General features: G+C 45.6%; 1 long non-coding RNA gene across 1 annotated transcript; it reads left to right on the top strand.

Moving 5' to 3' along the window:
• The first annotated feature begins 53607 nt into the window (after positions 1-53607).
• LOC137146963 (uncharacterized) lies at positions 53608-64889 on the top strand. The gene is made up of 2 exons (XR_010918109.1): positions 53608-54237; positions 64725-64889. It is a non-coding gene; the product is annotated as an uncharacterized lncRNA (long non-coding RNA).
• Positions 64890-72089: the final 7200 nt, after the last annotated feature.

The following is a 72089-nucleotide window of genomic DNA, read 5'->3' as shown; positions in this document are numbered from 1 at the left end:
AGGGTAATTTGCCTTAAGGATTTTATCCAGCTCCTACTGAAATGCGTTGGAGACTGTCCGCTGATCTCAGGGGAGCTGGACCGGCCACGAATTGAATTTTGAACTCCTAAATGTGGATATTTACACCAGAAATCTGAATGTAAGGATTACGTTTGTGCAGTCATGGGGCAGATACTTCTGAAAATGAGTAGATTTGAGATAATCAGAAGCGGCTGATGGGCAACGGGCAAAGAGACAAAGGCTAACTGTTGAAAGAATGATTCACGATGAACAATTTGCTCAGCTCTACTCTTCTGTTAAGCTCTGCCTGTTCAGACTTGGTGAGGAGGAATCTGTATAAAGGGAGCTGAAAAAAACTGTCCTCACAGCTCTTCTTCAAAACAGCTTGCCTGTAACATTGGAACAATTCACAGCATCTGTGCTCACTGTGGGGAAAAAATCCCTTTGATTTCAGTGGGGCAAGATCAAACCCCCCAGCAGAGGCAACTGTGGTCTGTTGTCCGAGACGCTGCCACGTCCTCAAAACCATGTCTTATTGTACGTTCACATCTTTCAGGCTTGTGGGCCTTCACGCAGCAGCAGATCCTCCCCCCATCTGACTACCTCTTTCTCCTCCCTCACTGCTTTCCCTTGTGGGCCGCCCTCTCTTCTCTGTCTTTCTCTCTCATTTATCCTCTTTGTCCCTGTCCATTTCATCCTGATTGGTAAGACTGAATTTTGCTCATACCTTATGGTTGAAATGATACTTTCACCTTTTTAAAAGTGGTTTACTTCCTATTTTCCCCTGCAATTATCATTTCATTTAGTCTCTTTGTTGTGGTAGCACCAAGGGCCCCAGTCACACCCCAAAGTCCCACTGTACAACCCAGAACAAAAAGACAGTCCCTGCCCCCAGTGGGGCAGCGTAATATCCCATGCTTTGAACTTAATGGAAGATTTAAAGCTGCAATGTTGAAAGCTGCGGAAGGGATCTGGATGCGCAAATTGTATTTAATAAGAATCAGGCACCTAAATCCCTACAGGCAGCCTTGAAACTCTCAGCCCAAGATATTCCCCTTTAATAGGTGCTACCCATTATAATTTGCTCATATTAAGCGAAGTTGTTTCATATGGACTTGGGCCCAGATTTTCAAAGGTATTTAGGTGCCTAGAGATGCTAATGGGTGTCTAATGGGATTTTCAAAAGCACCCAGGTACCGACTGGCATCTAAATACCTTTCAAAAACTGGCCCTGAGTCTATTCTGTTCTTTCTTTAAATGTGAATACTCTTGAATGTTTGTAAAAAAAAATTGTTTAAAAATCCAGCTCTTTCATAAATATGAACAGGATCTTCACTAACCTACCACCAAACATGTTCTTCCTTTGGTTCTTTCCTTTTCCTCGTATCTTGTCTTCCTGCAGATAGAGATAATTTTAAGAGACTTCAAACACTTGCATTTAATTGCAAATAAGCAAGCAAGAGATTGTTTAAAGGGATACTCAGGCTAACAATGATAGATTCTTTGTAATGCTCTTAAAACCAAAAGGATTCTGCTTAGGTTTTCACAAGTGATGCCATTTGATTTATTTTGGTACTTTGCTCAAAAAGAATAGCGTTGTCACTTTCACTTATGTGTCTAGCCAATGGGCTATGTGGTGTCCCTCAGCTAAACACAGCAAGTCATCATAGATGGTTCTCTGAAAACATCCGTTCAATGTGCAGTGGCAGTTGAAAAAGCAAAGACTGTTAGGCACCATCAGGAACGGGAGAGATAATAAAAGAGAAAATATCATAATTCTGTTGTATAAATCCATGGTATGCCCACACCTTGGATACTGTGTGCAGCTCCGGTCTGGAAAAAAAAATTAGAATTGGAAAAAGTACAGAGAAGGGCAACAAAAATGATTAGAGGTACAGACCAGCTTCCATATGAGGAAAGATTAACAAGACTCTGACTGTTCATCTTAGAAAAGAAATGACTGAGGGAGGATATGATATCATGAATGGTGTGGAGAAAATGAATAGGGAAGTGTTATTGATCTTTTCACGTAAGACAAGAACCAGGGATCATTTGACGAAATGAATAGGCAGCAGGTTTAAAACAAATGAAAGGAAGTACTTCTTGACACAACACAGTCAACCTGTGGAACTTGTTGCCAGGGGATGTTGTGAAGGCCAAAAGTATAACTGGATTCAAAAAAGAATTAGATAAATTCATGAAGATTAGGTCCACCAACGGCTATCAGGCAAGATGGTCATGGATGCAGCTCCGTGCTCTGGGTGTGCCTAAGCCTCTAACTGCTAGATGCTGGGACTGGATGACAGGGGATGGATCACTCAAAATTGCCCTGTTCTGTTCATTCCGTCTGAAGCACCTGGCACTGGTCACTATCAGAGACAGGATATTGGGCTAAATGGACCATTTGTCTGAGCCAGTATGGCCGTTTTTATGTTCTATTCTAGAGTCTTTTTCGTCATTATTATAGCAGTCCATAAAATGTAAGATCATGGCTACGTTGTGCTAGGCGCTGCACACATACATAGTAAGAGACAGTCTTTTCCCCAAAGAGCTTACAGTCTAAACAGAGGAATATTATCATACCCTTTTTACAGAAGGTGAACTGAAGCCCAGAGAGACTCAATGAAACAATGTCACACGAGCCTCTAGCAAACTGTAATGTGGCACAGCCCCATCCCAATCAGGAGAAGGCTAACGCGCTCCTCTAGGCTCACCTGTATTAAATAGGTGCACCTTCAGAGCCTGCTCCACTTGGAGGAAGCTAGCTTAAGAGGAAGAACTTGTAACAGGAAGGGACAGCAACCAGAAGGAAAACTGCTGTGCCTCAGAGTTAGCTGATTCTTGCAATAGCTTGTAAACCTCTGCCACCCATAAGGACTCACCAGACCAGTTACAAGCTGATCACCGCAGGTAGGGGTCGAAGATGAACTCTGAGCTGGGGTTTAGCCATATCTAACTGTCATAAACAAGCCATATCTCCATAGAGTTTCTTAAAAGAAAACGCAGAGACTGAACACCGCCTTTCATTGGAAAATCCCCGTTTGTGACTCCAGACAGACTGCAGTGAGGTTCCGAAGGAGGGAAAGGACTTTGGAAGGGGAAGAGACTCTAAAAAAGCCCACATGGGACCCGGCAAAGGCTTAGCCTATTGCAAAAACCAAGGAATTGACTCCAGAAGTTCCTAGTCCCAGTCCAGCGCCCTAAACACAAAGACATCTTTTCTTCCGACTACACATACTACTCAGACGCTGGTATATAACCTTATGATAAGTCTCCTGGGAGGTGGGTGTGCTGTGAAAGCCACCACAGTGACAGTCATGGCTGAAAAGCACTTGTTGTCCCCTTAAGTATCTTTGGAGTTGAGGCTCAGATCTAGAGTTGGTTGAAATTTCTTTGCTGCAACTTTTTTGATCAATAATGCCATTTTTTGGTCAAAATTGAAATATTCTGAAAAATGTCAATTTCTGTGAAAATTCCTGTGGAAAAAATATATTGCAAAATGAAGAATAAAAGTTCATTTCAGCAAATTTTCATTTCAGGGAATTCCAAAATTTTGTTTCATAATTTATTTTATGTTTTTTCCCTGTTCTTATGTTGTTGTTATTATTTGTACAGTATTTCACGTCAGTAGTAGTGGTAGGGCATACCGTAGTGTCAACTTCTTTCATACAACACAAAAAGGATTAAAAATAAAAAGAAAAGAAAATGTTTCAATCAGTGCTAAGTAACAGCTGCCCTGAATGATGTTTAAAATAAAATAAAAATATGTTTCAACTACTAAATCATGTTATATTATGACTTTCCGTAGTGGAAGTGAAATGTTATGAAAGAACTTAGAAAGGATAAAAAAATAAAATTTAAAATACAATTTTAGAATTTTAAAATGAAATTTTTATAAAAATGATATGATTTTTTTTCAATTTTGATTCACAGGACATTTAAAAATACATGTTTTCATTCAGATTCGGATTGAATGCCAATGGCAAAATGGCAAAAATGGCAACATTTCCCCCATGTTACAAATTTGGAATTTTGACCTGTTCTAGTTCCAGCCAGCTCTAAAACAGGCACTCCTAGCTCCTACATGGACATGAAAGGAGCATCCTGATGATCCTTTCACCATATAAACATGAATCTTATCACTCCATGGTATGTCCTCCAGATTGCAGTGGGAGTAAGGATTTATGTAAACTGTTCAAAAAGTATTTTAAGTCAGGTCTTCCTAGGGGTCTGCAGACTATGTCTAAGATTTCCAAAGGGGACCACCCCTCCATTCGAAATTATTTAAGGGTCAACAAATAAAAAAGATCTACAGGCTATGTTAGTAATGCAGTAATGCAATAATGTGTCCATTCCTAAAGTAAAAGGAACTAAAGAGAGGGTGGATTCATTTACAGTTCCTCTTCTACAGGTTAAGATAAAAATACTTACCAACTCAGCTTTGACTATTTCAAACATCAGACTCTTTGGGTTGATGTTCAGGATGTTACCGCCGGCTGTCCGGGGGAGAATTCTGCAAAAATAAAAGGAGATTGATCTGTTTGCAGCTTTCAATAACTACCATAAAATGTCATTGTCCGTTTTGTTCTCTGTGAACATATGGCTCTGAAGAGCATTATATTCCTTTCTCAAGATGATGCGTTCTAACCATTTTATGAGCATTGGAAAAAGGAGGAAAGGACCATTAGAAGGGACCAGATGTTAAAAACCTTCTAGCAGCCTGTGTACCAAGCTAGCTAGGAAATGCAATGGCATAGTAAAGGCTGCAGATGGCATCTCTTTCTAAGCTCCTCTGCTGATAACCATGCAGGGCCAAGAGGAGTACATGGCCCAGCAGACTCTGGACTACCGCTGAGTCCGGGGAAGACTCTGATGTCTGATTGATGGGGCGGAATACAGCCCAGAGGAGCGTTTGTGGGAACCTGTAGAACATGTCCATGCCCTGGATCTCCTGTGTGCCTTCCACTGGGCTTACCCTGAGAAACCCGGCCCAAGGTCTTCTTGAAGGTGACCCTGAAAGCAGGGGGCTGCTGTCAGGGACCAGAAGAGCTAGGACCAGCTGGTGGCCTGCTCCCTGACTACCTTTGCTGCTAGGCAACCAAGGAGCCCAGCTGCATGGCCTTTGTATTGATGGAGTAGCCACAGCCCCTGATTGGCTGCTGGTTTAGCAGCCCTGCCTAGAAGCCTGGCCCCTGCAACACTTCAGTGACTGCTCAAGGCACAACACACCTGCTGCTGAGCTTGTCCTCGTTCTAGTCCCTGCTCCCTCTGTCTTCAGCCTTCTGGCTTCAATCTCCAGCTCTGCCCCTGGCTTCTGACTCTTTTACCTTCCAGCTCTGGCATTTGGCTCCTGGGTGCCTCCGGTACTAATCCTTGGCTCATTTCCTGGACTCTGCCTAGCCTGGAACCAGCTCTAACTGGTAGACTGAACTCTCGCTTCCACCACTAGGCCTAACTGCCTATAACCTGGTCAGCTACCATGACAAGGATGTGGCTTGTATGTGGAAACTTGAAGCTCCCCACTGCAGAATCTCATTGGCCACAATGCTAGCACAGAAGATCCTGCATTTGCTGCCTCTAGAAATGCTTGGCACCCACAGATGCTGAAAGCTTCATCCAAGTGTGAATGATCATAACCAAGAAAATAAAATGAGCTCACCGAGGTGAGTGCTCGTGTCTGCTACTGAATGGAATGAGGCTTTGCCAGCTTGAACAGGTCAGGGTCTGGGAAGTCATGGATCTTACAGCAGAAGGAAAGATCCTCCCCTTTATATCTTGCACAGCCATGGAAGAAGAAGATTTCAAGGACTCTTCATATTGCAACTCAGTCAGTTCAGGAATTTAACCACCAGTGCTCCAGTCATCAGCTTTTTTCACACTTCAATTGCCTCACAGTCACTTTGTGTAGCAAGGTAATCTGAGAAATAGTAGTGCTTGGGAGCCATCATATCAGTAGCTATGGACAGTTTACTATAGTGTCCCATGTACAGTAATCCTTGTCAGACTCTCTGATGGCTATCTGGAGTCAACAGCGTCTGAGGGGGAGCCAGTAAAATGGGTCTCCCACCCTAATGGGAGATGTGCGCACAAACATCGAACTGCAAGAGGCAGAGGTCAGTCCATGACGAAGGTAACATCTTCCTCTTCTCACAGAGGAGAGTGTACTCTCTGGACTATCAGACACTTCCAAAATAACCCAGGTTTTCCTTCAGGTTTGTAGGGAACACATCGTGTGGAGCAAATTCAGAAAGTCCAAGTATAAGTTATTGTGTTCTTCTCAGCAGAGGAAATTTACCAAAAAACCCAACAACAACACATGATGCATATGGAATGGTGAAAAATGTGGCACCTGACATCTCTTCTAGGTGTTCATGTCTGGTTGGCATATGATGCCATTCTCATGTAATGGTGGTATCTGGTTCCTTGGGATCTTAGCACAAGCACAGATATTTCACTTGTTTTCTCCTATCACTAGATAGTGTGGGATTGTCAAAAGCTCTCACCCTTGATCTAACCTTTCTCCCATTGCAGTTGATGGAGTTTTGCCCCTGACTTCAGAATATAGCCAATTCTCTGCTATGCCGGTCTGTTTGTAGTCTGCTGTGAGAGACACAATTACTTTCCTGAATGCATTTATGACAGATTGTACTTCTTTCTTTATGGTTATTTTATCTATTATTATCTTTCCTCCTGTAAACGCCACCTTGTGTTTTGCCACTCAGGCTGTGATATTTTCTGTCAAGTCTCCTGGTATAACAATGTATGTTTCAGTCCTAATGGCTTGATTCCAGTTCTAAGAAAAGGCGTTTAGTCCCCCAGAACAGTAACCAAGGCATACTTATTTTCCATTCCATATGCCTCAGACTGAGATTGAATCTGTTGTGGCTATTGTACAGCATACTAGTTGGACATTTGTCTTTTTCACGAATGGAGGTTACATTTGCCTTGATGCACCACAGGTGTGCAGATGCTGATTTTAACACTTGTATCCCCTTTGAATGCAATTTGTGGGCCACTGAGGATATGTGTGTTTATCCCCACTGTTTAGATGGGGAACTGAGTCCCAGAGAGATTAAGTAAACTGTCCAATGTTATATTGCAAATAAAGGGCAGTATTGGGAATAGAATCATAGAAGTGTCGGGATGGAAGGGACTTTGAGAAATCATCAAGTCCAGCCCATTGTGCTAAGGCAGGACCAAATAAACCTAGACCATCCGTAACAGGTGTTTGCCCAAGCTGTTCTTAAAAACCTCCAATTATGGGGATTCCACAATCTGCCTTGGAAGCCTATTCCAGAGTTTAAGTACACCCTAGTTAGAAATGTTTTCCTAATGTCTAGCCTAAATCTCCCTTGCTGCAGATTAAGCCCATTACTTCCTGTCCTGCCTTCAGAAGACCTGGAGAACAGTTGATCACAGTCCTCTTTATAGCAGCCCTTAACATATTAGAAGACTGGTATCAGGTCCACCCTAGGTCTTTTTTCCCTCAAAACTAAACATGCCCAGTTTTTTTAACACTTCCTCTTAGCTCAAATTTTCTAAAACTTTGATAATTTTTGTTGCTCTCCTCTTCACTCACTCGAGTTTGACCACATCTTTCTTAAAGTGTGGCACCCAGAATTGGACACAGTGCTCCAATTTGTGATCCACTGTCCCCAGATCCAATTTGTGATCCACTATCCCTAAATCACTGCCAGCAGTACTACCACCTAGCTAGTCATTCCCCATTTTGTAGATGTGCACTTGATTTTTTCCTTCTTAAGTGAAATATTTGACACTTATTCTCATTAAGTCTCATCTTGTTGAATTCAGACCAGTTCTCCAATTTGGCAAGGTCCTTCTGACTTCTAATCCTGTCCTCCAAAGTGCTTACAACCACTCCCAGCTTGGTGTCATCTGCAAATTTTATAAGCACATTCTCCACTCCATTATCCAAGTCATTAAGGAAAATATTGAATAGTACTGGACCCTGCACTGACCTCTGTGGGACCCCACCAGATATGTCCTGCCAATTTGATGGCAAACTGTTGGTACCTATTCTTTGAATACAGTCTTTCAAACAGTTGTGCACCCACTTTATAGTACATTCATCTAGACTGCATTTCCCTACTTTGCTTAAGAGAATGTCAAGTCTCTTCTCTCTAAGCCCTTCAGCTTTAAACCCTAGACAATGGTACCTCCTGCTGCAGTTTTGACCCAATGCCAGCCAGTAACTATCTGATAGTTCACTTCTGTGATTCACATACCTGACTAGACTCCTGGCCTGTTGAAAGGTTTTGGTGCCCTTCCTTGCACTGACTATTCTCATTAGGCAGTTTTTTCCCCCCACTTCTTGCTGAGCAATAACCTCTCACAGAGGTTCTTGGCTATCATTTTTACATCTGTAAAGTTGACTGTCCAGGCACTTTGCAGATCTGTGTAGCTTTCTCTGACTCCAAATTTCTCTGCAAATGCTCAGACTGCATCATTGCAGCCCACGACCAACCTATCTCTAATTGGGGATTTTCTAAATTAAATGTTAAAATATTTTACAGGGTATAAAGTCACACAAGACAACCAAAGACACCGAACAAATTAGGGGCCTCCTGCAATCAGAGACTGAACTCAATGATCCAGGAGTACCCTTCCAGCTCTGTGTCCTATGTTGCTATATCTTTGCTGTGTCTTCCTGTTATAGGAATAAAGATGGATAGGAAGAGAACAAGCGAGAGTGCCATGGATCTACCACAGACATTTCAGCACAGAAGAAAAAGTGAGTGGAGAACAAAAGAAAATGAAAAGAACAAAGAGGAAGAGGTGAGAAGATTATAACAATCCAGCCAGTATAGTGCTTATCAGCTATGCTTGCATGGTAAATAGAGGTTTTCAACCTTACACAAGAAAGCCAATGATTAGTTTTTAACTAAGAAATGTAAAGACCACAGGTCGTGACTTATTTTAAGTTCTTGCTGTTTATCTCTGAGTTTTCTCATAGGCTGCCATTTCTGATAAGTCTGTACAGCAATCTTGGAAAACAAACTGGATATCCGCCTATGCATAATAACTCATTGCTATGAGTATAGCCAAACACAGCTAGGAAATACTGACTTGGTGCTTCTTGTGACACCCTGCTGCAGGTGGAGGAGAAAGTATTGGATCTTACTTCTCACATAGACACACAGCCACTCTTTTTTTATTTTAGTGGTTTCCAGAGTCAATTAGACCAGTTTCTTGTAAAGCTGAATAACATGACACCGGTGTATTGTCTGGTGACAGTGGGAATTGAACCCAAGATGTAAAAGCATGTATTTTTGCTTGCCTGACTGAAAGAATCCAAATTGTTTAGTTCAAAGATTGCCACAGATTCATAAACCTCTGTACATGCACTAACCACTAGAGGAAGACAGTGAGCCACATGGCATTCACATGGATTGGAAAAATAATGTCTGATCTCAGTCATTTTCTAATGAGACAGAATGTCTGTCTATGTAATGGGACTATTTAGACCTTGTACATTCCAAGACATCAGTTCAAATGGATTAGCCATGATCAGTGGAGGGATTTAGCCAGGCTGCAGGACATTTCTCTGCAGTTGTAATAAGCATGGATGACAAGCAAGTCTTCTGCTACCCTACCCAATCCAATCACCACAACAGAAAGTCAGGAGAGTGGGGTTAATGAAACACAGGCCCCATGTGGTTACAAGTACCATGAAACTGAAAAGGTAACAAGAGATGTAAGGGGAGGCAAAGGCATGCTACCATGGTACAGTCCTAGGCTTGCAAAAGCCACCAGGGTGGGTAGCCTGGGGAGAAGAGAGAAAGAGCTTAGGAGAACCCAGGTACAAGTTGAGGAGGTTCTTTTAAGGTTTTCAAGGAATCAGCTGGGTTGAGAAATCTAGCTGATAGAAATGAGCCTACATTCCTTTGAAAACCCTGGTTATTTATCGTAATGGAGTGTAGGGTTACATTTGCCGAGTCCAGGTAACAATCCTGGATAAGATACAACTGAGTAGGAATTTGACAGGCTTATCCTAGCTCCCAGTAGAGCATATCACAAAATCACCATGCAGAGAGAAGTCTGTTCAAGAGAGGTCCAGTCTCCCTGCAGGAAGCATAATGCAGATCACTATTGTGGTGTACTGAAAGAGCTATGGTAGGAGCTCGTGCAAGAACTACCATGTTACACTTGATTCAGACCAGTGTTCTTAACTGGTCACTTTCTTGAGCATTTGCAGTATTATAATTTAAATTCCTTATTCTGGCTTCCTATCAACTTTACATGCCATACTGCTTTCCCCCCATCTAATGCTCATCACTAAGACATGGTCCATAGACTTACCGAGCCTTCTTCTCAGCAGCAGAGAGCTGGTCCTGAAGAGACTTCTCTTTATTCTGAAGCACCTTAGAAACAATAAACCTGTTAAATCATACAATCATAGACGATGAGGGTTGGAAGGGACCTCAGGAGGTCATCTAGTCCCACCCCCTGCTCAAAGCAGGACCAACCTCAACTAAACCATCCCAACCAGGGCTTTGTTAAGCTGCAGCTTAAAAACCTCTAAAGATGGAGATTCCACCACTTCCCTAGGTAACCCATTCCAGTGCTTCACCACCCTCTTAGTGAATTTTTTTTTCCTAATATTCAACCTAAACCTCCCCCACTGCAACTTGAGACCATTGCTCCTTGTTCTGTCATCTACTACCACTGAGAACAGCCTAGCTCCATCCTCCCTGGAACCCTCTTTCAGGTAGTTAAAGGCTGCTATCAAATCCCCCCTCATTCTTCTCTTCTGCAGGCTAAACGAGCCTAGTTCCCTCAGTCTCTCCTCATAAGTCTTGTGCACCAGCCCCCTAATCATTTTTGTTGCCCTCCGCTGGACTCTCTAACTTGTCCACATCCTTTTTGTAGTGGGGGGCCCTTGTACATTCCCTTGCTTGGTTTTCGGTTTCACGTGTTTTATATCTCACCAGTTAGATTTCGTTCCATGAAATGCCTGTCGTTTTTTCCCTACAGATCTTCAAGAATGAGTTGGTTGCCTTGGCTTCCAAATCAAGGCTCAGCAAATTAATCAGCCAAAAGACTAAACTCAGCAAACCCACATGGCTACTGTTTGGGTTTGGCCACAAGTAATGGGTATTCAATATATGAGAGTGTGGTAACCAGAACTCTGCAGAGAGAAGCAGAATCCTTGTTGTCTGGATTAGTTAAGAGCAATCCAGAGGACAAGGCAGTTCCTTGTGAAACTAAAGCAGCATCCCATGCATGCCTGGCACTCCCGGGTGTAGTGTGGTAGCTTCAAAGCAGTAATATTTTTAAGTGCAGATGCACCCACACAGACTTTCAAAATGGCCACCACTGTCATTTCACCATCCATTTGGAAAAAACTTACCAACATTTCCGGGTTCCAGGGGCTCCCCCAGAAATTTTTCCTGTGACATGCATCATTCATTCCTGGGGAGCCATCCCTGCTGCAGCTCCTGGCCACAGTGCCATGCCCACCAAGTCTGTGCCATGCTCAGCCCCTGCCTTACAGCGCTGCCCATCCAGGAACAGTGTCACTCCTCAGCCCTAAGAGGTTACCGGGCCACTGGAAACAGGTGAGGCTGGGCAGATCACCGGGGGGGGGATCCAGGTGCTGGAGCCAGCCTATAGCAGCAGTGAGGAGTAGCATCACTTGACACCCTGCTTCCCCTCCAGATTTGGCCCCCCAACCTTTCATTGTGATGGGAGGGTGGCAAATCCAAACTGACTGAGTGGTGCTGTGACCCAGAGCACCAGGTTACTATGCCACTCACTCATTTTGGTCCCATGGCACTTCCATCATGATGGCCCAGTAGGCCCAACAGGGTGGACAGTGCATTTATCCTTGCTGCTGCCAGAGGTAAGCACCATATGTAAAGCATTCCACTGTTCTACACACTCAGCACTCGACTGTGTGGATAACTGTGATGGGGAATCTACCCTCACTTGCCCTGCAGGGTTTAATGCAGGCCAGACTGGTCAATTAACCCCATAGGCAGCTAATTAAGGAGGCTCAGCTGGGCAGGAATAGGTGGGGCCTATAAAGCCTAGGAGCTGAAAGCAGAAGGGGCTGCTGGGAAAATGCAGACACTCCCAGGGAGGAGGCTTCAGTAACTCCTTGGGAAGATGAAGGAGGCTTTGGGACGTAGTAGGCCCAGGAAGACAAGGGGAACCAGTGGTAGGAAGCAGCCCAGGGATAGAGCAGTGAGGCCAGAGAGAGAAGGCCAAGACTGCTGAGCTGAGCATCCCTGGGCTGGAGCCCAGAAAAGAGGTGGACCTGGGTTCCCCTACCAGTCACTGGGTGTATGGCACCGAGAAAGTGAGGGAGAGGATTGCCTAGGACTATTGAGAAGCTAAACCTTCCCCAAAAGTGGGGAACATGGATAGTGACACGGCCGGCGGGCTAAGCCACAAAGAGGATGCTACAGTTTATGAAGCTGTGAGAGGGGCTGCAGGTGCACAGCAGAGACGGAGTGATGGTATGCAAACTGTGGAAGTGGGGGGGAGGGCCGTTGGCCTCGAGCTAATCCCCAGAGTAGCAGGAGGAGGTGCCAGTCTGGCAGTAAGTGATGTACCCCATGACAATGACCATTGTAAAGTTTATAGATTGAGCCATTTTGGTGCTGTTCTGTCACTCCCACTCTTCCCACACACCTCCCAAAATTGCAACAGTTGTTTACAATGGAAAAAGGAGTGTTGTTACTGTCTTAGAACCACAGAAGCTGCTGAAGAGACTTTACCCCCACTTTCCAAAGTCCCTTTGGCTGGACACTGAGGCTTGAAAATTTTAGCCTAAAAAACAAGTGTTTTGGAGAGTTATGATTATGTCTTGAATAGGATTAAAGGCCCCAGCTGACATGGAAGCCTAGTTGTGCTAGGTATGGTTCAGAGACACAGCAAGAGACAGCCCTTACCCCACTGAATTTAACAATTTCAATAGGCAAGACAGACAAAGGAAGTGCTACACCCTCATTGTACAGATGGGGAAACAAGAGACTCAGTGACAGAGCCAATAAACAACAAACCCAGGTTTATGGAGTACTAATCCAGTGCCTTAATTACAAGATCTTTCTTCTGTGTTACAGGTTGAATTATGTAGGACATGCTACCTTTAGCCCCTCTTTAAAGCATTTGGCATCTTTACCTGGATTACTGCCTCATATTCTTTTATGGATTCCTCCAGCTCTCGGACTTGGTGTTTCAGCTAAAAAATACAAGTTGAGGCATAATTTCATCTGGCCCATAGATTACATTACTCCAGTGCCTTTGTCTGGGGTTACCACTGAACAGTGCTGCAGATGGCAAAGAATACCCAGTGTGAGAGCAGGAATTCAAGGTTCTTTACTCAGGAAGGCTGGTGAGAACCAGTTTTCCCTTTATGGTGCTTGTGTGGTGTCAGCAAGTGCTCTTCAAGGTAGTTATCCTGCGATGAGCTTTGCCTGTGTGCTGTTCATTGCAGGATTGGGGCTCAATGGTTTATTTCTACTGCATAAGTGTCTGCTCCAAATCCCACTGAATGGGTATTACACTGACTTCAGTGGGCTTTGGAACAGGCCCTAAAGTTCTAAATTATATAGATGGGAGGGTTTTGCCTGTACTCGTATAGAAAGAAATGAGGGTGAATTTATTGTTTGTGAAAGGTGCTAGTTGGATATCCCTGAAGATAGTAGCCTTCTATGTCTATACACAGAGAAAGAAACTCAAAATACTTGGCATTATTAAAGGCTAAAAACAAGTTCAATAATATTACTTACTCACCCATAGTTGCTTAGAATGACATTTTTTTGCAGAATTAATCACTGATTTTTAATTGCAGGCAAATAATAATGACTTGTTACTTACTTGTGCTTATTAAGAATGACTGAAAATCAATAAATATTCTTGGGAAATATTAAATCACTTATCAATTATGCAAATATTTGTACAGAATGAGACATGATTTGAATCTATATTGTTCCCTCCACAGTGGAAGTGATCCAAACTGGGCAGAACTTCCAACCTTCAAGGAAAAATCAACTAGCTAATAGCTGTGCTGTAGGGACTGAAATGTGAGAAAATCTCTATGAAAATATCAAAGAGAAATGAATGCTAGGAGCTAAACTGTACCACAGTTACAGCATATTCTAAAACAATATATTTTGATTAAATGTTTTTATATTTCCATTTCTAACGTTTGGAAGGGCTACAGGCTCTTGTGCCAATTCAAGCCTAAGAACGAAAAAGTAATTCACTCACTATATGTGCACTAAGGGAAATCATTTCTTACTGCTTGGATCTCTCTCTCTCTCTCTTTTATTTCTTTGCTTGGTTTCATTTCCATATCCCCAGTTATACTTTGCAGAGCACCCCAAGTATTCCTCTTCCTCTGTGGCATCAGATTCTTCAGATTCATGGGGCTATTATTATACGTTCCCTCCCCCACCTCCCTAGTCTTTGCTGAGCCAAACTACGCATATTTACCTTATGTAAACAATCCATTCCCTCCAATCCATAAACAATTGTACCTACTAGTCTCTGAATTCCTTTCAATTAATCAATGGTTTTCTGACACTGAAGGCCCTTTAAATAAAGGCCTGTGCTGTGAGATATGGTCCCATCAGTACCATTTTGAAAGGGAACTTACAGTTCTGTGAAGTGATGCCTCTGAGTTTGCAGCCCAATTTGCATGGGGTTTTTTACGCTAGATGACAAACGATGTGGTTGATTATTTTCTCTAAGTCTCATTCAGCATTGCCACCTTCCAAAAATGTCCTTTGTATGCATACCAGCTGTAGTAGCTCATATTGAAGGCCCAACTTAGAATCTGAGCTAGCTGCACATACACTCTGGCTCATATTTGGGTAGTGATATTGAATTGTCTATGCCCTAACATCCCTCCTTAGCCTAAATAAATAGTGCCTAGAAAAATGTTTACTGTACCTTTATGAAAATCTCGTCTTCAACCCCAGAAGCCAGTTTGCATTCCTGTAGCTTTTTCTAATAGGAGAAAAACATTCCATAAATATATTCTGATAATACAACTTCCTGGCCAGCCATCCCTCCCTGACCACCAAGACGCACACGTCCATGCACCATAGTGGTTTCTGCTAGTAAGGGAAGGGAAGTGGTAAGCCTCTCTTGAATCCGTGGTACTGAGTGTTGCTACCTGCACACTAGGTGACCTAGACACAGCTCTTGATATGTTTATATTTTCCCCACAAATTTAATGTCCAAGCTGGTTCAGAAAAACTACCCCAAGCATCTCCAAAAGAATATTCACCAGGCTAATCCCCCTCTACACCTCTGGTATCAATTGCAATATCCTTGAATAAGAAAACAAGGGTTAAAAAAGACTTGACTGATGATACTGAGTGTTTTCACATGCTTCCTCGATTGACATCTAATAAAGGCCCAGATCCTGAACTTGTGCACAGCATCATAGCTCAGTTGAAAGATGATCAACTGAGGAGCTGGGGTTTGTAGAGATCCTAGGGGAACAAGGTTTCCAATTCCCTTTGAATTTCCAGGGGAATTGGGCACCTAACTCTCTTGGTCTGACAAAAGTGAAACTTACAGGCGTCAAATGTCTGACTCCAATCCCCACTGAAGTCAGTAGAAAGATTCCTATTGATTTCAGTGGGCTTTAGGTCAGGCCCTAACTCCTTTATGTGAACTGGATGCTTTTGTGTTTCTCAGATTCTGCTTCGACAGTGGTAACTTTACTCACCCCTAGTTTGTGGACATGAGCCAAGAGCTGCATGTAGCTGCGCTGGCTGGCTCGTCTCGACGCCGTCAGTGATGAGCTCTGAAATCAGATAGTGCCATTGTACTGCCTTTGCTGTAGGGCCAAATATCTAGCTTGCAAGGAAAGTCATTATTCTTCCAACAAACATATCTTTAATGGGCCTGATCCTAGTCTAAGCGTAACTCCAGTGTCGTCACTGGTGTATCAGAGGTGTGAGATCAGAATTTGGCCATGATTCTCCTCTCACTTACATTGGTATAAATCAGGAGTAGTTTCATTCATTTCAGTAGAGTTGCAACAGGTGTTGATGAGAAGCAAATCAAGTCCACTCTGTCTGCGAGATCTAAGCCAGGTGAGATATCGGAGTAATTCAGACCATCTCAGCATGGACTTTTTCTCCAATTTCTCAGCTGTCAAAAGGGGAAGCGGAGATCCACGGAGGCTTTGCTTGCAATGTAAGCGACCTGCAGCTGATTTTCAGACTGGTATGTAATTGTCAATATGCATGATCTACAACATGTAATAATTTCCTGTTGTCTGCGTTGCTATTTGCCGGTACCATCTGTAGGTGAAGCCAAATTACATCTACTGTTCTGATCCATTCCAGGGGGCTGAGGTGTAATGTAAAACACGTTTCTCTGTAGATGCACATACTGTGCACGTAGGATTGGGGGTAAAAGTTTCAAAAGCACCTAAGTGACTTAGAAACCAAAGTCTCAGTTTTAAAAGTGACTTAGGCCCACAGGCGCTTGCGAGTCAGTGCAAATGAGGCACTTAAGTGGCTTTAAAAAATTTTTTAAAGTGGCTTTTGAAAAAGATTCCCTTTTAATTGAAAGGATATGATAATTCATTGCAATAAACAAATGATTGTAAAAGACATTCATTGGATAAGAGAAAAACGGAAGCTAGGTCTACACTAAAAAGTTAAGTCGATCCAGCTACATTGCTCAGGGGTGTGAAAAATCCACACCCCAAAGTGATGTAGTTAAGCCGACCTAACCCTGTATCTTTCTTTTGATGTAGATACCTTTCCTTGGGGAAACCTCCTGTTGGTGGAGGAAGTGTCTACAATGAAGTGCCACAGCTGGGCCACAGCAGCGTTTCTAGTGAAGACATAGCCTAAGAATGACTTTGCCACCGCGTGGTTATGGCACGCCCTCAGCTAGGGCAGACTCCAGTCCCTGTCCCGATGAATAGGTAATTATTTATAAAAAGTGGAACAACTTCAATTAGGAAAAACTAAAAAAAAATAAGCCCACCTCAGAATACCTCATACCTCTCCTAAGATGTGGGTTCAAAACCTGGCTCCACATCAGGCGTGTGTGGGTGAACCTAGGTCTCCCAAATCCTGGATGAGCACACTAACCTCTGGGCTAAAAGTCATAAAGGGGAGAACAGCCTCAGGTTTTTGTGGGAAAAGGCTTAAGCACCTCACCCCAGGACAGGGCTCAGGGTCATGAACTCCATGCAGAGATAGGGTTAGGGCACTTCATAATGGCTGACTTAGGGGGCTCCCCACTCAGTGTGTATCCTATTCTCAGGTGCCCAGTTTTCCCCATGCATTTATGGGGAGCCTGGGCCCTGGCTTGGGGTTGGGGATAGACTGCAGGGTGCCTAAAAATTAAGTGCTGCAATGCTGAGTCTGAGTCCTCCTTGTGGATCTATCCCTTACGATCTAAACCCACAAGACAAAGAGTGGGAGAAAGAAGGGATTATTACCCCATTTTATAGCTAGGGCCTCAAGCACGAGAAAGATTAGGTGACTCTCTCAGCGTTCCACAGGGAGTCTATAGAAGAGCTGGAATTGGAATAGGAGGACAGAAAATCAGATTCTGCAGAATTCATCAGCCCAAGCATCCCCTGAGATCAAAATTCATTCTGACATTCTGATGCCAACAGAGAAAGGAGTGATTAAGGACAGCAGGATTTGATCTAATATGGGGCCCAATTCTCCCCTGCCTTGTACCTTTTGCCATCATTGACACTTGTGCAGTGTAGATGTAAAATGCACCTATTCTGATGTGATGGTGTTTTAAACCACCCGCTGGTGTAAATGATGACCCAACGTGTCAGTATGATGGAATCAATCCTGGGGAGTAGCAACCAGGGTATATCGAATTATGAAGCTCATCAGGAGCACAGTTCTAATTCTCCTTTTTAAACAATCTCCGACTTCATCAAATAAAAGGACAGCAAGTGTCTAGCTCAGATCTTATTGACACCCAAGTGTGCAAAATCAGGACAGGAGGTGGGAGGTAATAGTCACCTATATAAGACAAAGCCCCAAATATCTGGATTGTCCCTGTAAAATGGGGACATCTGGTCACCCTACATTGACATGAGGGAAAAATATTCCCAGCAGGGCAGGCCAGGCAATTTGGCAGATAAATGCTGGAGTGGGAGTCAAGAAAACGGGGTTTGTTTCCCACCTAAGCAGCAGATGTCCTGTGTAACCTTGGGGAAGTTACAGAATCTCTCTGTGCATTAGTAAAATGGTGTGGCGAGGGTGAAATCCATTGATTGCTAGCGAGGTTCTCAGATACCATGGGGATGCAGGTCATAGAAGTAGCTAAACAGATCCCCAGTTTACACTGGAATATCTCCACTGACTTCAGTGGAGTTACTTTGCATTTGCACAGAGTAAGTGAGATCAGATTCTATCATGAATACTGTGGCTGGATCTTAAAAAGAACTTAATAACTGTGTGACCGGCAGCTACATTTGTTGCTATACAAGCTAAGAGAATAAGGCTAATCAGTCTGCCACGCCCTTGGGGAGTGTTGCATTGGGGGGATTTTAGCTTCCCACATCTGGGGAATGGAAGGTGATATATGATACAAGGCAGAGAGGGTTAGTAACCCATTTCATTCGCAAACACAGCTCAGCACTTTGCTGTCTGTGTTTTCCACCAAACCTCTTAGGTGCATTGCTGGATTGTGTTACATCTCATGGTCTTCTACAGACGTGCTGACAATTTGTTTATCTTTTGTGCTCAAATGAAGAGGAAACAATCCCAAGGAGCATGATCTGCTTTTCCTACATACCTCCTCCAAGAGCATGAGAATTCTCACATTTAAATCTTCATTGTCCTTTTCCTAAGGGAGGAACAAAGATTCCTTAGTTGAAATGCAAAGGGCTTGCAGCTGGCTCTGTGGTGCTGGAAGCGGAGATGGGAGTTATTCATTTAGAACTAGTGGCTTCCTTGATGCAGGCCCCATGAGACAAAACATCTGCATGACTATGGTGTCACTCCAGCTTTGCACCTCTATCGCACCGCTGCTATCAACAGAGTCACACCAGAGCAGTGCAGGGGTGAATCAAGTCCATGATTCGCTCAGGCAGCCATGTTTTCATCGAGGGCATAGAACAGAGGCTAAGGAGGACAGCATGACTGGAAGGTCTGTCTGGGACCTGCTTAGCCGGACCACTGCCCACCTGGGCCCTGCTGATTTCACTACCAGATCAGGGCCTAGGTTGGCTTAAAAAAGAGCTTCTGCTGTGGGAGTCCTGTACTTGGCAGCAGAACATCAGCAGCACAGTGCTGGAGATTGGATATGGTGGCTGTGTAAACTGACGTTTCAAATATCAACTGCAATTCTGCTGACTGTGTAGGTGTGATGGGGTGTGTAAGCCCCACATTGGTAAACCATAGGATACCAGGAGCCTGAGCCCAGTTGCACCACGAGGGAGGGTCAGGCTGGATTAAGGATGAAGCCCAGCTGTGGAGAAGCTGGGTGGCGCTATAAAAAGAGGAAGCCTGGAGCAGCAGAGGGTTGCAGGGAGAGAGGAAGAACTCTGTAGTTCCTCTCTTGGCGCTAGAGAGGGCAGAGACTGGGAGGACCAAGGAGGGGACCTGGGGGAGAGTTGGCCCTGGGACCCTCACTTGAGCAGAGAATTCTGGCAGGAGGCCGGGAGAGACACAGAGCAGCCTCTGGGGTGCAGCAAGCCCTGGAGATGAACCTTGATAAAAGGGCAAGATCTGGATTTCTGGGAAGGGAGCCCTGGGAGATGTTCAGTGTAGGAAAAGAACAGGGGAAACTTATGGGGGATGATTGTTCAAACCTGAGGAGGGCAGAAGTTGATTTTAAGTTGTACTTTTGTTTGCGGATTCCAGGGGAGAGCCCTGTGAGTCCTGGCCATGAAGGAAAGATGAACCTAGAATGTCTCTGGGAGAGGCCTGCTGGTGGGCTAAGCTAGGAAGATGTCCAGAGAGGAGTCTGGCGGAGCAGATCTTCGGTGCTGGTTATAATAACTCTGGATGGGAACCTGGTGTTGTGGGAGGGCCTGGGTTCCCCTACGAGCTGTGGGGGAAGGCTGCGTGATGCTCCTGATATAAGGGGAAAAGGATGATTAAAAGCCTGAGAGAAGGGTGTAAAGGCTGCAGGGCTCAAGACCGTTTGTAGGGGAATAGGACTTTTATTTGTGGTTCTGTTACTCCAGAAAGGGATGGAACTAAAGCATGACCTGGCCAGCGGGCTGAGTTGTGAGAAGAGGAGGCACCACCCAATGACTGCAGCAGCTGTCTGACGGAGGTAGGAGAGAAGAAGAGCTATGCCATGCTGTGCCACAAGGGGGCATGCCAGTGGTGAGTCAACCCTTCCATAGAGTGGTATTTTGGTAGTTGTACAATATGGGCATTGCTACGAACTGCATCTGCACCTTCCTCTGAAGCATGTGATGTTGAACACTATTGGGCCTATTGTTACCCTGCTGGCCAGCAAGGAACTAACAAGCTAGTTGGTTACCTTCTGCTGGACTCCTCTGAGTTTCCAAACTAACACATACAAATACAACTTGTGGGAGGGGACAAACTAACATCATCCCACTGATGTGAAAGTCAAATGGGGACCACACCTCTCTGGTCTGGGACAGGAGAATTAGAGAGAAACTTGGTATAGACATTTCAATAACAAAATATACACTTTCTGAGAGAAATCCTTTTTTGGTCTCCTTTAGAATCACTGCATTTGAACTTGGCACAGAAATTCACCCTATTATTTTACTTGCTTTCATTCCCATTGTCCAGGACTGCACATAACCATACGTTTTAACAATATTAATCTCAGACTTTATTTCAAAAACGATAGCAACAATAATAATATTCTGTATCATTGCTGGGATATAGTCCGCTATTATTAAGTACCATTTAATAAGTAAGTATTATTAATAAGTACTGCTTATTATTGTTGCTGTTCATAATAGCAAGGTGTTCTAACAGAGGAATCTACCCAATAATAAAATATTAATTGTTGTTGTTACTCTTATTGAAATGAGAAATGTTGAATAATTCCATTATTAGGTACAGGGTAACACTACCAGTTTTCTTAGGTAAAGTTCCTTTTGAGAGGCTGACACACGCTCATCCTCCAGCGTTTTCTTGGCTCTTTGGATCTCTGCTTCTAAAAATGTTTTCTTGGTTTCTGCCTGTTTTATCCTATATGCATCAGAGGTGGGGGGGGGAGGGGGAGGGAGAAAAAAACTCAAGACAATAAAATTATAATCCAAAGATTGCCAATGGAGCTTTGGAGCTGTTTCCAACAGCTTCTCAAATGCTGAGCTAGAATGTGAATTCCTCTCCAGTTCTTCTGAATGGTGCTTAGGAAGAAACCTTCCCATAACTGCCCACAAAGTCCCTGGCAGAAACTTAACACTGAAATCTGTGCGCTACCAGAGCTGAACTCTACCCTACACATGCACACCCTGGAGTGCCGTGGTAGTGTTGCTCAGAAGTGATGAGCTGATGGTCTGGATTTCTTTTTGTAAAGATCAATGAATCATTTACTTAGAGAAATATGAGTTACCAAGAAATACTTTGCAAATGAATATAAGGAAAGGAAAGGCAGGGAAAAATGATAGGCCAGTTGACCTAGACTGTTTCTACTTAGCTATCTTAGTTGTGGTTGGCACTGCTTTGAGCAGGGGGTTGGACTAGATGACCTCCTGAGGTCCCTTCCAACTCTAATCTTCTATGATTCTATGATCTTCCCAAATCTTTCCCTTTATCTTAGCTCATCAGGGAAAGCCCATATCTGGTCTTGCCCCAGGGCATTTGAGTTGCTGGCATCTTTGGACATGTCATCAATGGATGGGATGTTCATCTAAAACTACAGGCTGTTTGCCTTTACCTGCTGAGCTCGGCTTCCATGCTGCTTGTGGCTTTCTCTACCTCGTCAATGCTAGTTCTGATGTTGTTCCCTTCCTTACACAGAGTCTGAAGTTGCTTTTTCAGTAGCATATTTATGTGCTGGGACTGGTAGATTGAGCTCCCTTCTGCTGCTGTCCAGGTGTCCCTAGCAGAGATACAAAAAAAAATTCTCAGCCTCAGAAAACTCTACCTCATTCAGGTACTGTGCTGATGAGAGTAAATGCCCAGAGATATAGGGAGATGTATGTGATTACATTCAACGCGTCAGATTTTTCCTAAGCAACATAGGAGCATAAGCTGCCCTTGGTGCCTAAGGAAGCCCTGAGCGGCAAACCTGGGCAGCTAATGGCACTCAGGTGAGACAGTGTTTGTGTGAGAGAGAGAGGTGTTAGTGTGTTCGGGCTGCTTTGCTCTCCCGGAGTGCTGACCCCGTGTCTCACCCATCCCCATTTTCAGGGTTCTGGGATGAGAAGAGTTGTGGGGCTTGAGGGATGGGAAATGGAACTCAGAGGGCACAAGAAAGGCGTAAGGGAAGATCTATAGCCTTGGGAGAGAGGGAGGGGAGGAAAAATGTTGGGACCTAAGGTGAGGGATCGAAAGAGACTGGACACTTGTGCGGGGGGTAGGGAGGGCAAAAAGAAAGACTGTGAATGAAGGGAGAGGAATGGGGTGGCCAGAGGACCAGAGTGGGGGAGGGAGAAGAGGGAAGATCCAGACCAAAGGAAAGAAAGACAGCGTGTAGAAAGGCACCAGGCCATGAGAGAGGTGAGAGAGGAGGAGAGCGACCACCAGCAGATGGAAAACACAGCTCCCTACCAGAGAGTCAGAGTCCCTTATTCATTCAGGCTCCTAACTTTAATTGCATTACTTTTTACTCTTCACACAGCACCATTGGTGCGTCGGGCCCTCCAAAGACGTGTACGAAGAAACAGCTGGGAAGACTTTCCCCCGGCATCCGGGCTGGCTGTGGAGATGCCATAATACCTCGTGCAATGGCTGCCATAGGCTGGGCAACCTCTAACACATTGTAGCTCCTGCAGGCTAGGTAGCAGGAGCTTCTCTTCTCCAATAGATGGTTGCTAGGACACCCCCAAAGTTCCCTACCTACCACGTGAGACATTATGGAGTGTCTGGGTTCCCAGCTTGGGGGCACTGGCAGTGGGAGGACAAGTCTCTCCCTTTGCCCTATGGGAAGCAGGCACATCCTTCTCCCTGCCTGTTGAGGGGCATGGTCATCTTGCGTCCCGGTAAAGAGTCACCATGGCCACAGGGGGACCACAGGAGACCGGACCTGAAGACATCCGAAGTAAAGTGGAGGGATCCCTGAGTCTGAAATGTAGGGGGGCTGTCAGTTGATCTCGTGTGGGGACAGCAAGGGCATAGAGGGGGAGCTGCGAACATCCAGTCCAGGGTACTGGCCTTTTTCTGAATGGTGGTGGAGGTTGGCACATACACACTGGAACCCAAATGCACCCTGGTTGTGCGGGGCTTCCGTGAATTTGGAGCTAATCTCAGTAACACCTTTACGGAGGTACCGTAGGCAAAGCATAGACTCTGTTTTCCCACAGAAGACCTTTTTAATAATACGGAGGTTTTTTGGCTGCGATATCACATTCTTCCCAGAATGTGCACTCTGCTAGATAACTTTAATCATAGTTATTTATACCTCCCCAATTTCAGGAAAGTCCGAAGCATGGCCACGCTGTTCTGCTAATGTGCCTGACCCCTGACTTGGACCAAGATATGCTGAGTCTCTATAACCGTTCAGTCTTTGGTCTCCCTTTTGCGACTGCTCCCAGATGTTAGTTATGGTTCTGTGGATACTTGTCTCCTGAGACCATGTGTGAGAACTCCAAGGCCTCAGATAGCAACACATTTTACTCACTACCTGTCCAGGTGGAGTTTGAGCTGACAACCTTTGATTTGAAAGATGCTCTGATCCATTAAATAATCCCCTAAACTATCCTGTAATCCAGACTCTCTTTTTTTAAAGGCCTGTGTCCGTTGAGTTGCTAGGAGAAGTGCAGTCTGAAGCATGGCTACTTAGAACTTCGGAGACAGCAGACAAGGAAATTTTAAAGTGTCACTGCAGCTGTTAGGTTTTTAGGATTTAGTTTAATCTTAATTTTCTGGGATTTTCCAAAGACTGTTATTGAAATTCATTGGGTGCCCTTTTGAAGAGCCAGCCTAAAAGACTAAAAAATAATTTTAAAGAATGTGATGGGAAGGCTATTTTTAGGTTTTTAACAAGCTCTCTGATTTGTAATTTTTTCTTTCAATTTAGAATAAACCACTCCAATTTTCACCCATGTCCTACCGCTAAATAGCAACTGTACACCTTGTCATGTGCTACTCCTTGTATATTTGCTGGCCATAAAATATGCTCAACAGATTACACAAATGTGGAATATGACTTCTTGGCTAGCTACCTGTGCTTATATCCAAGACATAGATGGCTATCCAATAATGTTCAGTTATAAATTTGACTGTGTGCACACTGACCTATGTCCAGGCTGATACTTCATTTGTCTACAGTTCTGATCCAATCTATCGTAGAGGGGGATGCCACTAAAAATATGAATGAGGCTCTTAAATACTATGGAGACTATCAGTTACTACAGTGAGGAACATGGGATACAAATCTCTCAATAGAATAGTTTTTATACATCACAAGTTAAAAAGGGCAAGGCATTTATTTTAACCAATAGGATTGAAGTATGCAAATCAACAGATACAAGGGAGGAGAAGATGAGAGAGAGAGGTAGATCATTAGTTTATTTATGTACAATATCCCAGTTCCACTGGGTTTGATGTAAAAAATCCAGCCCCTGAATAATATGCTGCAGAGGGGATAAAGATGAGGGATGAATGAGAGGATGGGGAAAACAGGATTAGATGTCAGGGTAGCATCAACCATGAGGTAATGGTGAGAGCCAGATTTATACAAAGGTGCCAAAAGGGTTTGTTTAGAGGTTGACAAAGTTCAGTTTTAGCACAATAACCCAAAAGGGTGCCACATACCAGGAATTATCTGTTTCCTCACTGGCAGCTGCAGAGGCTCCGGAAATCTGCAGGCAACAGTAATTTACTTTTAAATAATTTTTAAACTAGAAATAAACCTACATCTGCAATGCACTGTATAAAATCTAGTTCTCTCATCATGTATTGCAATAGGCAGCATGCTCCAGTGGCTAGGGCATTAGCCGTGGGTTTTGGAAACTAGGGTCCTATTCTTGGCTCTACCATTGTCCTGCTGTGACCTTAAGTAAGTTACTTCATCCCTTTGTGCCTGTTTTCCTGCCTGTCTGGGTTGTTCGTTTAGACTACAAGCCCCCCACGATGGCATCTGTATATCTGGTGCCTATCCCAACAGAGTCCTCAACTTGGTTGGGGCCCTGCATTTGCTACTGGAATATAAATAATAGGAACAATGCATGTACTTCCTAGATCTAAGCCAAATAAATCAGATGATGACACTTTTTCCATCCTGCTGTTCCCATCTGTATCTACATTTCACCTCCTTCTATCCTCATCTTCCTTTTATGTTTTCATGCATCTCTGGTTCTGTCTATATTTTCTCCCTCTCCTTTCTTCACCCCTTGCCACACCTGATGTCATCTTCTTCCTTCTCTCATCACTTCCTGCACAAGCACCACCTCCTGCATAGCACTTCCTCCTTGGCCAATTCTCTGCCATGCCCACCCTGACCTTACACTTCCTTACCTGCCATTCTCCTTTTTAGCCTCCTCGAAGCACAAGAACTTCTCCATCCTTCATTCTTTCATCCAACTATATGGACTCCCCACGAGGCCAGCCAGGTCCCACCCTGAGCCTGCCCTGCCACCACCTTCTCTCCCCACCTCCGCTCATGCTTTCCTGTCATGTGAGTTAGGTGCTGTCAAGAATGCTTTGCCCATGCAGAATGCCTGCCCCAGCAATGCAGGGAGCACACGGAAGCTGAGTAAAGCGTGTAGGATGCATGAGGGTCTAGGGGGAAATCTAGAGGGGAGGTTATGCTGAGATGCATCCTACTGGATGAAAATTGATGGGATTCCCCTATGTCACAGTGCACCATCACATCATGACATGCACAGGATTTTCAAACCCACAATCCATTTTGGAATTCTTTTTTTTTACTATCTTGGAAGCATTACACAAGACACAGACAGACTTACTACATTCCAATGCCACAAGGAAGTCAGTGATTTCCAGCGTTACCTTGTTTTCACTCATGTCATTCTCTGCCAGGAACAATTCAGGTGCAGATTTTGCTACATTTTCCCAACAACTCAGCTAAGCACCTGAGTAATCTCAGGAGACAAAAGGTGTGTGGTGCTGGACCCTGTGTATCTCTGCTCACTAACTGTGAGCCTATGAGGTCACAGAGGGCTTGACAGCTTTTATCTGCCAGCCCAAAGGACTGTTCACTGGAGAGTTTACAACAGGACTGCTCCCAAGGGTAAGAATAGTTTTCCTTATTATTCGTACTGCAGCAGGGTGAGGAGCACTAATCACGGATCAGGGCTCTTGCATGCTATGCACACATGAATTAATTAATTGTTTGTAATAATAAAGATGGCCCCTGCTGTTATAGGCTTGTACTCTGGTGTAACCTACACCTACTCTGTATGGTGGTCTGTCCCCTTCTCGTGGTGGCGGGGCCACACAGAGGTTGGTGAGCTATTGTAGTCTTGAGCGGCAGAACTTCTTCTTTCAGCTGAGCTGTAGGCACATGTTTTTGTGCCAGGTGGTGCCTGCTGGCAAAGAGGGCACTATTTTATAATAGCAACTCCCAACGGGCCTGGCAAACTCATTACACCTAGCACACTGATTTCATAGTCGTTATCTGTAAAGAATATCAGGTGAGGTCTTAAATGAGAGCTGGTGTGACACTGGTTATGAATATAGTCGTAAGATGTATGTACCACGATTATGTAAAGAGTTATGAATTTATATTAGAAATATATTCCTAAAAAGTCTGTATTAAGGCAGAGTTGAAAATCAGGTTTCTGCCAGGCAAAGGATGTTAATTTCCTCCCCCCCACCACCATCAGTTGGCATCTAAAGTGAGCATTGTAGGGTAACACAATGGGGAGTCATTTACATGTGACGACAACAGGAAAAATAAGCACCTCCCTGGGTTCTATGGTCTCCGAGGGCAGACAATGAATGTTGGGGATGTAAATAGAAGGGAGGGAGACACCCCTTTATGCTGCATCTAGGAAGTAATCGGGCGATGTGATTACATTCATGAAAACAGGATCTCAGCCAGGCATGGTTAAAATGCTGCAAAGGACATTTGAGGTGAGATAAATTTACCAGGTTAACCTTCAGTCTAAATAAATTTAGTCTCTAGGAATTGTGTTAGGATTTTGTTTTATACGTAACCTATTCCTATGGTCCTGATTCACTATCTCTTAAATATTGATCTTTGACAATAAACTGATGATTGTTTTTCATTATAAACATACTTCAGGGCTATGCTATTAAGTTCTGATGCTCAATTGCACGAAATAGGCTGAGGGTCGACACTGTCCCCGTGGGGGACTGAGAATACTGCTAAAGAGCTGAACGCTACAGGGGAAGGCTTCAAAGGGGCTCAGGGACTGGGGTGCACCTATTGTTAACCTGCAAGGCAAAGTAAGGGCTGGTGTAGCCCAGAAAGGATTATTTGGGTCGCTAACAGTTTGTGGGTGTCAGGAAGATGACACGCCACTAAGCACTAGCAAGTCTGTCTCTTGGCAGAGGCAGGATGGTAAGAAAGTGACACTCAGTCCAGAGCATTGCCAAGTTCCGTCGCTCTTTTATATCCAGAAGCCCTGGGTGCAATCAGTGATGACAGATAGTGAACACTGGGGATGTAAATAGAAGGGAGGGAGACACCCCTTTATGCTGCACCTAAGAAGTAATCGGGCGGTGTGATTACATTCATGAAAACAGGATCTCAGCAAGGACCGTAGCATCCCTGTAACATAGGACCAAATACAACAGACAAAAGTGGGAGATTGGGACAAGGTAGCACTGAAAATGAGTGTGTTTAGTACAGAAGTGGTAATCGCCACACACACCAGCTGCCTGGTGTGTTGTTGGCATTGTGGCAATAGTGAGTTGTAAAGAAAGATTTGAAGGAGCAGAATAACAGGGTTACTTACCAGTAACTGTTGTTCTTCGAGAAGTGTTGCTCATATCCATTCCACTATAGGTGAGTGCGCGCCCCGTGCATGAGTCTGCGAAAGCTTTTTTGCCCTAGCAACCCCGGTGGGTCAGTTCCAGCGCCCCCTGGAGTGGCGCGCGCATAGCGTGGCATATAGGGCGCTGCCGACCACGTGGGCCCTCAGTCCCTTCTTTCTGCCGACTCCGACAGCGGGGACGGAGGGTGGGTGTGGAATGGATATGAGCAACACGTCTCGAAGAACAACAGTTACTGGTAAGTAACCCTGTTTTCTCTCTTCGAGTGGTTGCTCATATGCATTCCACTATAGGTGCTAGATAGCCATACCTTTGGTGGCGGGAAGGAGTCATTGGCGAGAAACCCTTCTCAGCACGGCTCTGCTGATGGCTGCGTCCTCTCTTGCTTGTTGCACGATGGCGTAGTGAGAGGTGAAAGTGTGGACCGATGACCAGGTCGCTGCTCTGCAGATATCCTGCAAGGGCCCTCGTTCCAGGAAGGCCGCAGAGGAAGCCTGGGCTCTGGTTGAGTGCGCCATTACCGGTCCCAGGAGCGGTACCTTCGCCCTCTCATAACAGGTGCGGATGCAGGCGGTGATCCAGGTGGAGATGCGCTGGGTGGAGACAGATGAGCCCTTCATGCGGTCCGCGACTGCGACGAACAGTTGCGTGGACTTCCGGAATGGTCTGGTCCGGTCTATGTAGAAAGCCAAGGCTCGCCTGACATCCAGCGAGTGCCATCTCCGCTCCTCCTCTGAACCATGCGGTTTAGGAAAGAACACGGGGAGGAAGATATCCTGGTTATAATGAAACTGGGACACCACCTTAGGCAGGAAGGCCGGGTGGGGTCTCAGTCGCACTTTATCCACATAAAAAACCGTGTAGGGGGGCTCCGAGGTCAAGGCTCTTAACTCGGAGACCCTCCTCGCCGATGTAATGGCTACTAGGAAGGCTACCTTCCAGGAGAGGACGAGCAGTGGGCATGTGGCCATAGGCTCGAAGCGGGGGACTGTGAGAATAGTAAGGACCAGGTTTAAGTCCCAGAGAGGCACCGGTTCGCGAACCTGAGGGAACAGCCTCTCTATCCCTTTAAGGAAACAGATGGACATTGGATGAGAGAAGATAGACCTCCCTTCCATGGGGCAATGGAAGGCCGAAATGGCCGCCAGGTGTACCCTCAGAGAGGCCAGGTCCAGGCCCTGCATCTTTAGGTCTAGCAGGTACTCCAGAATGGCTTGTATGGTAGAGCCCAGCGGCAGGATGCCCCGTGACTGCGCCCAGCAACTGAAACGTTTCCATTTTGCCCGGTATACAACCTGAGTGGAAGGCTTCCTGCTTCCCAAGAGAATGCGCTGGACTTGCTCCGAGCAAGCTCTTTCTCCCTCTGCTAACCACAGAGCCTCCATGCAGTCAGGTGGAGGGAGTCCAGGTCCGGGTGGAGCAGGCGACCCTGGTCCTGGGAGAGGAGATCGTAGCGCCTCGGGAGCGGGATCGGTGTGGCGATGGAGAGGTCGAGCAGCATACTGTACCAGTGCTGTCTCGGCCATGCCGGTGCGATCAGGATAATGTCCGCTCTGTCCCTCTTGATTTTCAAGAGGACCTTGGGAAGCAGTGGAACCGGGGGAAAAGCATACAGTAGTGGCCCCGACCAGTCTATCAGGAAAGCGACCGAAATGGAGCCTTGCTCGCGCCCACGTAGCGAGCAGTATATCAGGCATTTCTTGTTCTGTAACGTTGCAGACAAGTCCAGATGGGGAATACCCCACTTGCGGAAGAGCGACGCTGTAACCTCCTCATGAAGTGACCATTCATGTCGGGGTAAGAACGATCTGCTGAGGCGGTCCGCCTCGTCGTTCCACACCCCTGGGAGGTGAGAGGCAACCAGATGGAAATCGTACCTCACCGCAAGGTCCCATAGTTGAATCGCCTCCTGACACAAGGCCGAGGAGCGTGCTCCGCCCTGTCTGTTGATGTAAAACATCGCTGCGGTGTTGTCTGTGAGGACTTGCACCACCCTGCCCTTCAGGAAGCGGAGAAAAACCTTGCAGGCTAGGAGGACTGCACGGAGCTCTCGAATGTTTATGTGGAGGTCTCGCTCCTGTAGGGACCATCGACCTTGTGTACTGAGGTCGCCGGTCATGTGGGCCCCCCAACCAACATCGGAAGCGTCTGTAATCAGTGTTACAGAGGGGACAAGGTCTGCAAATGGGACTCCGGTCATTACCTGTCTCGGGTCTGTCCACCAGTTCAGGGACGCTAGGACCTGGGGCGGGGCAGTGACTACTCTGCTCAGTGAATGTCTGGCTGGGGCGTAAACTGAGGCTAACCACCCCTGAAGGGGCCTGAGTCTGAGGCGAGCCAGCCTCACCACGTATGTGCACGCCGCCATGTGCCCCAGCAGCTGGAGGCAGTGCCTGGCTGTCGTCGTGGGGGACCTTTGTAACTGGGAAATAATGGTGGTCATGGTTTGGAACCGAGGTAGTGGGAGGAAGGCTCTGGCCTGTACTGCATCTAGGGTGGCCCCGATGAATTCTATGTGCTGCACAGGGGTCAGCGTGGATTTCTGCTCATTGATAAGCAGACCCAGCCTGTTGCATGTCGCGCACGTTAGGGCTAAGCTGTTTGTCACATGATCCCTGGACCTTCCCCGAAGCAGCCAATCATCTAAGTAGGGGAAGATTTGAACCCCTCTGCACCGCAGGTAGGCTGCTACCACTGCTATGCACTTTGTGAACACCCTGGGTGCTGAGGAAAGGCCGAAGGGAAGGGCCGAAAACTGGTAGTGGCCACCAGCTACCGTAAAGCGGAGGAAACATCTGTGGCCAGGGAGGATAGAAACATGAAAATATGCGTCCTTTAAATTGAGGGCAGCATACCAATCCTCTGGATCCAGTGTGGGAATAATGGAGGCTAGGAAGACCATGTGAAACTTGAGCCGTCTGACGAACTTGTTTAGACGGCGAAGGTCCAGAATAGGCCGGAGGCCTCCCTTTGCCTTGGGGATAGGGAAATACCGGGAATAAAACCTCCTGCCCCTTTCCATAAGGGGGACTCCCCTAGGCGGAGCAGGGAGCGGACCTCCTGGAGAAGGAGTTGCTCGTGAGAGGGGTCCCTGAAGAGGGACGGGGTAGGGGGAGAATCCGGCGGGAAGGCTGAGAGCTGCAAGGCGTAACCTCTCCGCACCACACTTAGCACCCAGCAGTCTGAGGTTATGCCCTGCCACTCTCGAAGGAATGGCCGCAGCCTGTCTCTGAAAAGCAGGGTGTGATCCAGGTCGGCTATGAGAGCCGTGGGAATGGGGGAGGTGCCACCCTCGAGCGTCCCATCAAAAGGGGCGCTTATTGTTTTTCCACGGCCCTGGCTGGGAGCCCTTGGCAGGGCCTGGGCAGTCTCGACGGTTGGGCTGTCTAAACCGCTCCCGACCTCTCCTGGGTTGAGGTGGTCGAGGGGGTAGTCTGGTAGCGGGTTGCTGCGGCCTCTGAGGCTGCTGTCTTCCCTGGCGTCTCGTGGCTTGTGGCACGTACAGGCCCAAGGACCTCAATGTGGCTCTTGAGTCCTTCAAAGCGTGTAGTTTGTCGTCCGTTTTATACGAGAACAGGCCTGTGCCTTCAAAGGGCAGGTCTTGTATTGCCTGCTGAACCTCAGATGAAAGGCCTGAGGACTGTAGCCAGGACGATCGACGCATGACTACACCAGCAGCCATGGCTCTCCCCGCCGCGTCTGTCGCGTCACTGGCGGATTGCAGCATAGCCCCCCCCCACCGTTGTTCCTTCCTGGAGCAGGGTGTTAAAATCCGCTGCAAGGTTCTCCGCAAGCCTTTTTAAAAGTTCTTGGTGGGCTTTGAAATAGGGGAGCGGGGTCCTCCGGTCCCTGGATGTTGTGTCGGGGGGAGAAGAGGAGGAAGACTCAGGCAGGGGACCCATGGAGGGCCCTTCCATCGGGTCCGACTCTCCGTCCAACGATTGGTCGTCGCCCTGTGGACTCTTAGGTGGGGGAGGAGGTTGGGTCCTCATTGACGGGAGGGACCCAGTTCCCTGGGCTGTTTGTGGCGGCCAGGGTCCCCAGTAGGGCCATTGCCATGGCCCTTGCCCCCATGTCGGTACCGGACCCGGTGCCGGGTATGAGGCAGCCCCTGTGTGGGCTGGGCTTGGAGATCGTTGGCTCCTCTTACGTTGCCCCTTTGCTGGAGACGGGCTGCGTGACAAGGGGGAGCGGTCACGGTGATGCTTGCCGTGCCGGCGGGGTGGAGAGTAACTGGAGGACGATGAGTACCTCCACCGTGCCTTGGTTTTATGGTGATGTTTGCCCGTGTGAACCCTGGGGTTGCGTGAGCTGCGTCCTCTGTCAGGGCTATTGCGCGGTACCGGAGAGACCCCCGGTGCCGAGAGCTCCGGTGCCGGGGCCCATGTCGGGCTACGTGAATGAGCTCGTGAGGTCTGTCGGTGCCGATGATATCGTACCGGGCTGTCTGTTAGAGTCCTCAAGGAGCGTCGGCGGTGATGCCGTTCCCTGGGTACTGGGGATTGAGGACGCCGACGCGGTGCCGTGTCATCCCTCGGTACTGTATGTCGCGCCGGGGAGAGTGACTCCGATCTATATCGGTGCCGAGGACTGTCCCTAGGTACCGGGGACTGAGGACGCTGATGGTGTGCGGGTGCCGCCGCCGGTGCCGAAGGTTGTATCGGACTACGCGATCGGGAGCGTGTGTGGCGGTACCGGTCCCGTCCCCTTGGTACCGGAGAAAGATGGTGATGCGGTGCAGGGGCATCTGGTGCCGAAGCGCGCATTGGGCTCGGAGTCCGGGATCGTGATCTAGTCCGGCGGCTTGGTTTGTCACGCCGCCTACTGACTGACCGGGAGTGGCGTCTGTCTCCCTGCGCTGCTGTTGGGCTATAAGCCGGGGATCTAGACCGGTGCTGGGCTTGTATGTGGGTCACCGGGATCCGTATCGGACTGTGGTCCGAAGATCGAGAGCGTCGATCTCTTGTCGGCACCGTGTCCTTTGGCACCGAAGATGGCTGGTGCCGGGAGCCCGAAGATGAGCGAGAGTGGTGCCGTGGCTCTTTCAGCTGGCCCTTCTCTCGCAATGTTGACCGGTGCCGGGGCTCCGAGGATCTGCCTTTCGAAGCAGAGCTGGAGTGACTGCCCCGGGAACCTCCGTACCACCCCCGATGCCGCGGCGTGGAGGAGCTCGACGACTCGCGGTCGGAGCTGGGAGGGGGGGTTCTTGATTTCCACCTCCCCGACCGTCTGGGGGGAGACACCGAATCCCGTCTCCTCTGCCCACCGGGGTAGCCCAGCGCGGGCTTACCCCGAGACGCGGTCCCTGAATCCCTCGGCCGAGGGAGGGACGGAGGCGTAGGCAAGGCCATGAGGGCTCGTGCCACTGCAAACGCCTCCGGTGTCGACGGCCCCTGCAGGGGCGCTCCCCCACCCCCCCGGGGTCGGGGGAGGCTCCCTGCGAGGAGATGCCGGTGCCGGAGTGGTCTCGACAGCACGTGGCTGGAGCATCTCCTGTATCACCCCCTGCTGTACCGGTCACAGGGGGGAGTCCATAGTTGCGGCCACTGACCGTTTCTTCTTTTTCGGTACCGTCTTCTGCGGTGCCAGTATCGGTGCCGATGTCGGTGCCAGAGGAGCGCTGCGCACCGACGAGATGCTCGGTGCCGTCGGTGACCTGGAGGGCTCCGAGTCGGGACGTAGTGCCGATTCCATCAGAATCGCCCGAAGGCGAGCGTCTCTGTCCTTTTGAGTGCGGGGTTTAAACGATTTACAAGTGCGGCACTTATCCTTGCGATGCTGCTCCCCGAGGCATCGGAGGCAGCGATCATGCGGGTCGCTCGCGGAGAAGACCTTTGAGCAAGACGCACATGGCTTAAACCCCGTGGAGCCCGGCATGGCTCCTAGTAAAGCCCCTAGGGGCTAACTATTTACACTATACTATCTACTATTTACAGTAATAGAGTATGCTAACTATTTAAACAAAGAAAACTTAACTACAGATTAAGAGTCCAAGGTTGCTACTTGCGACGAAGCAAGGGGCAAGCGTTCCACTGACCGTCACGGGCGGAAAGAAGGAACTGAGGGCCCGCGTGGTCGGCAGCGCCCTATATGCCGCGCTATGCGCGCGCCACTCCAGGGGGCGCTGGAGCTGACCTGCCGGGGTTGCTAGGGCAAAAAAGCTTCCGCAGACTCGTGCACGGGGCGCGCACTCACCTGTAGTGGAATGCATATGAGCAACCACTCGAAGAGAGAACTAGTGGCTTTACATATTTTTAGGAGCATAGACTGCTCCTTGGTAGTTTCCCCAGGGATCCAAACTGCCTTTCAGGAGAAGGAGAGGAAGGGATGGTCACAGCGCATGGGGATTCATGACATTGCAGTCTACTTCCTAGTTCAGCTGCAAAGAGACCCATTAGACAGGAGCCTTCTATGCCTCAATTCCCCATCCTTTAGGGCAGGTTCCAAAATCTCCTCCAAGCAGTGGTGCTAAGTGGGTGACAGTTTGTGAGTGCTTTATGAAACAAAAAAGTCAATTTTACTGTGTGTGTTGTTTAGTTTTTTTATCAACCAATACTATCCAACTGGCTGGAGGTCAGGGGGCCTGAGTTTTAATTCTGGCTTGACCACAAACCTGTGTAACCTTGTTCACGTCACTGTGCCTCAGTTTACCTTCTCACCTTCTGTCTTGTCTATTTAGATTGTGCGTCTTCAGGCCAGGCACTGTCTCACTGTGTTTGTATGGTGCTAAGCACAAAGGGGCCTTGGTCTGAGTTGAGGTTTCCAGACATTACTTTGATAGCACTAATAATTATATAGCATAGGGTTTTTTTGTATTTGTTTGGGTTTTTTGTTTATTTTTTGGTTCTTCTGGTTTTGGTGAGAGACGAACTTAAGAACAGTAAGTAAAGTTAGGTAATACCAGAATTAAAGTTGTTTCTGCAAACTTAATCTAGTCCCCTTATATGTATGCATTATTATATAGTCTTTAATTACATGGTCACAAATTATTTTTTTCCACAGGATCTCTGTGTCATTCAGGGCACAGGATAGATGGTGCTCAATGACTATTCACTATTCAACAGTTTGTTTTATCCTCATCATTCAATGTGGGGCCCCAGGCCTTATTTACTGCACATTAGTCAAACGCTGCTCTGAAGACAGCATGAATAATTCCCTCAGGGGCTTTTCCATGGCGCTCATCAGTATAGTATCTGAGTGATTCACAAACATTAGTGAGTTTATTTTCAGAACACCCCTTTAGGTGAGGGGGTGGCATTATCTCCATTTTACAGATGGGGAACTGAGACACTGAAATTAAGGTCAAAAGTCTCCACTAATTTTAAGTGCCCAATATGTGACACCTAGGACCAGATTTTTTTTTAGAGTACTTTGTATTATAAAGCACTTTATAAGTTCGAAGCACAGTTCCAGTGACTTCCGTTGCTGCTGTGAGCGCTCAGCACTTCTGCAAATCAGACCCCGGGGTCTCAAAGCAGGCATCTAATTAGTGGCCTCTGCGGAAAAGTTGGATGTAAGTGATGTGCCCAACATCCCACAGGAAATCTGTGGCAGAGGCAGGGATAGAATCCAGTTCCCCAGGGCAGCGTTCAACTGCCTGAACCATGAGACCCTCCTTTCTTTTCCTGCAATCCCCAGTCTGGTTCACAACTCACCTTCCGGCTTCTGCAAGAAGTGAGGCAGAGTTCCTACAGATAACAATCAGATTCACTACACAGCCCTCATTCATGACATCCCTTCTGTGCACTGAATGAGGCAGCATCTCTGGAAAAAGGTAATGGGATAATGAAGTTAAAGAGTTCATCGTACTGCATACACACAAGGGGTCTGAATGAAGGTTGTTGCACAGGCAACCTCGTTTAGCATGTCCTATCTTTGTGTGCTTGTTTTTGCAACCTTTTCTGTGTGTGTAGCTTCCTAGGACTTTAAAAAAAACTAACTGCAAAAACAATTTCTAGCATATGGGACCATACTGACCCCCCTATGGGTCATTAGCAGGTTTTGGAGTCACCACACAGACCTCTGCCTTTTGAGCTAACTGAGTAACTAACTGCAGTAGTAGGTTGTCTTTTTCTGTATGGGACAGAACTAGGGGGAAATGAAGTACACACATTTTGCTAATGGCTTTCATAGGTTTTTGTTGTCAGAAAAATGTTGAGACTCAGGAATCCTGAATCTGAGGGAAGTGTGCTGTAGTCATCAAAGACTCTTCTGATCCCCAGCCTGTCCTTGTCTCAGTCCCCGAACCCATTAATCATCCATGTCCCAGTCTCAGTTCTATGGCCCAGTCTCCCCATTTACCATCTCTCCAGACCCAGCTTCTCTCCCTGATGCATTCCAGTCAAGCTGTTTCTCTTCCTCCTCCCTGCCTGGGCCCCATCAGTAGGACCACTGAGATCACAGGATAACTCTTGGGAGAACTCCTGTCACCAGTCCCACGGCAGCCGGTGGCTGTGCAAACAGAGCAATTGCAGGGGAAGGCCTGCTCTGTCCCTGGGCTGGAGCATGCTCAGTGCAGACAGACTCGTTGGTGAATTTAGCTGCCAAACTCTAGCAAGCCATTACTGCCACGTGCAAACTCAGATTTTCAGAGGCTCATCATTTGGGCAGAGTTTTACAGATGGGGCAAAAGGCACATTTCTGACATCAGGATGACCCCTTCCCTTCGCTCTCTGCCAAATTTGAAATCACTGCTCCAAAGCTTGGGGGTGCAAGAACTTCCCAAACAAATGGTTGTGAGAATGGGCAAAACAATGGATTTTCCCTTTAGCTCATCTGAAGAAATGGCTGACTTGTTTTTGCTGGGAAATATTCAGCCTGAGGCACCCACATGGCATGGAAAATTTCAGCTCTAACAGTTACATATGGTAAAGTTTAGAGCAACTGAAAACAAGGATGTATAATGGGAAGTGTCATGAAACCCTCACTATAGGCAGTGCCTCCTGCACCGCCTGTCATAATAGTAATAATAGCGCCAGGTATTGTAGCAGACTCCCACGATACCTCCCATCATTGCAATCATGTCTCCACTTCACCAGCTCCATGGGTAAAAAATCACGCCAGTATCACAACACTCAGCTTCTCCATGGCTAAATAAAAGCCACTTTTTAAAAACCATGTGAGCGCCTGATTCTTTTTGTATGGGTCTTTTTTGTATGTGTGATGTCCACAAATGTGCCTTGGTGACTCATCTGTAAATACTAACCTCATTTAATTGGTGAATGAAACCCAGATTGGGTCCCAGCTCATCGGGCAAAAGCTGATCACGCAATTCCACTCTGACTCCTGTGATGAAATGAGGTCTGTTCTCATAATAATGACCGCAGCTTTTCATTTGATCCCCAGGCACTGTGGGGAAATCTACCTTAATGTGCCATTGCCTCATTTTTAAATCCAGGACTTGTGTTGAGAGTTAGCCAGTCTGAATTAGCTGCCCTGAAACTCTACTACACCTCCTCACGATGAGCTCCTGGTTACGACAGTAGCTCATATTCCTGTCTTCAGTCAGTGACGTTTTGGTGGTGAAATTAGGCCCAATTATGGCATTAAGAGTTAAAGCCTAAGGCAGGTCAGACCTCTTTGTTGGGGGATTATACCTCCTTGGGGAAGGGCCTGGCGGAAGGGACCATTAGATTATCTAGTCTGATCTCCTGTAAATCCCAGACCATCAAATTTCACCCAGTTACCCCTGTACCTTGCCTAATAACTTGTGTCTGGCTAAAGCATCTACCAGAAGGGCCTCTGGTCTGGATCAGAAGACACGAAGAGCTGAAGAGAATGGCCCTTTTCCCCCCAGGAACTCAGGTCTATTGAGATGTTCTAGTCAGTGTGGATCCCACTGCAGGGGCACATATGCCCCAGCCATGCAAACTTGAAACCCCGTTGGGCAGCATGTCCATGACCTTCCCTCACAGATCAAAGCCTATGTCTGTGGAGGGCTGCAAAAGCTCACAGACAGAGGACTGTAGGTGACTAGCAAGCAGTGTCCTCACAGGACAGCGTCAATGAGGAACATCAGGTGAACCAGTCACATAGAGACTAGAGTGCTTTGCTCCCAAATTTGGCATCTGATCTAATAGTTAAGCACAGCGTATGGTAAGAACCTGCTGGACTAGAACTGAGGATGGGGACGTTCTAGGCCACTGATGCAAGTCCCACATCACTAGGGGAAGCTTCGGCTAGGGTTCTGCTGGAGGACTCCGTGAAGATAGACACTGCAGGAAGTACCACCCAGCAGGGCCTGAGTCGCAGCCCCCCACAACCTATTGATTGGCTCCTGCTGGTATATAAGCCATGATGCCAGGCTAGGAAACTGTCTGAGCAATGATGTAAACTCTCTTCCTGCTTCTGCTCTTGACATTGCTTTGCTGTGAGCTCTAGCAAATGAAGGCTCTGGCTTCTGACTCTGGTTTGTCCCCGAGCTCACTGCTTGCCTGCTTTTTGTAAGCTGGTGCCTGACCCTGACTTCCTGAGACCCTGAAATGGCTAGACCCCGACCCTGCTGCTCATCTCTTGACTGCAACTTGGTAACTGACTGGTGCACGGAGGCTGCCCATGGCCTGGCCCCAACAGTGTATAATGCTCGACAAACGTTGAGTGGATTGCTCCATGTAGCTACCTCAGAGATTTCTGATGTTGGTACCTTTCAGAAGCAGGGTAAGAATGTTGCTTGAGCTGTGGTCAAGTGAGCCTGGATACTCGGTGTCGGTGGGAGAAGTACATCAGTCAGCTGTTAAGGTGTCAAGATACATTGTATTATTCATGTTGGTAGTGTGTGTGAAATTACCTGACCTTTAGAATGGCCAAGTATAGCCACACACCTGAAAGTTTTAGTCCTGTTAATTCTCTGTTGAAGAGCTCTGGATATATCCCGAGAAAAACGTGACAACACAACCTGAGTACATCCTAAAGCCTCAGAAATCAGAGGGCAAATCAAAAGCAACCAAAACCTTGTAGTATTAAACCCCATGATTTTTAAGCCAATCCCTTGATGGTTTTTATTAGTCTGATTCATTCTTTTTTAATGTTTGGAGTGGGTAATCCTGCATATGGTTCATGTGGACATCGATGCATTGCATACTGGCCACAACGTAGCATTGTTCAATTTCTGGATTAATTTTTATCACTGGGTGGCACTATTGGTCTACGAATGAAAAGTTCTAGCACAGAGAGCGAGAAAGAAAGAGAGAGAGAGTGTGTGTGAAATTCTGATTAGATTCAGTTCAGTTCTTTTTCCAGGAGTAAACTGCCCATGTTTAATCTGTGTCCTGGAGCCATTTGGAGAAGAAAACATTTTAAAGATGGCTTGAGTAAGCTTTGGACAATCAGCCTCTGTTTTAATTTAAAGGGAAAATGTGGAGATGACACAGCAAATTATTCTTACCTTTCAAGCTTCAGCACATATGTTGATGGTCTTCACCAGTATGTTCTCTTAAGAGCTAGGGTTCAAATAACATTTCCAATTTTAAAAAATCTGCTGAAATAAGTTGTTCAGGATAAACGTGGGTGTGAGAGAGTTTTGTGATAATAAACAAATGTATAGGCCTGCCAGATATATTTAACTTAGATTGCACTCAAATCTCAGATGATCTGTGTGACTGAAAGGGGCCCTTGATGCTCATAAGTGCTAATCCATTTTTTAAGCACTGAGGGAAAAGCAGGAAAAGTATTTGAGTTAAGCATTAAGACCCTGATTCAGTCTAACTAAAGCATGTGAATAGCGCTATTAACTTCAATGAGAGTATTCCTGTGCTTAAAGCTAGTCAGGTGTTTGCTGAGTCAAGGCCTAGAATGAGCTCCAGACCTAACCTTGATTCTTGACCCACCTGGATCTCTCTCTTTTTCTGCTCTCTTGATTCTCCCTCTGCTCTTGAGTTCCTTCTTTGCCTAATGGAGAAATAAAGAAAAATCCTTAATTTCTTTTAAGGGCTGGTAAAGAATTAATGGAATGTGAATGTTAGAGTAGCGGGAATTTTAGTGTGTTTAAAAGGTCTCACAGCACTATTTTATTAGTGATACAGGAATTTTAGAAACCTCAGAATTTAAGGGAGGGATGAGCTTTTGACCGAGATTTTCAAACCCTGGGCATAATACCTGCACATGTCTCCTTATGTGGCTTGAGCCAGATTCACCCTGGTGTGCTGGAGGCTTTGCAGTGCTCTGGTGATGCAAAGCACCCGTAACCCTGTCCTATCTGGTCTGTTGACCCAGGTTTATGGAGGCTTGACATTGCAGGAATAGTTTAAAGTAACCAGAGAGTCCTGCTGAAGCAAGATCTTTGTGTGTGTGTGTGTGTGTGTGTGTGGTTTTTTAAAAGCATGTTAATGTAACCCTTCTGCCCTGTGATGTTGGCAGCAATGCAGGCTGGGTCTAATATTTAGGGGTTCCTCTTAACAACACACAACAGAATTGGCTGAAGTCCCCACCCAGTACTCTGGAAAAACTAAACCCCACCTCTGGGCTCCTCCAAGAGGTAATATTTTCCCACTCGCAAACACTGAGTCTGTGTCTAACAAAAGAGAACATTTATTAAATGGGAAAGGGAATCCAGCATTACTGTAGGAAAATACGATTCAAAGCATGTGACCGTAGGCAAACACCCACCCCACAACATGTTAGGCAGTGGCTTTTGCCTCTGTGATTTCCCATGTGAAAATCTGATAAATAAAGGGCCTTTTACGATGCTATTATCCTCTCCTTCCACTGCCCCCCCTCACAGTGGTTTTCCCTGGTCAGCAAAGGCCCAGAGTACAGAGGTACATTCACATAGGTTCATCCCCACCTGCGTTGCTGCCATGATGCTACATCCGGAGGTGTCACCATTTAACCCAGTTCTTAGTAATGTCACTGGGTGGGGGGGAACCTCTCTGCTACTGCCTTGTCGTTGGCTTTCACTGCCCCCAAGCCAGGTCAAAGGCTCAGCCCCCCAGTCGTGCTCACAAGCATCTTCGGTTCTACTAGACGGTGAACAAAAACAAAGACTCTTAATTGAGTGTAATCAACTCTGTCTTTAATGGGGGAGAGAAGAAGGTCAAATGGTGTCTTAGGACTCTTTACACAGCAGCTACACCATCATATCATCTATCTTATATTAATTATATTGATTATATCCTCTCCTCTTTCCCCCTCACCCTTCACTGGGATTTGGCATCCCTAAGACCCTGCTTAGAAAGTGAGGCCCACTTCAGGGTGACCCCCTCAGAACTGTGCTTAGCCTGCCCAGATTACTGCCCTTTACTTGTACAACAAGGAAAACGACATTTTATTGCCCCTGCATTCAAATACTAAAGTGATTTGTAACCCAAAGCCAGCCACATTTGATCCCATTGCAAAGCTGCTCTGTCTGCTGAACACCTAGGCAGAGTAGGTGTGTCCATGCAAATACAGTCTGCTCCTCAACTCTTTTCCCCCAAGTCATCTAGATGTCAGGGGAGAGCTCATTTGGACCGTGCTCACATTAATTATGTCTAAGTCAAAGCCGTTAACAGAGGCATCTTAGGACATCACGTAGAATACCAATAAGATAATTTTGTACCTGCAATGCAATGGGGACTCTGCCAGAAGTAGAGTTGGTTGAGAATTTTTCAGTAAAATGTTTGTCATTGGAAAATGCTGATTAGTTGAAACCAAAACTCTTTATGCAAAAGAATCGGTTTTGCCAAGTTTCCCATTTTTAATTGTTTTAAGTTTTGAAATTGTTGAAGAGTCCCATTTTCTAAATGAGGTTGGTATTTCCACAATGCATGTAACCAATGTAACATGCGAGGACTGGGTGTTGCTGTGATGCCATTTGTGCAAATTCTCTCAGGGCTGTGATTGCACTTCAAGCAATCACAGCCCTGAAATCTAGTGTTTTCAATGCCCATGTGAGCATTCAGCATGACAGAAGGAGTGTGCAAATCCTCTCAGGGCTGTGATTGCGCTTTGAGCCAAGTGTGATTTTAATGCCCGTGTGAGCGTTCAGCATCACAGAAGGGAGTAAGGAATATGCAATCCCTCTACATCAATGTTAACACATCAAGTGCAATTATTTCCCCCTCACTTTCATAACCACCCAGTAATTACTGGAGGTTTATAAATCACTGGATTATAACAGGGGGAGGAGATTGAGTGGGAAGTTAGAATCTTTTGTGTGTGTGTTTGCAAATTCTTAAATTCTGCATCAGGTCCTTAGCTGCTGTAAATCGATGTGGCACCATTGACTTCAATGCAGGTATGCCAATTTATACCAGCTGAGGGTCTGCCAAAGTGATGATGGTACTGCCCCTGTGCACTGCTTCCGGGATCAAGCCCAACGTTTGGCCACCTGGTATTTCTTGCCCTGTAGGATGATCAGGGAAACAACGATGCAGAAGGCTCAAGCTCGCAATACGAAAAATCCATCAAACCCATCAGGGAAGTTAGTGGGTAGGCAAAAGGCTGCGGAATCCATTTGGTAGCATTTCCATTGCTCACAAAGAATGGCTGTGCAGTTAGCATCAGAGGGGTATCTGAAATGAAGGATGATGACACAAAACTGTGTGCAAAGGAGAGAGGCGCAGCTGTATTAGAGCAGGATTCTAAGGAGAACAGTGCTTTTTGTGGGAGTGGGAGCATAGGTGAGGTTAAGATGAAAGGTACAGGCCAAACGAGACATGCTCTCTCCACATCCCTGTGCACATAAGGTGATTAACTGCTACAGCAGCAGCTCCTGCATGCAAGCAGAGGAGTCAGTTAGTGATGCATGGCACAATGGGGTATGCCCAGGTCTGGACTTGGGAACATGTCCCAGGTCCCAGACCTCCCGTACACTGACAACAGGAGGAGCATGGGGAACCCACTGGTCACGGTGTGCCACGTGTCTCCCTTGGTGCCCGCTCCGTAGAGAGGGAGATTCTGGCACAGTTCTTGTTCTTAGAGCCTGGCTCTTTAGCTCAACCAGCAGACTTACGTGTTTAGCTTCAGAGCTCCTAGTTCAGTCCCTGGCACCAGCCAAGATGGGTCACGTCACATGAGCTGCTTCTCTCTAGCAACTCTCCTCCTCCATCATGTCTGATTAAACTTAGATCCAGAACCTAAAAATACGGAGCTGAATTACAGGATCGGGGGTTAGAGTGGATTGTAAATTGACCGAGTCAGCAGTGGTGATGCAGTTGCGAAAAAGGCTAATATCATTCTGGGGTGTATTAACAGGAGTGTCATGTATACGACACAGGTGGTAATTCTCCTGCTTTACTCAGCGCTGGTTTAGGCTTTGGCAAGTGAACTGTGTCCAGTTTTCAGCAGCAGATATGGATAAACTGGAGAGAGTCCGGAGGAGAGCTACAAAAACGATAAAAGGTTTAGACCTGCCTTGTGAGGAAAGGTTTTAAAAAAACATGGGCATGTTTCGTCTTGAGAAAAGAAGACTGAGCGGGGACCTGATAACAGTCTTCCAATATGTTAAAGGCTGATATAAAAAAGAAGGTGATCAATTGTGCTCCATGTTCTCTGAAGGTAGGACAAGAAGTAATGAGCTTAACTTGCAGCAAGGGAGATTTAGGTTAGAAATTCGAAAATTAGAAATTCGAAAAACTTCTTAGCTATAAGGATAGTTAAGCTCTGGATCAAGGGAGGTTGTGGAATCCGCATCCTGGGAGATTTTTAAGAACAGGTTGGACAAACACCTGTCAGGGATGGTCTAGGTTAACTTGGTCCTACCACACTACAGGGGGGCTGGACAGGATGACCTCTTGAGATCCCTTCCAGCCTTACTTTTCTGTGATTCTATGACTGTACATATGTGCCATCCCTTCTACCAGGAGTTTCATGTGGGTATAGTTACAGCCATTCATGTTTTTGTCGAATTGAGCCCTTACATTGTAAACTCTTTGCGGCACGGTCATGTTTTCTAAAACAGCTCGCTCACTTGGAGCGCTGTGTAAGTAAAAATCACACACATCCATGAAGAAGCACTAGCTCGATGGTTCCCAATATCTTCCAAACCAGGATCCCATGTTACACAGAATAAAGTTTCAGGGCTCACTTCTCATCTCTTGTAAAGAAAGGGAGGGCAGTCTTGACCCCTGGAAACCTGTTTATGACCCCTCGGTTGAGAACCCCTGCCCTACAACAATTGTATTGAGCTGGAAGGAAGCTGAAATCTAGGACTAATTAATGAGGACCTCCTAGAGCCACAGTTCTTTACAGTGGTCTTGTTAAGAGGATCAAGGGACAGCAAATGAGTGAAATGAGTGAAGTCCATTCTTAGAGGTTTTTAAGGCTCGGCTTGACAAAGCTGGCTGGGATGATTTAGTTGGGGTTGGTCCTGCTTTGAGCAGGGAGTGGGACTAGATGATCCCCTGAAGTCCCTTCCAACCGTCATCTTCTGTGATTCTGTGATGCTAAATGGGATACTATCCAGGAAGTTCTAGCAGTGCATGTGGAGATATCGTAGAGTATTGCATAGCTTGCAATTGAGCACCACTGCCACAAGTAGATAATGTTTTTTCCCTCCCAACCCTCCGACCATAATGACCCATTCAAAATCAGCTATGTCAATAAAGGAAGCTACATGTTCCATCCCATAATCCAGCTCTTCAGTGTCAAGAGACTCAACTAAGTAGAAATCAAGGATTCTTCTTTTGGGGCTGGTAAAAAGTGACTGGAAAGTGAACGTTGCAGGACTGGGGATTTTGGCGCATTTCAAAGATCTCCGATCAATATTATATTAGTGCCGGGGGAACATTAAAACACACAGGAGTAAGTGAGGCTGAGCTTTGGAAGAGTTTAGGGCTGAGATGTTCAACGCTGTCTGTGGGATTTGCCTGCCCAATTCTGATTCAAATACATGGAAATTGGACATCTGAATACCACAGGGAGGTTAGAACATCTCAGCCTCAATGCTTATCCAGACATCTGGAATTTGGTGGCTTCTAGGGGCCAAAAACAAAAGCCCAACAACTCAGAGGGGTGGTGCAGAGGCACAGAGATGCTGTACAGATGGCTCTAACCTCCTGGACAAGTCCTGTATCCATGCAGATCCCTAGGGATCCCTGAGGTTTGGGGACATGTCTCACGGTCTATTCCACAGGGAGAACTGAAGTTTGCCGTTGCCTATGGATTTGTCTGTGACACTGACATCCACTGCCCTCAGATTGCACGGACAATGTGCAGCATAATTGTTCGCCTGGTTTCTTTGCTGCTGCTGGACATAGCCATGGCTGTGAAAGATGCCCTCTTTGCGTGTGGTTGGTAAGAAGACTGCGCCCCACCCTGCTGGCTTCGGATTTCATCATGGTGACCTAAACATGGGTGACCTTGATAATTCTGTGCACCAAGGTACAAAATCACTGACCTTAGAAAAAGCTTAGGTAGAAAAATTAGGATAATGAACTTCTTTAAATTTGCTAGGCCTGCCATACTAAGAATGAAACAACAATCCACATGCAGCTGCTGACCACCCGCCTAGCTTCCTAACCAAACATGATTTGCCAATGATCCTACTAGCACTGACAGAGCATCCCATTGTGTCTGAGTCCCCATTTCAGGACAGTGCGAGAATGGGTATTTCCTCAGAAATCTCTGTTCCAATCACTCGTCTGTTAATTCCATTCTCTATTCACTTGTTATGCCATTAATACTTACTGCATCTACCTTTCACTGGTGTGATATCCCAAGGGCTTTCTGTCGATTTTGTAGTACAGTATTTCTCTGTCAAGAGAGTGAGCCAGCAAATGTCCTTATATTCTCATTTTAGGCGAGAAATCCCCTGATAAAAAACTGCTTTGTTTCTTTCAATCAATACAATCCATTAAGATCCATGTCTAACAGCTCTGAGCCCAGCTGAATGACTGAATGGGCTGCCTTCTGCTCTGTTAAGCATTTGGAAACAGTAAATGCCCTGCTAAAAAGGGCTATTTGATATCTCCACTCTGTCTAGCACAGGCAGGGGGTGGCTCACTCACATTGTATATAAAAACAAAATTGCATGCGATTTTCATCAAGAGACACAAAGAGCAAAGAGAAACACACACCCCTTAATAGCTGTGGGCCAGACCTGGAACTGGTGTAAATCAACATAGCCCCATTCACCTCAGTGGAGTTGAACTGATTTCCACCAACAGAGGACCTGGCCCACTGATTACATCTCATCTCCATTGAACAGGTTTCACACAGTATCATATCTTGTTATGCAGGTAACTTTGGACGTAAAATCTCAGGGCCAGCTCCTCCGCTGGTAGAACTTCAGTGCAGAAAAGCAACCCTCTCCAGATCACTAGTGCAGCAGGAAACTAAAGAATAATTGTATTCTACAGCACCACAAGACCCACTGGATGTCCTATGGGGAATGCCTGGAGTGACCTGTGTTACACACACAGAAATCCAAGCAATGTGGAAACTGGGAGAAAAGTGATGCTATGCAAAATAAAGGTATGTGGTGGTACCACAACTCCCCCGCCTCCTTTTCTCTTCCTTTTTTTCCACCCCCAGCCACAACATTTTTCCGCTTCTTGCAACCAGGAGTGGTGCTGAGTGTGGCTACATCATAGCCACAGGTACAACAAATTCAAGCACTGGGTCAAGGAGGTAGATGGTGCATTGCACATGAGTAATTTTGATAAGTATTAGTATTTGGTAAGCAGTGAGTGTGTTCTCAGAATTATGTCATAGATAAATGAAAACATGACCCAGAGCAATTCAAAACAGCTAGGCCAAGGGCTCATGACTGATTTCATGACGGAAAGTTTTATGTCCTGAGACAGCAATTCAGTTGAAATCTTGTTCATATTATGGAATGATATGGAACTACAGCTTATTAATATAGTACATAGAACAGATTCACTCAGATGAAGCATATTCCCCACCCTTAGAAAGTCTCCTAGTGTTGGTGGTGGTCAGAAACTAGATTTTCCATTCTGCAGAAATTTCTGAAATTTGGTGGGTGAGAAAGTCATTCAGAACAGGAACAAAAAACTGAAATTTCCTATGGAATAAAAATTCCAAAAATGTCGATTCGGGACTGTGACAGTCTGTATCCCTATGCTCACCCTTTTTTCAAGACTGATAAATTTTGTACAAACTATTCCTTGTAAAGCATCATCATCTGAAAACTCATAATTTGCTGATCATCTTTGTCTTGGTAACATATGGGTGGCAATGTTGTATGTAAAAGGCATAAAATTCTACCGTCTGGCATTGCTCCAGCATGCTCCGAGTTTAGAAAAATAGGCACAAACCAGTTCCTCGGGCAAACTGATTCCTCAGCCAAGTGTCAACAAAATCAAACGAATCATTACCTAGGTAAGTGGCCATTTTTTGGCAGGAAAAAGGGTCTGAGTGAGAAATGTACATCTTGGCAAAGAAACAACAGGAGGTTCCCATCCTCACAGACTTTCTGTCTCCCGAGTCTCAAAGAAGAGGAAAACATATACAAATGGGGAACAGATGCCCCAAGTCATTCCTCTCTTTCTGTCTACTCACAGCAGCCACAAACACCTGAGGAACAAAGAAACAGCTTAGAACTGATGAAGGATTTCAGCCAGTAAGACTGCTGAAGCATGTGGTGAGGTAGACTTTTGCTTTGAATTCACTTAGTTTGTTAAGTTAGATATTCGTTGTGTTTACTTTTTTCCCTGTAACCAGTTCTGACTTTTATGCCTCATTATTTGTAATCACTTAATATCTATCTTTCTGTAGTTAATAAACTTGTTGTATTGTTTTATCTAAATCTGTCCGCTTGGATTGAAGTGTTTGGGAAACTCCATTTGAGATAACAAGATTTGTGCATACATCATTTGCTATTAATAAAATGATGGACTTTATATGAACTTGTGTTTTCCAGGTGGGGTGCCGGGCAGAATAAGACGCACCTTTCCCAGGGGAAGTTTGGGACTAGGAATTTGCTCGTTTGCCCTAGCAGTGTAATTCAAGAATGGCTGGCCATATCGCTGGGGGTAATTTACATGCTGGAGGCTGTGTGTGAGCAGACCAGGAGTGGTTGCTCTCACAGCAAAGCAGTGTAAAATGCACCCCCCAAATTGAAGAATTGAGGGGACATAGATGTCCAACAGTCCAGATTATAGCCTGGGTAATGTCACAGGGACCATCAAAACCCTTAGCTTCAACAATGTCAGATCATCTCATATAAAAAGTGCTATAATGTTTGATTTCCATGAAGTAAAAATGTCTTGTTTTGATGGTGATATATTTCATTGTGACTTTTGTACACTATTGAATAATTCTATTACAGAACATTAAATATATAATAATATTTTAATATAAACACTGAAATTAATTCATCTAAATGCCCTGACATTATCAAAAAGAAAAAAGAAAATCAAAAGTTTGGGCTTTTTCCCATTCAAAATTTCACTGGAAATCAACACATTCCTGCAAAACATTCTTATTTTGACAAAAGCGCTATTTTCAACTGCAAACTGTTCTGCCAAAAAAATTTCAACTAACTCTGCCTGGGATTGTTAGAGTCATCTATCTGAGATGGGGTACTAAGTCAACTGATAACCAAATCCCAATGAAAAAAAAGATGTCAGAGAATTCAATTAATCACTAAGTCTCAAATGCTTGATCTGGGATTTGGTCTCCAGATGTCATTATTGCTTGTTATTTTACTGTTGTCTTGTATTAAATCAGCATCAGCATCAGCACAATGATTCTAAAACAGAGTCTTCACCTGACTCTTCGATCCCTGTTTACATTTGTCCACAGACCCTTCCATTGCATCTAACTATATATGACTGAGGTTCAAATGTTTAGAACCCAGAACTTGACTTTGTAATGCTAGTTCGTTCTCACTTCTTGTGGGGAAGAGTGTAACCTCATCGCTCGGTGTCCCTGCTCTGCCATCAAAGCCCCTGCCCCTTGGCCACAGGAGAGCTGGTTTTGGGAAATGTGAGTATTACCCACCTCAGAGAATTTGTTTCAGGAGATGAGAGTGTCAGAAAGCTGCACCCACATGAGAGCAAATGGCTATAAACTGGCCATCAGGAAGTTTAGACTTCAAATTATACGTAGGTTTCTAACCATCAGAGGAATGAAGTTCTGGAATAGCCTTCCAAAGGGAACAGTGGGGGCAAAAAACCTACCTGGCTTCAAAACTGAGCTTGATAAATTTATGAAGGGGATGATATGATGGGACAGCCTCATTTGGCAATTAATTGATATTTGACTATTAGTGGTAAATATGCCAATGGCCTGTGATGGGACTTTTAATGGGGTGGATTCTGAGTTACTACAGAAAATTCTTTCTTAGATGTCTGTCTGGTGAGTCTTGCCCACATGCTCAGGGTTTAGCTGATCGCCATATTTGGGGTCAGGAAGGAATTTTTCCCCAGGGCAGATTGGCAGAGGCCCTGTGGGTTTTTCACCTTCCTCTGTAGCATGGGGCATGGGTCACTTGCTAGTGGATTCTCTGTACCTTGAAGACTTTAAACCATGATTTGAGGACTTTACTCAGTCATAGGTCAGGGGTCTATTACAGGAGTGGGTGGGTGAGGTTCTGTGGCCTGCGTTGTGCAGGAGGTCAGACTAGATGATCATATTGGTCCCTTCTGACATTAAAGCGTATGAGTTTATGAGAACACTGAAGCAAGCCACAGTCTATCAGAGCTGTGAAACTGTGGTTATGCCTAGCATGATAGAAGTACTTATCTCTGTAGAATGGGGGGAAAGATGTGGAACAATTAATGGGCACAAAGAGCGGTGCAGTCAGTGCTGCTATAGTTAAGGTTGCATCAAGACATCTATTTAAAGGTTGAGCATCCTAAATCCTCTAAAATTGGCATGCTTATGTGGATTTTTTTTTAAAATTTGGAATATCTATGGAGAGTGTTGGATAGCGACAGCGACCCAAATTTGGAGACATTTGAGCCAGGGGTTTCAGAAACATAAACCCCCCCAAAATGGCCATTTAAAAAAAAAGTTTCTATGCGTTTTTTTGTTTTGTTTTTTGTTATTGCCCAGAGCTAGAGATCAAACTGCTGATGAGCCATGACTCAAAATGGTCTCAATCTGTCAGGTTTTACCCAAAGGAGTGCGTGGCACCCACTAAATCTTTGGGGGAACCCAAAGCGAGAATGGGATTTAAGAAAATGTACTTTTTTGCACTATGTCTGCAGCAATACAGAAAGACAACTGGAGGGTTTCCACTCCCACCATCTTATATGCTTGAAAGCTTGAGTACTGCCAGTCCAAAGTGTTATAAACCAGGCCCCACAAAACCATGAACCTCTAAAATGTAAAGTTGAGCCTCTAGGGATTATATTTTCAAAGTTTCCTCTGCAAGCATTAGGACTAGACATTTTTTTTTTAAATAAAAGAAGAGATTCTCCTGTAATTCCTGGAGCTGGGGCTTTAGGAGAACACTAAACATCATGAGAATTGTGATAAAATCACAAGAGTTGGCAACAATGTTGAATCAGGTTGCTCTGAAGTTTGGTGGACTCCATGGAGACACGGCTAGCACCAGTGTTTCAAATTCGGGATCATTTGACCAACAGGTTTTCCCAGGTTCAGCCCACCCCAAAAAAGCAGTTTCCTTCTCTGCTGCCTGGTCTTGTTAAACTGAGAAGTACTAATGACTGGATGAATCATAGTCCTTTTGACTGCTGTGAACTCACCCTTCAGTGAGTTAAATTAATCACATCCCAGAGACACAAAAGGAGTTTTGAACTGAGAGACTGCTGGAGGTTACATCTATTGGTGAGTCACGGGTGTAATCAAAGTATTTGGGGGCAGGTGGGCATTAAACATGTGCTTGCTTCCTGGGAGGAGAGGGGAGAACAGGTGAGGGAGGCATGGCGCCACCACATCTGCCAGGGTACCCCAACCCCCAGCTTTGCCAGAGCACCTCCCACCCCACATCCTCCAAAGTCTTTTGAAAAAATTAGACACGTGAACGCTTCCCGGGAGGAGAGGGGTAGTCAGGTTTCGTGTTTCATGTTATGGGTTTACGGATCTGGGTTTCTGATTAGGGTTTTGGGTTCTGGGTTCCGGGTTTTGGGTTGATCATTCTGGATTTAAGGTTCTGGATTTTGGGTGCCAGGCTCCAGATTTCAGGTTTTGGGTCAGGGTGAGGGTTTAGGTAGAGGGTGAGGGTGAGGGTTTTGGGTTCCAGGTTAAAGGTGAGGTTTTCAGGTGAGGGTTTTGGGTTCCCAGTTTTGGATTCCCGGTTCCGGGTTTCAGGTTTTGGGTTCTGGGTTAAGCGTTCTAGGTTGAGGATTTGGGTTAGGGTGAATGTTCTGGGTTGAGGATTCTGGGTTTCGGGTCAGGGTGAGGGTTTAGGGTGAGGGTGAGGTTGAGGGTGAAGATTTCAGGTTTCAGGTTTTGGGTCAGGATGAGGGTTTAGGGTGAAGGTGAGGTTTTAGGGTGAGAGTAGGGGTTTGGGGTGAGGTTGAAGGTGAGGGTGAGAGTTTCAGGTTTTGGGGTTCGGGTTCCCGGTTCCGGGTTGAGGGTGCGGGTTCCAGGTATCGGGTCAGGGTTAGTGTTTAGAGTGGGGGTGCAGGTTCCGGGTCAGGGTGAGGGTTTTGGATTTTGGGTTTCTGGTTCTGGTTTTCTGGTCAGGGTTTCGGGTTCCGGGTCAGGGTGGGGGTTTCAATTTCCGGGTTTCCGGTCGGGGGGGGAAGGGGGGGTTCAGATTTCAGATCAGGGTGTTGGTTTCGGATGAGGGTGAGTATGAGGAGGGGGTGGAGGAGTGCTGGGAGGGGTGTTGCAGGGAGGGGAGAGAAGTTGGGAGCTGAGGTGAAGGAGGGTTGTCAGTGGAAGGTGGATGTGGGGTTTAGTGGCAGGAAGACTGGGGGAGACTAAGGGCTTAAGACCACTGTCAGCCTCCCATTCTTCCCTGCTGTCTGTGTGCCCAGAGCTAGGGAGGTCTGAGCGCCACACTCCTCTGAGCTGGGTTATTGGGAGATTATGCCCCTCTAGGGTTGTCTGAGCCCCTCAGCCGCGTGTGCCAGAATCTGGGGGGCCCATGGCCATCTGCAGGGTTCGGACCCCCGCTCCCTACTCCTCTCATGTGAGCTGGGTTTGTGGAACATGGGTTGTTGCCCTTTTGGCAGCGTCTGTGGCCCCCTCTCTATCCCCACCTCCCCCCCGTGAGCCAGTGTCTGGGGAAGACCTGTCCTTTTGGGTGGGGAGCTGAGACCTGACATACTTCATGCATACCACAGGTTCTAAAGCACTCAGGAGGGGGATAGGAACACCCACTGAGATGGATGGAGCAGTTCACACAGCTGAGCGCTGTTGTTTCCAGCTGTAGTCATTTCCATCGGGTATTCTCATTCAGTAGTGACCAACTCATTGGGATGAATGGGTCACTAGGCTATGGAGCCCTTTCCCTACAGCCTCCCTATATCCTTCCTGTTTAAAAGGCCCACGCTCCTGAGTGCTCTAAAATCTGCATGTTTCCATGGATTTTCTTGAAATTTGCTATGCCTTTTGGGAATGTAGGGTAGTCTTAGAGACCCATATCTGAGGTCATTTGAGCCAGGAGTACTGGAGATATAAGCTTTGGGAAAGAAAAGCTGTTTTTCTAAAAGTTTCTAGGTGGGATTTTTGTGTGTGTCTGTATATGTTCAGAGCTGTGCACATGAATAGCTTTACACACGTGAGGATCTTCATCTTGAGAATTGTGCCATGGAACTCAAACATTTACTCATTGAGACGATGTGTTTGCAGGGTCAGCGCTTTAGTTGGGCATCCAGCGGTCACAGAGCCTCTCGACAAGCATTCAGGTCCCAGGCATTTAAGAGTATGCACATGATTATTTTATCCCAACTAATTTCAAGTGTTATCCCAACGTACATAAAGTTTAAGACAGCATCACAAGAAGCACATGATCATGAAGGAGCACGACCTAGTGAATAGAGCATCAAATTCTGAAAATATAGGTTCTATTTCTGGGCTCTGCCACTCACCTGTTGCGTGTAACAGTGGGCAACTCAGACAGGACCATTTAAATACCACTAGGGACCTATGTGCATCTTTAGGCACCTAAACACCTTTACAGTCCTGGCCCTCAGTCACTCACTGACTCAGGCCATGTCTATACTAACCGTGGCAAATTCGCCGCCGCCAGATCGATCTTCCTGGATCGATTGAGCGGTCAGTGTAGACCCGCTCAATCGATCAGGAAGTCGACGCTGGTAAACCACCCCCTCAAGTAGCGTAACGCTGCGTCGACGGGAACAGCGCAGTGTAGACAGCGCGCAGAAGGGAAGCAGAGCAGTCGACGTAAGTTACACAAGCTACTCTGAGTAGTTTGTGTAACTCCCGGCGACTGCCGCCGAATCTCCAGGTAAGTGTAGACCAGGGCTTAGTTTCCCCTTCCCCTGCTTTCTATTTAGATTGTCAACTGTCTGGGGGCAGGGACCATGCATGTACACAGTAATTGGTCTCAATTGGGCCCTGCAATGGGGTATGTACCGCATCTTGGCTCAGAAAGGGTTAAATGTGGGCCTGGGAGGCCAATTAACCCACCTGGCTGCAGCTGGAGGGTGGGCCAGCCTTGATCAAAGATGAGTCTCAGCTGGGTGGCTGCTATCAAGGCAGAAAGTTTGGAGCAGAAGAAAGCTGCAGAAAGACATTCTGTAATAGCCCTTTTCCTCTGGCTAGTAGGAAATGAGAGGCTCTGTGGGGAACAGGAAGGCTTTGGTAGGCTGGGGAAGGGAAGATACCAGCAAGACACAGACTTGAAGTAAACTCCTGGTACTGATCCTGACACAAGGCCAGGAATGAGACCTGGTCCGGGGAGGAGCCCCAGGAAATGTCTGATGCAGAGAGGCTGGGGAGAGGCCTGAAGAAAGACTTATGGGAGGAAGAAGTCCAGAGAAGCAGCAGCAAGGGGGAGCAGGGCTTGGCTGCTTGTCCTAGGATCCCTGGACTGGAACCTGGTGTCACAGGAGAGGCTGGCTTCCTCTACCAGCCTTTGGTATGGCAGAATTGGCCCCTGGGAAGGGGATAAGAACAGCTGAAAGCCCTGAAAGAAGGGGTGTAAGGACACAGCTTCCCCCCCCACCCCTGATTTACAGGCCGAAGACCAGGTGTAAGGATTGGGACTATTGTTTGTTTGGACTTTTTGTTACCCCAGAAGGGGTGGGAATAAAACATGACTCAGCTGGAGGGCTGAGCCATGAGAAGAAGCCTGCTATGCTTAGAGGAGAGCCTGCTATGCCACATCCAGCTGGGAGAGGATGAGACCATGGTAAGTCCACCCTTCCTTCTACAAGGCTTCAATTAATAATACCATAACAGTTATCCAGTCCAGTGTTTAAAGTCAGTACACAAAAGCATATCCTTTTCCAAGGTATAAATTTGTGTTTATTTAACATCACTCCATTGTCTCACTAAATATTATAGCTAGGTATCCTGCTGTGAAAATATAACTGCATAGTACACTTCTTGAATGGATCCATTTCTAATATATTTTCTTTTTGATGCACTGGCAGTTGATTTCTTTAACTTGGTAAGTGGCTTGAAGACCTTAAAGGACTCTGCTGTAGTTTTTGTAAGCATTTCAGGTGAAAGAGAGAGGCACTCTAATTTATTGGCACTCCGATACCTTTTTAAGCTTGCAACCACTGCTGTATTTCTGTCCAATGCACAGTAATATGAAGTGGTTATATCTTCCCATTTGCCATCCTGGAGTACTTGCAACTGCTTTAGCAATAACTGACTGTTCTACCTGAATGCGATCTGTGTTTGGTATTGATTCAAAGCTGTGCAATAAGCACTAGACTGATCAATACTTTATTATTCCAGCAATCAATTCCTCTGTTGTGAATTTTATCCACGTGGTATACATTTAAAAAGTTTACCACTGCTTCATGCCATATTGATAAGGGGGGAAAATTATTCTGAACTGCTAGACGTCACTACTAGCAATGTACTGTGCCGGTGGTGTGTGGGTGTGAAATGTTTTAGTCTGATGGTGGGTGGATCACTCAGTTTATTTCTTGTGCTGCTCTCTGCTACGTTTTCTGTTTTTGTTTGGGGTTATTAACTAAAAAAAATGTGGCTTTGGAACTCAGAAGTGCTAAAAACATCTGGCTCATTTAAAACGTGGTTAGAATTAGACATGACATTCTGACGAGAACTGGGTGGGCACTGGAAACAGAACTAGTGTATGGATTTGTAACCTCCTAGTTCAGTTAAACATTGTTCCTGTAGCGGGATCCACCCGGCTGGAATCTCTCACCCCCTGGCGGCATCCCAGTGAAGTTCTCTCCCATTTAATCCAGGCGATCTCAGCTGGAGCAGTAGGACATGTGGAGGAGAGAGAGGCAGGTCTTAGACAACGAAGGCCCAAGTCATTTGCAGTAGGGCTTTATAGGTCAAAACCCATGGCCTGCATCAGTTTAAGAAACAGACCCAAACAGCACAGATGCAATGTACTTTCGGTGAGAACTAAGCACCACTAAGCAAGAGGAGAACTGTGTTCAGCACTAGCCAGTTTCCAGGCAGTCATCAGGTTTTAGCTCCTCTGAGAGCACATTTCAGTAATCCATTCTGGAGGCAACTGAGGGATGTCTAAGAGAACATGGCCCAGCAGTCCACTTTATACCTTGGTGCAGATGGAAAAGTGCAGGTGCACAAAGATCCTATCTCTGTAAGATTAGCATTACCCACGTACTGTAAGTAACCATGAAACTGGGGTGTCCTTTGTTTTCCGTGCACTCATCTTTGTTTCTAAGCATCCCTCTTGTATATGCCGTTCAGCAGCCATTTTGTTCTCAAAGTTCAGTAAAGGTTCGAGGAGGGACTTTGTGTGCTCTCTCAGGGGGACTTTACTTTGGTGCTTTCTTGTTTTGTTGTTTAATACTTCTATTGCAGTAAAGCCTTGAGGTCAGACAGGTCCAAGTCTCACTGTGCTGGGCATTGTACAAATATCTAGTAAATGACAGTCCCTGCACCAAAGAGTTTACAGTCTAACAGACGAGACAAATGAGCTGGTTGAGTGACGGGAGTAACAAAAATATGAAGTGTAATTCATAATCAGCCAGGAGCTATGAGCACACATCACTGCCTGTTCTCTTACTGTAGATTATAATAGCAACCATTCTGGCTACAAGATCTGTTAGAGTACTTGAAACAATCTGTCCTCCCCAGTGACATCCAGGCAAATGAACCTGGGACCTTCAGTACTAAATGCACTAGCTATTGCCACTTGAACTAAAGGAATCATGTTGTTAGCAGTAGTAGGCTCTTATCCTCCAGGCAAATAAGCCACAGAGGGGTGTTTGTGTGTGGGTGGAGAGGGGTGAGCATGGGTGGGTGGGAGAAATAGATCTGAGAATGACATAACGCACACAGCTAAGCATCTGAGGACTACATGCATTAAATCTCTTACAGGGCACTATTTTGTAATGACTCTCTTCCAGTCTTCCCCTTCCTATCACAGGGCTTTGTTTTCAGCATCATTCCATTGGCAACTACAGCTCCCAGCTGACCTTAAAGGAGACACAAGGGTGCTGAGCAAGGCCTGCCTTTAAATGCCTGACCCCTGTTACACCAGTTTTTTAACACTTCCTCAAAAATACATAGTGAGTGTAGTTTTGAGGGAGATGCTCCTCTATTAAAGAATCCTTTCTGGCTGGCTGTGATAGTTGTCCAGGCAGGACTTAAAAATACCAAAACACTTTGGGGGAAAAAAAAAGTGATTGGGGGCGGAGGAAATCAGGGGTACTCATTAAACCAGTTTCTAATTCCCAAAGTTGGATGTCAGCTATTGATAAGCTTGGAGCATTGGTCTATATATGCTGGTTGTTCAGAAACTGTATCTTATTATTATTATTTATTAAACCATTTTGAGATTCCTGGAAGGCTTTACAGAGAATACACCCCATTCTCTGCAGTCGGTCCTCTTGAATACACATCATAAAATCTATTAATATTCAGACTTCTGTGTGTGGATCAAAGGGGGGGAGGGAATCTCCTAGGCTTGTCCAATGTCCCAAGCCACATGCAACTTCACCAGAAAATGGAACTTTTCTCAGTGTCTTTTCTCCAGGTTCTTTACCGTTCCCTGATGTAATCTGGACATTTTACTATTTGTGTCATTAGTGAACAAAAGAGTGAAAATGTGATTTTTTTTTTTTTAATTAAAGGGTTTTTTCCCTTTAAATGGTAAAAGCATATCAAATTATGGTCTGACAAGATACCCTTTAGAAAGTGAAGCACCAGAGTACATCAGATCTATATCTTATCTCTGTATGAAATTGCCCGTCTATGCAGTAGCATTATAAGAGGCTTCAGTTGGACATAATTCATAGCATTGCAAGGTCTAAATAGGAAGCTTATTGAAGCCTAAATTGCAAGTGAACTATGTATGAACCAATTTCAATACTAATGAGGTGTTAGCCCCAGAGCCACAGAATGTTAGTAATATACTGCGATTCATATTGTGGGGCACTGTTCTCTCCCCAACGCAGGCTGCTAAATTTCATTAATCTTCAATAGCAGAGATGCATATGTATGAAATGGAGAATCTGCCACCTTTTCTCACCACGGCAAGATGCCTTTTCAGAAAATACTAGAGTCAGATAGCAGTTGAATAATTGCCTTGCCCCTGTTCACATGATCACCACCAACCCCTTTCCCCTGCCATTAATTTCCTGCCATATCGTGTCTGCTCTTCCACCTTCTCTCCTCCTCATTTCTCTTTACGAAGCAGCAGATATAGGACCGCTTTGCTCCTGTTCCCCAGGCTGGATGGAATAAGAGATGACTGGATTTCTCAAGGCTCTAACAAACTAGGGAAAAAAAACCCTGGTTTCACCAAGCCCACCGGGTCATCAGAAGTGTGATTCCAATCCCAACCCAGTAAGTCCTGTAGTCAAGATGGTAATCAATTAATAAACATTGGGGCCCAGATTGTGGAACAAACACAGACACTTGGTATTGCCAGCCTCAAGCATTCAGAAATCTTGAATCAGAGCCCCAAAATCATGTGATTGGTTTAAAAATCATGATTTAAAAATCAATAAATAATCAGAGAATTCTCTTTCTTTGGTTTCTGAGCCATTACAGTTCATGATTTTCATTTTTCTCCAGCAATGCAGGCTAGAAACTTATTTTTATTTTTAAATGAAAGCTGAGATTCTCAGGTAATCACTTGATTGCAGCAGCTGGGGCTTTAAGAAAAACATCAAATATTATGAGACGTGATAAACTCATGAGTTGGCAAAATGAATGACTCATTCAGTCAATTATTTGATCAAAAACTAAATAATGGAACAGTTAAGGTTGCTAAGTGACAACAATGTAGGTACTAGAACTGTTCGAGGGTGCGGACAGAGAGAAACTTCCTTAATTTTTCAAGCGCTTGATTATAAACTTGAAAACCAAAAGATTTTTGTCTGAAAATTGAATGATTTTTTTTTGGGGGGGGGGGGGGGGGGCAAAGTCTTTTAGTTTTCAGCTGAAATCTTTTGGGTTTTGGCTGAAATATTATTCTTACAAAACACAGATTTTTCTCCCCACGGAAAGCAGCCTTTTTGTTTTAAAAAAAAATTGAATTTGTAATTGAAACAACTTGTCCGTCAAACCAGTTTTCCTGGAAAATTTTCAACCATTCTTAGAAGGTACCCATCGCAGCATGATTTATAAAACCCAAGCCCATGGAAATGACTAGCTTACGGCGATCACCTGTCTTACCATGCCCTCCTAAAAGACCCATTATTTTTATGAAGTATAAAGAAATATATTTTTTCCATCCCAACACAATCTTTACTCTGATCCATGGACTGTTTTTTTTAATTGATTTTTATCTCGATTTTGATGTTTGAATATTTTCTTTTAAGCAGCACATTGAAATAGGAATTATTATTATCAGTTAATACTTTTATCAAATGATAGTAGAGATTTTTGGACCAGAACTTATAACTGGCATTTCTTGCACATGTAGTTTACTGGGGAAAGTATATAGGTTTGTTGATTGATGGTAACATTACACATGTATGTGGAATTACATTTCAGGCTGATAAATGAGTCTTTAATATGTACATACATCACTTTTATATTTCTTTTCCAAAAGGGTTTTTGTATGTGCATATTATGAAATTACTGTTGACCGCATAATATGTACCTTGGGTCAGAGTTAAGGTTGCTATGGTTGTGGTGAAATATGCATTTCCTGGACTGTGCTAAGAATCATTTGGAGGTGTGTTCTGAGGGGAGGGTAAGAGTTACAATGTCCTGAACTATTCACATACATGCTTTTCGAGGCATGGGTTTTGTAAATGACATGACAGGGAATTATATACATTGTTGCCAGTTTGTAAACTTAAGCATTTTTTAATAATTGTATTTTTGTCGTTCGTAAATTACCCTGTCTTGTTTTGATTTTGTTTTTCCTTTTTCCTATATATTTTTTCTTGCCGAACAGTGGGAGGAGTGGATCAAATTCATTCTGCGACTGAATTCTAATGCTGGGTCTTGAGCCAGGGTTTACAGTGTAGGGCTTTTCCCTTTATTCCACAGCAGAACTCCCACTGATGCCCATGTGAGGCTTGGCCTTTATGTGGCACCTGAATGTATAGGTATTGTTGTTGAGTATGTGCCCATTGTCCTATTGTCACACTCAGTATCCCCCAATAGGAAAACCTGTCCCCTTTCACATCATCACGCCTTCTGCCCTTTGCTTCTCTTCCTTCTCCGTATTCCTTCCTCGTCTTTTATCTCGCTTCTCCTTTCATCTCTCTGCATTTCCTTCACGGCAGCAACTCCCAACCCATCCCTTCCCCACAACTGTGGGCTTCACTTCCATCCCCCACCATATTCCACTTTTAAAACAGCAATGATCTAGTTCCTGGTGACATTTTAAAGAGCCACTGGGCTTTGGTGTTAACACCCCAATATGATTGATAGGGGGTAGGGGTTTTTCCTCAGGGTCATTGTTTCAGGCTCTCTGCAGGCTCGACCAGACAACACTGCATCCATTACATTCAGTTCATATATGGATGGTTTTCCTCACAACCGCTAGGGCTAGCAGTTTTCTCTTAAAAAATGAAAGCTTAGGGTCTGCAAATTTTGAATATGGCATGTGGGCAACATAACTATAATTTGAGCTGAATCCAGTTCATGAGACAAATGTATGACTAAATGAATTCTTGTATAAAGTGTTTAATTAAGTAGGTCACTAGATTATTAAATTAAAGGAGTGTGAAGTGCTTGCTACGCTCCTAATGGTTCTTGCCGAGAGCTGCTGTGTTTAATGCACATCTGACAGGACACACGCACTTACCATGGCTCTGATCCAGCAAAGCTCTTGGCATGTACTCCACTTCAAGCATAGGAGGAATCCAGCTGATCTCTATGAAACTGCTTCCATGCTATAAAGCTAATCATGTGCTTAAGTGTTCTGCCGGATCTTGACATGACATGACATTTGTGCCCAGTCTGCCTTTGCTTCAGAGGTTGGTAAACATGCTCTCAAATCATAGAATATTAGAGTTGGAAGGGACCTCAGGAGGTCATCTAGTCCAACCCCCTGCTCAAAGCAGGACTAACCTCAGTTATATCATCCCAACCAGGGCTTTGTCAAGCCTCAGCTTAAAAACCTCTAAGGATGGAGATTCCACCACCTCCCTAGGTAACCCATTCCAGTGCTTCACCACCCTCCTAGTAAAAAACTTTTTCCTAATGTCCAACCTAGACCTCCTGCCCTGCAACTTGAGACCGTTGCTCCTTGTTCTGTCATCTGCCACCGCTGAGAACAGCCTAGCCCCATCCTCCCTGGAACCCCCTTTCAGGTAGTTAAAGGCCGCTATCAAATCCCCCCTCAATCTTCTCTTTTGCAGACTAAACAAGCCCAGTTCCCTCAGCCTCTTCTCATAAGTCCTGTGCTCCAGCCCCCTAATCATTTTGGTTGCCTTCCGCTGGACTCTCTCTAACTTGTCCACATCCTTTTTGTAGTGGGGGGCCCAAAACTGGACACAATATTCTAAATGCGGCCTCACCAACACCGAATAGAGGGGAATAATCACTTCCTGTCACCTGCTGGCAATGCCCCTCCTAATGCAGCCCAATATGCTATTAGCCTTCTTGACAACCAGGGCACACTGCTGACTCGTATCCAGCTTTTTATCCACTGTTACCCCCAGGTCCTTTTCTGCAGAGCTGCTGCCCAGCTCGTCGGTCCCCAGTCTATAGCTGTGCATGGGATTCTTCCTTCCTAAGTGGAGGACTCTGCACTTGTCCTTGTTGAACCTCATTAGATTTCTTTTGGCCCAATCCTCCAGTTTGTTTAGGTCACTCTGTATCCTATCCCTACCCTCCAGGGTATCTACCACTCCCCCCAGCTTAGTGTCGTCTGCAAACTTGCTGAGGGTGCAATCTACCCCATCCTCCAGATCATTAATAAAGATGTTGAACAAAACCGGCCCCAGGACCGACCCCTGGGGAACTCCGCTTGTGACTGGTTGCCAGCTAGACATGGAGCCATTGATCACTACTCATTGAGCCCTATACTCTAGCCAGTTCTCTATCCATTTTATAGTCCATTCATCCAACCCATACTTCTTTAACTTGCTGATAAGAATACTGTGTAAGACAGTATCAAAAGCTTTGCTAAAGTCAAGGTATATCACATCCACCGCCTTCCTTACATCCACAGAGCCAGTCACCTCATCATAGAAAGCAATCAGGTTGGTCAGGCATGACTTTCCCTTAGTGAATCCGTGTTGACTGTTCCTGATCACCTTCCTCTCCTCCAAGTGCCTTAAAATGGATTCCTTAAGGACCTGCTCCATGATTTTTCCAGGGATTGAGGTGAGGCTGACCGGTCTGTAGTTCCCTGGATCCTCTTTCCTCACTTTTTTGAAGATGGGCACTATATTTGCTTTTTTCCAGTCCTCAGGGACCTCCCCCTGTTCCCACGAGCTTTCAAAGATAATAGCCAATGGCTCTGAAATTGCATCCGGCCCCATGGACTTGTGAATGTCCAATCCTTCTAAATAGTCTTGGACCCGTTCCTTCAGCACTGCGGGATGTTCGCCTCCTTCCCATTCTGTGCCACCCAGTGCAGCAGTCTGAGAGCTGATCTTGTCTGTGAAGACAGAGGCAAAAAAGGCATTGAGTGTACCTCAGCTTTCTCCACATCCTCCGTCACTAGGTCGCCTCCCTCATTCTCTAAGGGGCCCACACTTTCTCTAATCTTCCTCTTGTTGGCAACATGCCTGTAGAAACCCTTCTTGTTCCCCTTCACTTCCCTTGCTAGCTGCAACTCCAATTGTGCTTTGGCCTTCCTGATTTCATTCCTGCACGTTCGAGCAGTGTTTATATAATCCTCCCTAGTCATCTGACCAAGCTTCCACTTCTTGTAAGCTTCTTTTTTGTGTTTAAGTTCGCCAAGGACATCTTTGTTAAGTCAAGCTGGACGCCTACCATGTTTGCTATTCTTTCTGCACATCGGGATGGTTTGCTCTTGTGCCCTCAGTAAGGTTTCTTTAAAATACAGCCAGCTCTCTTGGGTTCCTTTCCCCCTCATATTAGCCTCCCAGGGAATCCTGCCCATCAGTTCCCTGAGGGAGTCAAAGTCCGCTTTTCTGAAGTCCATGGTCCGTATCCTGCTGCTCTCCTTTCTTCCTTTCGTCAGGATCCTGAACTCGACCATCTCATGGTCACTGCTGCCTAGGTTGCCACCCACTTGTACTTCCCCTACCAAATCTTCCCTGTTTGTGAGCAGCAGGTCAAGAGAAGCACGGCCCCTAGTTGGTTGCTCCAGCACTTGCACCAGGAAATTGTCTGCAACACTCTCCAAAAACTTCCTGGATTGTTTGTGCTCTGCTGTATTGCTCTTCCAGCAGATGTCAGGGTGATTGAAGTCTCCCATGAGAATCAGGCCCTGTGAACTGGAAACTTTCCCTAGTTGAGTAAAGAAAGCCTCATCCACCTCGTCCAAATCATAGCAAAGGAAGTGACCCAACCAAGAACAGAATGGAAATGCTCACATCGCAGTGCCACCAAACCAAGTCAGGGATCCTCCCTGTGCCACAGTTATCCCGCCGGAAAAAGAGAGCTAATGAGAATGCTTTGCACTTGCATTGTATTTTTCCCATCTGTAGATAAGGCACTTTACAAAGGCAAATGAGCATTATTACCCTATTGCACCACTGGAATCAGTGCACTGGGTAAGAGTCCCAAAAATGGGAGCTGGGGACATATTTAACGATTCTACACAAGCAGCATGACTTTTCAGACCATTAGTCTTTCATGTTGCCTTATTGAGCTCCTAGCACTTTCATGGCTGATAGGAGAGGAAAGGCCTGAAGATTCATGATAGCTGAAGGCAGAGGAGCAGCAACATTAGGAGAGGAGAGGGAGCTAGTGTCACCCCTGACTGCACTGGAATTGTACCCAGGTGCAGTCGAATAGGTAGAAGTCTAAGTGCACTGAATTGCACTTGCAGTTTCTTTGGTGCAAAGTTATGCTCACAGATCCATACAAGGCCCTTTTAGAACATCAGCCGGGAGGTATATTTGGACATGACTAAAGCCATGCCACGTAATCCAAGTTGCAAAGTGGATAAATAACAGGCAGCATTATTCAGACCTTTGTTGCCAAACAGGAAACAGTATTCATTAACCGGAACTCCTTCCAGTTAGGAATGGCATCCCATGAGGCACTGCAGGGCTGGACATGAATACATGACTAAGTACAAAAGTTGAGAATCAACAAGATCAACAAAAGAGTTTCAGGCTGGAAAGATAACAAGCCGGAAAGCCAATCGGAATATACCCTGGCTGAAGCAGACTCAAAGCTAAATATTATCATTGGCATTCCAAACAAAGCCATGCTTTCCCTGTGCTGGTTTTCCTATCGCTTCCTCAGAATGTTATCAGAGAACAGGTAGGGCCCTGCTTAACGGAGAGAGGGGATTTTTGCTTTGAATTTTATATCCAGTTCTGGCCATCACCTGACCATCAAATGGTACTCAGAATCAATAGGCACAATTTTTTATCAATCTTCTGAACAAAGAATAAGAAAGACCTGAAAAGCAGCTTGATTTTCTGTTTGGAATTTCAAGGTTAATAATGAGCTGCCTGTCAGCTTGAATCACTGATTATACCCCTCTTGACTTTCTGGTCTGTCATCTCTCCAGTGTGTCAACCATCTGTCTGACCTTAAGTGCTGTCAGCTTTTGGATGTCAAACATACGGACCCTATAAGGATGATTACAGGGACACTTACGATTTAATATCTTCGTGAATGATGGAGAGAAATGGCTTAAAATAAGAGCGCTCTCTATTCATTTGAAATGAAGGAAAAGATAGTTCTGCAATATATAAACCTGGTGTGACTGGATCTATAAAACAGAGGATTTGGCCTCCCTGGTGTCGGATGTTTTGTATTGTCTGTCTAACTCAGGGGTGGGGAACGTCCAGCACGCGGGCCATATAAGGCCCGCAAAATCATTTGGTCCGGCCCATGGGACCATTTGGTCTAGCCCTGGCGGCGGCAGGGAATTCGGCGGTGGCGCGGTTTTGCGGCGGCGGTGTTCCGTGGGGGGGGGGCAGTGCCCGCCGCCGAAACCCTGCCGCCGTTTGCCCCTTTTCGGCGGCGGACACTCAGCCGTCTTCCGCGTACCACCATCAGGCCCTTCGCAGAAAAAAGGTTCCCCACCCCTGGAATGTATTTAGGAAATTTGTAATGAATCTAATCCTAGATGATGAATAATTCATATTATTTCAGATTGATAAAACAAGGACCTAAAACGAAGGATGGGAAAACGTAGGTAAGGTGTCAAGGAAACAATTCTTGGTAGCTGGAATAATGGAGCATGAAACTAGAATGTCAAAGAGTGGGCCTTGGAATTCGCTCCGGAGATATTAAAGAGCTTTTTAGATTAAACCTCAAGCCAGAAATGAGTGACTAGCGTTATTCTCCTCCTAAAACCATATTTAGGCATCTAGGCCTTGACCCAAAGATCTCTGAACTCGGTAGGCTCCCATTGACTATGGCAGGCTTTGGCTCAGACCTCCTGGCTGAGGTACCTGGCTTTCAAAAGCACTGAAGGACTTCAACAGGAGCTTCTGGGTAATGGCCACTGCTAATTTCTTACCCCTCTAGAAAATCAGGCTGTTAATGAAGCTGATGGAAGAAGCCCAATGCAGGTCTGGATGACCCAGGTGATCATTTCTGGCTCTGTCCCACAGCATAAATCTGTTAACTAAATGAAGCCTTTGGTCACTATCCCAGATTCCAGTCATTCCTCTCCATTCTGCCAGGAACATGGAACTCTGAAAGGTCTCCCTTTCCCATTATGCTGTGGGCCAAATTCCCTATGTAAGCTGGGGTAAGTGCATGGAAGTCAATGGCGGGTTGCCGATTTACAACAGGAAAGAATCTGGCCCTGCTGTGCTTTTAATATGCCATTCTGTAAGCAGAGTTAAGGTGTGTGGGGAACATCCGTTTAAGCTGAAAAAATGACTTTCCTATATTTTCAGAAGTATTTTAATTACACACAAAAAAAAATCTGACTTTTTTTTTAAGCAAGCACTGTGTACTAGTCCCTAAAATACACCATTACTGTCTGTCTGAAGAGGTCTTTGGAAGTGAATGGAGCACTGATCACAATTAGCACAGAGCAATTTAAAATTATTTGAAGGGCTCTTACAGTGTGAAGTGTTCCAATAATTTGTAATTACTTAATGTTTCACCTGCTCCGAAGCCCATTTCCTTCCCAAATCAAGCTCTCGAAGGGAGCTGAAGTGGCACATTTCAAAGAGATCAAGGCAACCTGGAGTAGCTGCTAATTCTAGAAGCACTTCTGGAGCTTCTGCATATCAAATAGTTTCTATGGATGCAATCCCCATATGGTCACTTAGGGATTATCTTCCAATGACAGACAGGAAAGGCAGAGGTAATGCACGGCGAATCAGAATGTGACAACTATCAATAGCCCATTACGCAGTCTCCATGGAATCAACAGCAATTACAACAAGCACACAGTTAGGGCCACCTGGGAAAGCCCAAGGTTATGATCAAAGCCAAAAGGGATAAAATAAACTGAGCCCACAAAGCAAAATGAAAAGAAGGGATCAAGCCAATAAGGCAACCTAAGAACATTCTTAGTGGCTCACTGTATCCATTCCCATAGCCTTCCACTTCCTTCATTGTCAAGGGGCAGGTCAGTAAACATAGTTTACCGGTCTCTTCATAAAAGACCCTCAAAAACTTTTTCTTTCCTATTTGCAATATCCCTTTGTCACTTCCTGCTCATATTAATCCCCACCAGCAAAGGGAGAATGTTTCTAAAGTAGATGTGGGATCTACAAAGAGACAAGGTCACTTTCTGACGGAGTCTCAGCACCTTGAAGTCTTTAAATCATAGGTTAGGGGTCTATTACAGGAATGGGTGAGTGAAGTGCTGTAGCCAGTGTTCTCCAGGGGGTCAGACGAGATGATCATAATGGTCTCTTCTGACTTTGAGTCTAAGGTTCCTACCCCAAAGAGTTTCTGGTCTTATTTTAGGTGGGACTCAATGAGACGGAAGCAAACGGTAGGAGGGTAATTTTGTGAGGTTACAAAGTTTTTAGACCGAATATTGGCTTAGTCTGGGCCTGTGAACATCTTGAAACAATGATGTGAATAATGAAATTCATTTAAAAAAAGATGTGAGGACTTCATCTTTAAAGATGAAGATCCTCTTCATGTAGCACAACATGAGCATTGCTAACCCTACTCATTAGTGGCTGGTCTCAAATGTCACACTGTTACAGGCCAGTAGGGACCACTTGATCATCTAGTCTGACCTCCTGTATATGACTGGCCACCAACACCACCCAGTGCCTGCACACTAAACCCAACAACCAACGTGAGGCCAAAGTATTGCAGCCCCCAGGAGACTAGACCACAGACTAGATGTGCCACAGGAAGAGAATAGGAGGGATCAAGGTGCACCAGTGCCCAAGGCTCCCACAATGGCAAGGAAATGATTAAATGAGAGAGACCCAGATAATCCTGGCAAGTGACTTGTACCCACATGCTGCAGAGGAAGGTGAAAAGCCCCCAACATCTTGGTTAGGCCGAGTGGGGGGGAAATTCCATCCTAGCCTTCCATGTGGTGATCAGTCAGACCCTGAGTAGGTGAGCAAGAACCAAAAAGCCAAGCATGAGAGAGCGAGAGAGACCATGCTCATTATCACTTCAGAGCCCTAAACCATCCTGCCAGCATCCCATCTCTCACTACAGCCACTCCTGCTGCTTCAGAGGAAGAAGATTAAAAAAAAAAAAAAAAATCCCCTACAACTCTCCTAGAATACATTTTTTGGGGGGAGGGGTGAGCAGAATCTAGGTGACCTGTCCCGCTGGTACTGGAGACAATGGAAACATGTCCCAGGAATTTCCCAGAAACACCAGGAAGTCAAAGACCACCGACAAGCTCTAGATGTGAAGACTTTAATAGGAGAACATAATTATCTGAAGAGAGAACGCTTTCCCCACGAGACTGGACAATTGGGCTAGTCTACGCTAGAAGCGCAACATCGGTGCAGCTGCAGCATGTCTGCTGAAGACGCTTTTGGCCATGTCTACACGAGGGAGCTTACAACGGCATAGCTGTACCAATGCAGCTGCACCACTGTTAGATCTCTCATGTACCACTTGATGCTGATGGGAGCGAGCTCTCCTGCTGGCATAATTAAACCAACCCCAATGAGCAGCGGGAGAAGCTCTCCCGCTGATATAGCGCTGTTCACACCAGTGCTTACATCGCTCAGGGATGTGGCTTAATGACACCCTTGGGTCACATAAGTTATACCAACATAAGTGGTGGTACAAGCCCTTAGTGACTGTGTTGATATGTGCAGTCGGTAAAGGGTAATAGGTTACCAGTAAAGCAAAATGACACACCAGTTTCATGTACTGGTTATGGTACACGCTGTACCAAATCGATCTCTGAAGAGATACTTTGCAATTAAGAGTAACACATGGTTACATGATCCTTTTCTTTAGCAATTGAAAAAGGATGAAAGTTTAGTGCTAGGGCATCATACTGCAGAATATTACACAGTCATGTGGGTGACCTGCCTGGAGTAATGACTTCATCTTTCTCAGAGACTCATAGACTTAAGGTCAGAAGGGATCATTATGATCATCTAGTTTGACCTCCTGAACAACACAGGCAACAGAACCTCACCCACCCATCCTCTAATAGATCCCTAACCTATGACTGAGTTATTAAAGTCCTCAAATCATGGTTTAGAGACTTCAAGGTATGGAGAATCCACCAACAAGTGACCCGTACCCTATGCTACAGAGGAAAGTGAATAACCCCCAGGGCCTCTGCCAATCTGCCTTGGGGCGGGGGGTGGGGGGAAATTCCTTCGACACCCCAAATATGGCAATCAGCTAAACCTTGAGTATGTGGGTAAGACTCACCAGCCAGACACCCAAGAAAGGATTCTCTGTAGTAATTCAGAACCTGCCCCATCTAACATCCCTTCACAGGCCATCGGGGGCATATTTACTGCTAGAAATCAAAGATGAGTTAATTGCCAAATTAGGCTGTCCCATCATGTCAGAATTATCCCTTTCTCCACCGAGGTAAATCAAGTCAATCTTTAGCTTCAGGGGACAGCTAAGCTGGAGACCTTGCCTCTCAGGACTGGAACTGGTCCCAATTTTTCAGACAAAAAGATTTCTCATCCAAAAAATGGTCTACTTTCAAAAAGCGGGTGGGTGGGTGTGAAAATCACTAACCTTGTTGATATTTTCCTTTGAAAAATGTGCCCTTATTTTGGTACTGATAAAATAAAAAATGGTTATAGACAGTTTTCACTTACTCAAAATTCCATTTTGATGTTTTTGAATTAAAATATCTATTAATAAAATGTCTCTCTCCTCTCTTCCCCCCCCCCCCAAAAAAATAGGGGGGGGGGGGAAGGTGTCTATTCTGGATCCACTGCAACCAAAAAAAAAATTAAAATGGTTTGTGAAATTGGGTTTAGTTTTCAACCAATTCTAGTCATGAACATCTGATATTCTGCTGTGGGATCTGGCCTGTGGAATATGGGAGCCCATAGCTCATGTGTTCTTTGTCCTCCGAGAAAGGATTTCCACACTGTATAAAGGGCTTAACTAGAGCTAATTGCTGGAGGGCATAAGCAGGTAACACTGAAAAGTGCTAACGACTAGTGCGTTAGAAGCCACTGATGCCTATGCACCCAAGGTGAACATCTCCATAGGAAGAGTTAAAGATGCCATACTCTAACTGCTCCTTGAGAGCAATGGAAAACTGAAAGAGATGAGGAACTGAATTAAAATTAAAACATTCTAACTGGACAAATGAACACAGGATAAAAAGGAATATGGGTTCTCTGGCCTGTGCTATGCAGGAGGTCAGACTAAATTATCTTAATGGTCCCTTTCAGCCATGAATCTATGATTACACCTGCTCAGATACATGGTGTTGACCCCTGCAGAATTAGGAGTTTCTCTTTCAGAACCACTTCAAAGATAAAGGTAAGAAAATTCTGCCACTCATGAAATTGCAGCAGACTGCAGAAAGATCAGAGATATCACAAGCCTTTTATGTGAAAGGCAAGAAAGACAAAATCAGGTTCCTGGCTCCAAATGTTGCATTACAGATGGCAGAGAGAGAAAGGAAATGAGTCATGGACTGTACATACAGCACTATAAGCAAGTATATGCAATAGGCAGGGGCAGATGGAAAATTCTGACTTCAGTTCTGTCCTGGGTTCCAGTTTGAAGTTTACTAGAGGCCAGCAAACCCTTCTCATGCTTGTCTATGGTCTTCCTAGGAAGACTAAAAGGGGAAAGTCTGGATCATGTCACGCTGATTCCTACAATATTGTCGTTACAAATGTTTGTATTGGGTTTAAAACGTTTGCAGCCACTGCCTTTGTAAATTTCACCTTTTTAACTCCTTCATCAACGTCTCTTCGTAGGAAGCACAGCTGCACTATCATAGAGCAATACACCTACTAGGTCCAAAACATAGATCTCCTCCATTGCAGCAAATGCACCCAGCCACATATAGGAAATGGTGTTCCCCAGGCAGCCACTTGTTCCCTTGAAAATGACGACTGCATGGGGGAGAGGCAGTAACATTTTATGGAAATGTTAGTGTTAGGAAGTGTTACCGTGCTTCCCTCCCCATCCCATATAAGGCAATCCTGCCATTCAGCCCCAACTGACCTCTTCTAAATACAGCTTCTTGGACTGGAAAACTGGTCTGATTAATTAAACAGTCAAAATGGGAACTGCAAAGATTTTGCTAAGAATTAAACAGTATGGTTTTTTTTTAATAATTATCGAAAGGAATAAAACAATTGCAGCTTTAAAGCGGCTGTTATAATTTCTTGTTGGCCAGCCAGAAAGCTCCCTGTCACAACATTTTGGAAGGTCTTCCCCCTACTTCTACTTGTGATGGTGTGGAGGTGGGAGCTCACCAGAGGAAGTAAAATACCCCTCTAATTTGGCTTCTGCGCTCCCTGATTTCTCACAGTTATCCCATAGCAGGTCACATCTGCTCCCCTCCCTGCTAAATCACAGGGCCACTGTCCTAGCCTGAGCCTTCCTGATCGGTCTGCAGTCTCTGAAGCTGCCAGGCAGTTTGCAAGGGTGCAGTTTGCCCCCTGTAATCTGTTCCTGCATTTGCAAAGTGGGCAGTTTGGCGGCTAATCTTATGAATTGCAAAACTGTGCCCTCCAAATCAAAAGCCTCATCTCCGACTCAGACCCTAAAAATGGCTCTTTCCTGCAGTCAGCACTGTCAATAGTGCCAGCCCCCCTTACTTCCCTCCATCACAAGGGCCTTGGAACCAAGTGCAGGGGAGACGGGACTGAGAACGGGACCCTTGCTGGACTAGATTACTGCCCTCCCTCCCCACGCCATCCAACTGGACCAAGCCAAACACATTCAATCAATTTTACTTTACTTACGACTTATTTCCTCCTCGTTTTAGGGAGTGGAGTTTTCTTGCAATACAAAGCAAACACGCAGGGCTGGATTCTGACCGTAGAGCTCAGGAAGGTTCATAAATGACCTCACCCCAGGAGTAGCCATCAGAGGCAGTATGGCTCATTATGCCATCTCTTGCACCTGGGGCTGCTACACCCTCATTAAATTACAACTTCCTCACACCCTACAGCAGCACAGTGGCACTGGGTGGCAAGTAGGAGGAGTTTGTAGATCAAGTTCTACCCATTTCCTGCCCATCGCTGGCCAGCTGTTGTGGATGGGAGAGGAATAAGTGAGAACTAGAGATGGTGTGGGGAGAAGGAGGAAATGGGGGGAGGAGGATAAGGGACTCAAACATGTGTTTGAATTCCCCCCCCCCCCATTTTTATTTTTCAAAATTTTCAAAATGTGAAGCTCTTTAAAATTCAGAATGTTTCGTTCGTCTCTTTAGATTTGAGTCAGGTCAGAATATCTTGTCAGAGCTTTGTGAAAACATTTCTCTTTTTAAAAACAAAAATCATTTTAAATTTCAGCAAGGCTTCCAAATTTGAAAAATTCCAACTGGAGCGCAGCCCCATGCTTCCTCTTCCACACCTGGACTCAAGGTTCAAGTAGCCAGCACAGGCACAAAAGAGGAATCCTTACTGCACTTTACTCCTTTGTGTGGATGCATTGTGTCCAAGTCACAAGTTAGTTCACAGAGCCCACGAAAAATGAGTTGTCTGTCCTACCAGGAATCCAGAGAACTTGTTTAGAGGAACCCATCTAATTGTTTCATTGTACACACTAAAGGTGGATTCAGCAGTATTCTTGCTAACAGACTGGGCAAAAGTTTTCAGCTGAAACTTCTGTTAGTTTAAAAAAAAAAGATGCATACTCAATGGCACTGAACTAATTTTTCTGCATTGTTCATTTAAAGAAAAAACAATTTGAAAAAACTGAAACTCTCCATGTAGGGTATGTCTACACCAGAAACACTACAGCAGCGCAAGTGTCATGAAGACACTTAATGCAGCTAAATCCATCTCGATGCAGTAGCTAGTTAGATGGAAGAATTCTTCCATCAGTCTAGCGGTGTTTCTACTGGGGCTTAAGTCTGCTTACCTACACCACACATAGTGTGACATTTTT

The sequence above is a fragment of the Emydura macquarii genome, unplaced genomic scaffold, assembly GCF_026122565.2.
Source record: "Emydura macquarii macquarii isolate MOO-44397 ecotype Brisbane River unplaced genomic scaffold, CSIRO-AGI_Emac_v2 contig_499, whole genome shotgun sequence".
Taxonomy (NCBI): Eukaryota; Metazoa; Chordata; order Testudines; family Chelidae; genus Emydura; species Emydura macquarii.
Note: the sequence above shows the minus strand (reverse complement) of the source record. Positions and strands in the feature narration are given on the sequence as shown.